Genomic DNA, 60,948 nt, shown 5'->3' with positions numbered 1-60,948 from the left:
ATTAAAACCAGTTTAACTTAATTAAGCACACTGTAATGTTGATGGACTAGCACTAAAGAAGCAGCACTATAGAAAAAATTCTGATATGACAGAATGATGCAAATAATATTTTTTTTAGTTTATCAAAATTTTATTGGAAATTTTTATGAAGAGATATTGAAACAAAGATTTGTTTTTAATTAAAAGCAATCTTTCTGGCTTTTTTGGCTGCAAAAATCAGTAATAATGTCATCATATGACAAAGACAAAGTCATGTCTTGTTCGATCGCAAGAATAGCAAGACCAGTCAAGCGTTCCTGACTCATTGTAGAGCGGAGATAGTTTTTAATGAGCTTTAGTTTTGAGAAACTCCGTTCTCCTGATGCTACTGTTACAGGAATTGTCAGTAGAATATGAGTGGCAATGTACACATTAGGATATATGTCAACAAGTTTGCGGGTATGAATAAACTGTACAATGTCCATCACCGATTTTGCATGTGGCAACACTGATGACAGTGTACTCAATTCTTCGTACAGTTCAAGACCATTTAAATCAAAACTATCACCGTGCTTCAGGAGACTCTCTAGATTCTTGCACTTTGTCATTATTTGCTCTTGTTTTCCTATTTCGTTGAATTTAGTTATGTCATACAAAAATCCAAACTGTTCATGGTGTACTTGCAAGGTATTAAACCTTTCATCAACAGCAGATACTCATTTATCCATCACAACATTAAAAAATTCAACCTCAAATTTCTTTTCTGGATCATCTATGGGCATGATATGCTGTACAGATTCTTCATAAAGAAGTGTTCCTGGCCTTTTAAACTCATTAACTATGTATTTACTTTATGAAAGTTGGAGAAAACATAAAACATTGGCTGCCCAACTTCTGGGCTGGCAAAAGTTATACTGACTCACAGGGGAAAAAAAAGCAGGAAAATCTTAGTACAACATATGGTCACTCTATACCAGGGGTCGGCAACCTTTCAGAAGTGGTGTGCCAAGTTCACTGTAATTTAAGGTTTCTTGTGCCAGTAATACATTTTAATGTTTGTAGAAGGTTTCTCTCTATGTCTATATTATATAAATAAACTATTGTTATTATCTGAGGTCTTGGCCACCGGTCCTGCTCAGGCCACTGCCAGCTGAGTAAATGAAACCCCAAAATGGCAGCGGGCTGGTGGCTGGAACCATAGACAAGGATCCCAGGCCCTGCTCAGCCCGCTGCTGGTTTGGGGTTCTGACCACCAACTCTTGCCAGCCAGGATCCCAGCTGCCAACCCCCACTCAGCCCGCTACCAGCCTGGGATTCTGCTCACCCATGCTGGCAGGAGGAAGAGTGGGGCTGGCGGCTGAGCTCCTGACTGGCAAGGGGCCGGCAGCCGGAACCCCGGAGTAGCAGTAGACTGAGTGCTGCTGGCACCCCAGATTGGCAGCAGACTGAGCTACTCAGCCCGCCACCGGCCCCGCTCAGCCCGCCACCGGCCCCGCTCAGCCCGCCACCGGCCCCGCTCAGCCCGCCACCGGCTGAGTGAATGGAACCCCAGGCTGACAGCAGGTTGAGTGGTTCAACTGGCCTGCTCAGCCCACTGCCAGCCTGGGGTTCCTTGGGGGTCCCCAGGCCAGCAGTAGGTGCTGAGTGGAGCCGATGGCTGGTATTCCAGCTGACAATAGGGCAGCAGCCGGAACCCCACAGCAGTGATGGGCTGAGCCTGCTGCTGCATACCATCAAAAATCAGCTCACCTGCCACCTTTGACACGTGTGCCGTAGGTTGCCGACCCCTGCTTTATACACTAGTAAGGAGATGAGCATATTACAGTTGTTGGAGGGCTCTTATCAGGAGTAACAGGCTATAGGAAAGTCAGTCAACATTTTTTGTTTCTCTGATGAAAAAACTGACCCACTCCCTGCCTCAAACCAAACCTGTCACTAATAATTGTCAACAACTTAATTTTCTGTTTTTGGCTAAGATATTGATTTTTAAAAAAAAATATTGAAATTGGATTCAGGATTGTTAGCAAGAATTTTTGGCAAACAAAGTTGTTAAATGACAATCTAAATGACAACACAGTACTGCTTTCATGCTTGGCTCACCCCCCCACAGCCCGCTGGTCCAACAGCTGCAGTAGAGGAGGAGATAGGTGGAAAACTGCAGGACCCCAAAATCCACCTCTTGGGGTGCAGAGTGGCAACAGCAGCAGCAAACCCTCAGGTCCAATCACACGCCAATGGGCACCGCCGCCAGCCCAACAGACCATGGTGAAGTTAGCACAGCATCTGATCTCAGGGATGTGGCTCCATGGGTGCCCCAGCAGCTCATCCTGCCCTGTGCAGCTCCCCCCGGATGAGATGGATCGCTGGCAGCTGCCAGCTCGAGGGAGAGGCTCTCCCCAGCTAGGGTGGCCAGATCCAGATGTCCTGATTTTATAGGGCCAGCCCCGATATTTGGGGCTTTGTCTTATATAGGCACCAATTACCCCACCTAGAGTGATCAGACAGAAAGTCTGATCACTCTAGGAGCCTATATAAGAAGAAGACCCCAAAATTGGGACTGTCCCTATAAAATAGGGATATCTGCTCACCCTACCCCAATCCCCTATCCTGATTTTTCACACATCTGGCTAACCCCAGCCAAGCCCTGTGTGACACTCCAATTCTGGCTGCCTGCAGAGGAAGTGAGTTACTTTCACTTTCATTCCTCAGCACGCAGCCAGCCTCCCCTCCTCTCCCAGCACCTCACCCAACCCAGCCCTGACGGAGGGGAGGGAGGAGAGAGGGGTGCTCCTGGGGAAAGGAGGGGGTGCTCCGTGGGGCGGAGGGGAGGTGAGCTCCTTTCCCAATCCCTACCCCCTCCCCTTCCCAGAGACCCCAGCAGCCAATCCCATTCCTCAGACTGTGCTGCACCCAGCTCTCTCTAGGACCCAGCAGCCCTGCTTCTACACTGTCTGGGCTGCCTGGAGAGTGGTGCCCCCAGGGAGAATGAGGACCTACGCGGCTGCCAATTCTGCCTATGCCTAAGGACGGCCCTGCTTGCTCTCCCAGGCAGCCTAATCCTCTCTGCTCCTCAGCTAGAGCAAAAGTCTCTCTCAGCCTGCCCTTTTATCAGGGCCAGCTGTGCCCTAGCTGGGTGAGCCACACCTGTGGCTGACTACCCAAGCAGTCTCCCTTGGCTGCTTTTAACCCCTTTCTAACTGGAGCAGGGCTACACCACCCCTTGCTACACCACCCCTTGAACCTCATGGCTATTACACATTAACCCCACCCGCAGACACACACACAGCCGTTTTGGCAATCAAATTAAGACTATTGCTGGAACCTCAGAGATGGGCACCACCATTGTTGTATGAAGGGCAAAGGTGATGGTCACTGAGAAGGGAACTCTGCTGATTGGGTTGAAAAGTTCATAGGATATAAATAAGCATTAATAAGGATCATCAACCCAAATTTTTCAAGGGAATAAAGATGGCTTAGTGGATAAAATCCTGGACTTGGCTTCAAGAATTCTGAGCTCACATCCTGGCCCAGCCACAGACTTCAAATTACCTTGCACAAGTCAAGTCAATAATCCACCCTGTGCCTCAGTTCCCCACTTGTAAAATGGGGGATAATACTACAGAGATACTGTGTGGATAAGATCCATTAAATGATTACGAGGCTTTTGATACAACTACGGCAAGGGCCATATAAGTACCAAAATAAATATATTCTGCTAAATTTTACATATGGCCACAGTAGCCCAGGCAATAACAAAATGAATCACTGAACTGAAGCCATCCCTGCTGGCAGGCATGATTGAAAATAATCACATTTTTCACTTTCCCCTCATTGTCTCAATCACCTGCTTTTCTCTGGCATTAAATGGAAGAATATTTTACCCCAGTTGTCCCATAAAAAATTACTTGATCTTTTCTACTTGGTGACAGTGCCACCAGAGATAATCCATTTTAACAGTTCAAGTGCACATTTATCTGGAGAGGCTGGGACTTGATCAGCAATGTCATTGCAAGGGAAACTTCTAGTGAAAGACCTGGTAATTTGATACTTGTATGCGAAGTGCCTTGCTCACCTATGTCCTGTACAAATATTAATATTCACAAGTGAAGTGTCAAACAGAACTGGATCTTCATTTGTGATGGGATGATCCCAAAGGTTAGTTTGCAGCACAGTGTGTGTTAGGACATAAGTTAGCATAATTTGGAATTGTACCATTTAATATTTACCATTAGGTGGTGCCCTTACAATTCATATAAAAGCTTAGCAATAATGGAATATGCTGCCACAAAAGTAGTTGAAGAGTGCTTTAAAAAATAGTAAGTCCAAGAAGCAGTTATGCAGCTTAAATACCTCACAGCTCATATATGTCTCATGTTGTGTTTGCTCAGATATGCTTAAACATGAATCCCAAGCAGTCTAGCTCCCTCTTTCTCCTATCGGTTCAGTGGAACCTGCACTACCGTAATGAAGAAAATATTGGTGCATCCTTACCACTCAGCAGTGCTTTGCTGTGGGGGGAGGAGGGGGAACAAGAAGCGACCCATCAAAAATCTGCAAGGGAAAGCAGGACATGAGAAGGGCTCCATGCTGGCTTACAGTGACAGATGATTTACGAGGCCCTGGAGCTCCAGAAGCTGCAAAATAAAAAGGAATGCGAAGGCTGTATAAATATCTGGTCCAAGAGAAATAAGTATATAAAACAGATTTTAGTATTCTAGTATAAAATTGACAGATTACCTGCATCATTCAGAACTATCCATGGGCCACTTCCTCTTGTGTTCAGTGTCTGAGCATAAAAAGAGAGGGAGCCAAGACAGTGCAACATTCAGTCTTTATTTCTTCCTCCACGTATACCGCTCTATCGTATCAAGCGCTTCCTGAAAGTAGAGTTCCCAAAATTACTACACACATCATACTACAGCATCCCTGTCACAGGGTGCACCACTCACCACTGGGCTGGCGCCTCCTCCTCTAGGCATTAGCTCTCAAGGCTGACGCCCCTGTCCACAGTTTGCTCGCCTTCACTCTGAATCTGGTGTGCAGCTTCTCTCACTCCAGGACTCTCAGTGTTTCCTTTGTGATGTAGCCCTCTGTCTATGTCACTCAGCATTTCCCTTCCAGGGTCCAGTCCATCAACAATCACAGACAGTCTTCCCACTCACTGCCTTATTTCCATGCCACACTCTTGGTGGCTTGTAGGAAAACCCAGGCCTACTCTCTTTTCTGGGTACCAGTCCAGGGATCTTCAGCTTAGCAGCCCTGGGCTTTCTCTGTCTGCCCTCACAGGTCCTTTCCTAAACTACTTCCAACTATTCTGGTTCCTCTTCACTCACTGGGTGTATCAGCTCCAAAAAGCCTCTTTGCAGGGAGTAACAGCTGCCTACCTTCCTGAAGCCTTTCCCAGCAGCCTAGTCTCTAGGCTGCTACCTGGCTTTATAGGCCCTGCCTGTTCCTGCACAGGTGAGCCTCCCTGTAATTAGCTGCCTCCAGCCTAAAGCTGCCCTTTTTGCAGCATAATTAGCTGATTGAGCCCAGGTGGCCCTATTCAGCTATTGCAGGACTAGTGTGGGGAGCACATCTCATCACAATCGCCCACTGGGCAGCTATTTATCATAATATCCTGATTTAAAAGGATAATCTCTGTTAGTTGTTAGGAATAGAAGGCACATTACACAGCTGAGCAGTTCTGATTCCATCCCACCTCTTATCCCCTCATCTCCATCTTATCTTCCTCCCACAAACAAATGGCCCCTTGAACAGGAAGCAGAGTCTCCACCTTCCTCCAGACTTCCCCACGACAGGAAGCAGCGGCTGGCAAAGAGACACGAACAAAGACTCCAACTTCCTCTTCCTTTCTCCTTCCCTTTTCTCTCAGATACTGAGCTGCAATGTTCCTCAGCACTTCCTGGCTCAATAGCTACTCAGAAAACACTGCTTACCTTCTACTTGGGTTCTCCTGACTCTCTCTCTCTTGTCTCCAGGCCACCCAGCTTGGCTACCTTTGCACACCTAGCAGTGCGTACCTAGTGCGTACCAGTGCGTGTAGGTCTGGGAGATGGCAAGCCTAAGCTCCCCCATATATAAAGGTCCTCCCACTTAGTTGCGGGGAGGGGCCCAGTGAAGCTGGGCCATATGCAATTAAGGAGGACAACAAATGAGAAAACAGAGATGGGAGTGAAAGTTGGAGGGCAAGAATCAAGCAACCAAAAGAGAACACCAAGCAGAGAGCCCCTAACAGTGTCCACTGCTCCTCAAAGGCATTTAAAGAGTCAGTGGACACAGCCTAGAGGAACTCTGCTCAGAGGCGTGACTGTACAAGGGAACATAAGTAGGCCCCACACTTGCAGATCACACCCCCCCCCGCCCTCCAGCTTGCTCCTCCTGGTATGATGGATGGTTGTCTTGGCCAGCACCAGGAGGTTGATGAGGAGGTCCCATGATTTTGTGGGGCTGTGAATGGGGTGTGCATAGAGCAGGAGGTGCAGGGAAAAGTGCAGCCAGAACCTCAGAAAGAGGTTCTGGTGGAGCAGCCAGAGAGGCTGCAAACTGACACACTTCACCTAGATGTGCGCCAGGGTCTCCCTCTCACTGCAGAAAGAAAAGGTGTTGGTAGAATTTGTGATCCATGCCAGGTACACGCCAATGCTTATGGCTCTGTGAAGGAGCCACCAGCTGATATCCCCAGTAGGTGTTGGGACCAGAGTGGAGTGCAGACTGACCCAACAGCATTCCTCAGCCTTTTCAGGTGGCAGTAAGTCCCGCCACTTGGTGTCAGGGCAGAATACGAGGGTGAGGAAGCGAATTGTTTCCTGGGTGCCTAGCAGTGTGTAATGGTAGCATGCAAAATACTTTCCTCTTTCCCTTAGATCTCTTGTTACACTTTTAATTTGTACTAATGACCAAAATACCAAACCTGTAGCCATAGCGGGTGGGCACTTTGATCCTAGACCCACCCTTCTGGATTTCTGGGCTGGGCGTGACTCACAGATGGGAGGGTAGTGGTATACAAGGCAGCCTGTTATTTTTTGTACAATTTTGGCCCACACTTGTCTGCCAAACCTGTAAAATGATGTACTTTAGGCCTTGACCAGTCAGGGTTAAGCCATTAAAATTAGTATCTTCGAAATTATGTAAAAGGGATAAATACTCCCGCTCAAAGTAAACTGACTCTGTCTCCTGTGAAAAATCAGAACAGATATGGCCAGCTACCATGGCTACTCCTTGCAAACAAACAAACAAACAAACAAAATGTTAAAAGTAACCACAGCATTGTGGTTCTATAATTATGTATGTGTTGCAAGGGTATCTGATAGTTAATTTGAAGAGGAAAGCTATTGTTCTGTAATCTCTTAAAAAAAAAAAAGCTTCTTTTAGTAGCCAAGTTCTCCTTTTGGTTCCCTTTTACTACCTCTCAAATGAGACAATTTAAAACATTTGCTTTGTTTCCTTGTAAGTATTTATAGTTATATTTGAGCGACACCACAAAGCTGCAATAGGATGGCATTAATTTGTATTAAATTGCTCACCTGCTCAGAGTCTAACTGATCGCTGTATATGGGGCCAGGAAGAAAATCTTTCCCAGGTCAGATTGGGGTGGAGGGAGTTTGCTTTCCTCTACAGCATTGCACCCGGGTCACTTTTGGGGATTATCTGGGTGCTCCAGGGCTCAAGCACCCACCAAAAATAAATAGGGGGTACTCAACACCCAAAGGGATGAATGAATCTTTTGTGGGCCCTGGCACCTGGATCAGGCCCTACCTCCCACTCCTCCCATGCTCTGCCTCAAGGCCCACTCCCACTCAGCCTCTTTCCACTGAGGCCTCACCTGCTGCTTACATGGTGGTGTGAGGGAGGAGAGGAGCATCCATCCGCAAAAACAAAAGTCAGTGGCTGTGAGCACAGTCAAACTCCCATTGACAGCAATGGAGATTGATCAGGCCTCAAATAAAGAACATCTAACTGTTTTACATTTGGAGTGATATGCTGTGCAACTGGAAATAATGGGCCTGACTATCTCCTATCATGAGTTTACTGAGCTGTTTCTGTGGCTTTACAGGGAAGTAAAATGTCTCTGGCAGTATTTCTCTGGTAATACAAAGGAGATTGTTTTTATGCAGTGTTGTATTTGGATAGTTTTTGAATGGTAAATTTTGCAGTCTTGTTCAATAGTGATACATATAATTTACAATGAGGTAAATTGTTAGTATGGTGCATGGACTCTAAACTGTGCAGATCCTAATGACATCAATGGAAGTTGCATGTCAAATCCTTGCCACTGCCTAAAAATTTAACCCCAAATTACTATCTGGCCAGAAATGTTTCCAATATTAGCAATGTGTGAATAATGGATTTTTCTGTTCTGTAATTCTGGAAAGGAAGAAAAAAGAAGTTTGAGGTCTAACCAAAATATTAGGGAGAGTAATTTGTTTTTTAAATTTTCAGCAAATTGAACAGTTGAAAAAAAAAAGTTGTCTGCAGTCCTATCCAAAATGAAATATTTCAGTTGGATTTCAAGCATTTTTTTAAAATGTTGATTAATTTTATTAAAAACAAATGACACTTTGAAAAGAAAAGTTCTATCAAACCAAAAAACTGAAATGTTTCATCTCCAAAATGTTGAAGCAAAACATTTTGGGGTGGGGGGGAGGTTGACGATGTATCTCATAATGCTTTATGGGAATATTACATACCTGGAATATGTTTTATGCTACACGTCCCATGTAACATATCTCTGTAAAGGTTATGGTCTACTGAATCCAGACATCCTCTTTGTACACATATATCATTTTTGTATTCAAAGGTATTAATATTGGCTGTATACTTGCTTGATTTCTAAGTAAGCTTTGTAAGGCATTTGATCAGCTTCTTTAGAAAGGGATTCGCAAAGTTAAGTGCCCAGTCAAGAAGCACTTAAAGAACAATGCTTCTTGGACTGCTCCAATCCACATAAGTCTTCCTGGAGACATACAAGATGCCATTTGGGCAATGACTTGTGCCTGTAAAAACTGTGAGTCACGCATGGACATGTGACTTGCCCAGATGACTCCAGAACTCCATCTTGGAGCCAGTCTTTGCATAGGAGAGAGGAGGGGGTCTCCACCCACAAGAGAAAGTCTATTTAAGCCCATGGGAGACCCCTCCATTTTGTCTTCAGCTGGCTAAAGAGAGAGCCTCTCCACCCCAAGGATATCTGAAAGAAACTGGAACAAAGGATAATAACCACAGGGGGTGTGAGTGATTGCTAGACCCAGACTAGAAGGAGACTAGTCTGTAAAAGGAAGCTTACTGTTGAGGCTTTTGTCTGTACTCAGTTGTATTACTGTATTAGACTTAGATTTGTATGTTTTATTTTATTTTACTTGGCAATACACTTTGTTCTGTCTGTTACTACTTAGACTCACTTAAATATTATTTTCTGTACTTAATAAAATCACTTTTTACTTATTAATTAACCCAGAGTATGTATTAATACCTGGGGAGTGAACAGCTATGCATATCTCTCTATCAGTGTTATAGAGGGCGAACAATTTATGAGTTTACCCTGTATAAGCATTATACAGGGTAAAACATATTTATTTGGGTTTAGATCCCACTGGGAGTTGGGCATCTGAGTGTAAAAGGTAAGAACACTTCTGTAAGCTGCTTTCAGTCAAGCCTACAGCTGTGAGGGGACGTGATTCAGACCTGGATCTGGGTTTGGAACAGGCTAGTCGGTCTGGCTCAAACCAGGCAGGGCACTGAAGTTCTAAACTGACAGGGGCAGAAGTAATCTTGGCACATCAGGTGGCAGATCCCAAGAGGGTTTCTGTGATCAAACCCATCACAGGGGGTCTAAGGGTTGTTGGTTTTTTTGTTTGTTTTTTAATTGAATGAAACAATTTGGCAAATCCAATGTGAATTCACTACATGTTTTTGTGTTGCTGAATCTGCATTTTTTGCCAAAAATGCTTCAAACAAAAGGTTTTTCCCAGTTCAGGATGCAATTCCTGATAAAATTACTGTGTGCAGTACCTCAGTAGAAAGCACGTAAAATGAGTCCAGCTTCAACTGTGCTTTCCTTTCTTTGGGGCTTGTTGTGCATGTCCAGACAGCAATAAAGATTCAGCAAAAGGATTTCAAAGCTCTTTACAAACAGTCTATGAAGGGATCACTTCCTATAATACAAAAAGGCATTGTGCCAGCGTTAAGAGCTTTTTTAGAAAGAAAGTTAAGAATAACTTCCTCACTTAAAACTATAGGAAGAATTTAGATATAAAAAAATCCCACATGTGCAGCAAATGTCCAGAGAGCAAGTAAGGAGTTAAATACCACGGGATTTAATACAAATAAAAAGTTAAACAAGGATTCATTTCATCAAACAATGTAAACACCAACATGCTTAGGGAAGTCCTATCCCACCTTAAAAGATAATATACACTCCACTTTCTTCAGGCTCTTTGCTCAAATTTCCAGAGTAAAACACAGTGAGTCAGATCAATTAAGGCACAAATGTAATCTAAACTAGTTAATGGGGCAGTATTCGAGGAAAAGAAACAGATAAATAGAGCAACTAAGAATTACAGCTTGTCATAATCTAATAGTATAAATGTGACATTATTTACAAGAGTGCCACCTAGTGCTAAATTTGAGAATTGTATTTGTCAAGATAAACCTTTAGTGACATCTGCACTTCTAAATATATAGCCACGGTATTATGATGACCTTATTACCATTTATAAATGAATCTTTAATGCTTCTCTTTTGTCCTGAGTCAAAATATAATAGATCTTGACCTAAGAGAAAATATATTGGCATTGTTGTGTATGATTTTACATGCTTTCCTATATACAAAACACGGTCCTCCACTGGGCTAAAGAGTGGGAAGCCCTTAAAGGACTCTCTCTAACTCTCAGACATACACATATTGCCAGCTACAGATACAGAGCACAGCCCAGGCAATATTAATATTCTAGAATAACATGCAAATGTTCCATCAGCATAGACCCCGTATTGAGACGGACATAGGGACGTAAACTAGATGTTAATTAAACAGATTGTTTCTCTGATCCACTAATATTGTGAATATCTTCACTTGTTTGTGGATTTTGAGTTCTCCTCTACATTTTCCTCTGTTCTCCAGAATTTAAACTCTTATTTTCAAAGAATGAAGCCTTACCTAGGCCTTACCTTTAGGAGGAAAAAATTATTTCTATAACATGCCAGCCAACCTTTTAATTAAGTGCTGTTTAAAAACATAGGAACACCATTAAGTGTGTCAGCTGGTCTCAAACAACGCTAGGGGCAGTCAAGGGCTGAATGTGATCAGCAAACAGGTTTTTAACATGTTAAAACCTTCCTACATGGGGCAGGGGAGAAGGCAAGGGATTATGGCCCCTTTAAAGGCAATGGGTAAAACATTTGCAAGCACCTAAGTGATTAGGAGCCTAAGTCTCATTTTCAAAAGTGATTTATTTCACCACTTAGGAGCCTAAATTCAGTTGGCCTTCTAAGTGGCTTGGGGCTTGTCTGTATGGGGAAATTGACCGGAATAGCTATTATGGAATAAGTCCTCCTGCGGGCATTCTTATTACAGAATAGCTATTGTGCTTTAAATTCACACTTCAGCTTTAAATTCCATGTATAGAAGCCCTAAATTGTTTTAGAAAATGGGATTTAGGAGCCTAAATCACTTAGATGCTCTTTGCAAAATTTACCCCGTGGGAGTTTGCCATTGACTTCCATGGGGCCAGGATTTCACCTAGGTTTTCAAACACAACTTAATTAAAACTTGTTTACTAACACATTTTTAAAAAAAAACACTTTTTCCTATTCTAGACTGAAGCTTTAGAAGCTGATCCTGCTCTTCTTCCTCAGGCGAAAACTTCAGTTGACACAAGTGTGACTTTTATCTCAGCAAAGAGTACAGGACAGGGCCCTTAAGTAACTCTTACATGTAAACTTATATGTGCACTATTGTGCTTTAGAGACTGAAACAAGGCAGACTGAAGCAATATGACACCAAGAAAAGTACTGATATCTCCTATTCATGTTCATAGGATGTTACCTAAAACGTCTAATTACTACCAGCAGGGGCGCTGGAACAATTTGTATAGCATGGGTGCTGAGAGCCATTAAACCAAACTGTAAACCCTGTATATGATGGAAACCACTTCAAACCAGGAGGTGCTGCAGCACCCTCTGCACCCCTAGTTCCAGCACCTATGACTACAGGTTACATCTCTGCATTTAATTGCTTCATAGATGTACCAGATACATCCAGCAGATGTACTTGTCCAGTTCAACTGAGCATATCCAATAAATGTTCATATATAGGAGAGTTCTTTTAACTGGCTATTCCATAGAGATGGCGGTTGGGACACCTGCACAACTATTGGGATTAAACAATATCAGGTATTTTAGCTCAACTGAGTTTTAATTTTGCTTCTGAAAATCCATCCACCCAAAGGGTAGATTTAAAATAAAATATATTCTGTTTTTTATTTCCTTAACCTTTTACATAGTTTAATAAGCATGCAATTAACAACATCTAGCACTTACATAGAGCATTTCAATAGTAGATCTCAAAGTATTAGGATACAGCAAGGATAGGCAACTATGCACATGAGCTGATTTTCAGTGGCACTCACACTGCCTGGGTCCTGGCCACCGGTCTGGGGACTCTGCATTTCAATTTAATTTTAAATGAAGCTTCTTAAACATTTTTAAAACCTTATTTACTTTACATACAACAATAGTTTAGTCATATATTATAGCCTTATAGAAAGAGACAATCTAAAACCAGTAAAATGTATTACTGGCAAGCGAAACCTTAAATTAGAGTGAATAAAAGAAGATTCGGCACCCCACTTCTGAAAGGTTGCCGACTCCTGGGATATACAGTATAGCTATTCTGCCTCATATAGAAGTAAGAACTTTTGCACATGGCTGATTTATTTGTTCTGGAGGAAAAGGGGAAATATGGGCACATATTTTCCTCCTTGGCTTTTTCATTTTGCTTTAACTATAATCTAGACTTCAGATGGGCCTGAGCTAAATTTGATCTAGATTCAAAATTCTTTTGTCAGGAACCAGAGTATGAGCAGTCAGGCCCAGTGGTTAGAGTGATAGGTGATTGGGCCTGAGGGGTTAAGCCAGGGTCAATAGCCAGAATCACACCAAGAATCATACTAAAGTCAAAAGCCATGAACCAGAGCCTAAGGTCAAGTTGGATTCAATAGCCGGGGCCAGAGCTAAGGGCTAGTCCAGAGTCAGCAGCCAGAAACTAGAGGGCAGGTGAGGAGGCAGGACCTGAGAATGCAACAAGGTAGCAGAAATCAGGAACAAGGCACAGTCTATGTCAGCAGGTCAGGTATCTACTTTGTTGTACAGATAACTCCCTGGTAATCCTTCCATGCTTAAATAGCAGATCAGGGTCAATCAGAGATCATGAGAGGAGTTGTCAGTCACTTCTACCATAGGTGGCACTTCTCACAGTGACTGGTCTCTCAGGATGTATGTTGCATTGAGTGTGGATGTGCTGTGACTGCCTGGCATAGAAGCACTGCCCACCCAAAGCCCCATGGACCCAGCTTTAATTCCCATGAATCTTTGCATCCCCAAAGGTCAGTGATTCAGATCTGGTATTCTACAAAAGGTCTATCTCTAGCACATCTCTTCCTGAGACATAACCCAAATAGAGCTGTAATTACCACATACCAGTATGACAACCAGACAACTTTTTCTAGTTTTGTTCTATATTTTGTCCAAATCTAAACAATATGTATTGGCATATCCTAAACCATCAAACAAAGATTTGAATAAAGTACACAGGTTCAGATGGTTAAATTCTGATGTTAATTTATGCAAAACTTAGATTGTTATGTTTTGGTTTTAGAAACACAGAAAAATATCTCATTGATGGTGCTCTGGGCAACATGTACCATGCTGAAACTGGAAAAAGCAAAAAACTTAAATGCATAGTGTATTTGTGGAATATCATCATTATCCCCCCATGATAGCAAGAGCAATAACTGCACAGGTTTGCATAAGAAGGCACACGTAGTTTGGCTGAATAGGAAGTGACTTCCAATTGTTATTTTCAACTGCACCTACTTAGTAGAAAGCTAAAAAAAGGAGCTCCAAAAATCAGCCTTTTCATTGATTTTTTTTCTCCAAATCCCTAAATGGCCCCCTCCAGGATTGAATTCGTGACTGTAACGTTGTGCAGCCGGGGCTCGACCCTCCCTGAGGGTGGAGGGGAGCCACACCAGCCTGCTACACGTAGTCAGGTCCTGCCCTATTCTTCAGGGCTGAGCGACACTGCACAGTCGCTTGGGGGCTCCGGCCTTCTGCTGCAAGGCTGAGCACTGACACCCCGAGTTAGTGAGGGCTCAGGCCCTCTGCTGCAGGGCTGAGCAATAATACAAGTCAGTTAGGAGCTCGGGCCCTTTGTCTCAGGGCTGAGCAAACACAAAGTTCAGGGGAGCTCAGGCCCTCTGCTGCAGGACTGAGCAACAATACAAGTCAGTTAGGAGCTCAGGCTCTCTGCTGCAGAACTGAGCAATAATACAGTTTAAAGGGGCCCAGCCCTCGGTTTGGGCGGAGCACCAAACACAGACTAATCTGAGTGGCCTCCTCAGGCCAGGGGAAGGGGGAGTCTGCCACCCTTGAGAGGGTGGCAGGGGGAAAGCAGGCCCTCCCACTCCACTGTGTTCCAGCCCGGGGCCCTAGTAGCGGCTATCACCACTAATGGTCAGCAAAGAATCCTGTGGCACCTTATAGATTAACAGACGTTTTGGAGCATGAGCTTTCGTGGGTGAATACCCACTTCCTCAGATGCATCTGAGAAAGTGGGTATTCACCCACGAAAGCTCATGCTCCAAAACGTCTGTTAGTCTATAAGGTGCCACAGGATTCTTTGCTGCTTTTACAGATCCAGACTAACACGGCTACCCCTCTGATACCTGACGCTAATGGTCAGTGGGTTTCCTGACAGCAACACACTGACATCGGTTCAGATACGTCTGCAGCCTGACTGGGGTCAGCTGCCCCCGAGCTACTTCCAATTTCCCCCTCCAGGCCTACCTGGTCCATGGTGCCAGCTCTCGGGAAGTCCAGTAGCATGGGCTCCTCCCGGCCGGGGCTGGGCGGTAGGTCCAGCAGCTCCTCCGGGAAGTCCGGCCAGGCTTGCTCCGGGGGTTTCTCGGGGTAACAGCAGGGACGGGGCGGCTCCGGCAGCTCCTCCTCGCATTGGGCGCGAGGAAGCTCCGGGGGTTCCTCCCAGTAACAGGGGCGGGGAAGCTCCGGCGGCTCCTCCCAGTAATGGGTGCGGGGAAGCTCCGGCCAGTCAGGGCAACTGCCCTGGGCCCAAGAGGCTTCCCAGTCGCGAGCTCTCTCTAGCCGGTCTGCTCCTGACAGCAGCTGGGCCCCAACTGAGCACTGATGGCTGGATTTTATACTTCTGGGTTGCCACCTGACCCTTTGAGGGGCAGGCTCACTGCTCTGTAGCCCCACCCCCTTAGGTGTCCGGCGGGGCTCGACCCTCCCTGAGGGGCAGGGGAGCCACACCGCCTCGCTACAGTGACCCTGGTTTAGTAGGCCAATGCTCAAACCACTGAGTTATCCCTCCCCTATTCTCTAAATGGAAGATGAAGAAGAAGAAGATGATGAAGAAGAAGAACAACCCAGGATCCATCAAAGCCATTTCCAGATTAGTTTTTTCAGCTATGTATATACCAGGCAGCTCATTACAATGTTAGGAAGATGTCAGGTGTCCATATGTTACAGTAATGCACAATCTTTAGAAGTTGATGATTTTTTTAAAGGGATTATTGTTACTATCTAATAATTGTTCAGAGACCCATAGAAATAAATTCGTAATCCCAGTCCAGTTCCTAATATACAGTGTTAGCATCATACCTGGAACCCCAATTGGCAGGCTCAGTAGGCAGGCCAACAAGAAATTAGAATGTTAATTTCAATTATGTGGTGTGTGGAGGTCACAGGAGCCTGGAGATGTTCTGCTGCACCTACATGCTATTTGTTGCATGTGCAAACAGACACACAGTAGTTTTGAATAATTAACTCAAATTAAAAATGCAAAGCCTTCACTTAACTTTTCAGAGAACAGAAACTCAACATGTATTGTAACAGGTAATAGACAGCAATTCGGGAAAATGAAACTAACATCCACACAATTACAGTTAAACCCAACAGAGGCGTGTCTGCAATAATAATGTGTTTCATTATTTATTTTCTTTTCATTTATTTAAATGAGCACAAATGCTGTGTAATGATAAGTTTGTGCCTGAAATATTCCCTCAATATGCAATCTCATCAGCTCACACAGACTAAATAGAATTGGGCTTGGTCTAAAGTTGAATGCTTGAAGGACAGGATGACTCAGAAGGAGCTGAGAGGACATCATCTGTAACATGCCTTCCTACTGCTTCAAAAGGAGTAGCATGTGCTTCTCCTGGGATCTGCTGCCTATGGTCCAGTACCTGTTTACATTACTGGGTTTGCAGACCATGCCCTCTTAGGGCCATAGATCACTGGGCATCATGTTAGCCACTTTCCAGCTTAGTAGCATAGCAACAAAAGGAGGGCCAGGAAATATCCTGCCTGGCTTGCGTATTAGTGGCCTGGGGGTAAAGAGACTCCCTGGGCCCTACCTGTCTCAGATATTTGTAGATGCTAACATTTTATTTAATTATTAATCTTCTTAGCATATGTGCAACGTGCCTTCGATGGCATGTGACTAGGATTCATCAGTGAATTTGGTCAACTGGTTGGATCATTAGCTTCCCCGGCCCCTCAAACTTCATTTAATTAAATGTTACAAATGTTAGTAAGAATTTACAATTTACTTCATGTGTTGCTGTTTATAGGGTTTTGTCAGCCCTGTGATCAAAGCCCGAGAGAGAGAGAGGGGAGCTCAGTTTTGTCACCTGCTGGTGAAATGGAAGAAGAGTGGCCCAGAGCTACTTAAGAAATGCAGATAGTCAGAGGCTCCACTGGCCAGGGAGCTGTCTGCCAGCATCTACTGAGGAGCAAGGAGTTGACTGAATGGGCCAGGCCTCATCTGCATTTGTTTTATGTGGTGGTTCAAAGCATTTTGGTTAAAATTTAGTTAAATGTTGCATTTGGAAACGATAAAATGCAGTTGACCTTGTTGAGAACTACAAGGCCAAGACATCAACAACAGATGTGCCTGGGCTCAATCAAAGAAGGGAGCCTGGACAGAACAGAAGGATGACGAGAGAAAGAGTTAAGGAAAAGTCTCCTGCCTGCTGCTGGGGGTGCCTCATTGGTGGTGAGGACTCTGGCGAGGGCCCTCGATACCATCGATCTCTCCCTAAGGATTCACCAGAGATTGCTGAAAGGTGGACAGTGCAGTGTACTAGAAGTTTCAAAACAGTAACAGCAGCTTGATGGCAATGGATGATGCAGAGCAGAACTGGCAGCAGCTCCAAGGTGATGGCGACTGGTCGTAGCAGTGGCTTCTCTGAGGTGATAAATGATTTGGGGGGGTGGTAGCACCTTTGAGAGTTGTTGCACAGAGCTAGGCACTTTGGGCTGAAACCAGAGAGAGCAGAAGTTTACTCAAGTGCCTCTGGTGTAGGTCTCCCTACCCAGCAACTAAAGCTGAAAGCACTCCAGCTGGGTTAGGTAGTAGACCCCCACAGCAGCCAAGGCAGCTCTGACCTGCTAGAATCCTTGGACTTCTCCAGCCCAGGACAGTTAACTGAGAGTGGGGAGCTGGGGAGGAGAAAAACAGCCAGAGCACATTTGCCACCTACCACAGCCAAAGGAGAACTGAGGTTGGAACCACTGTTAAAACACTCTGGGTGGTGGGAGTCTTACATCAGAGAAGTGGTTGACTTATTAAGTGCTGATTTTCCCACTTTCATTTTGTTGTCTTCACCCTCCTACCCACCTCAGAAAAGTTCTCTTTGTTGTAATGCCTGCACTCAATGCTGGTGAGTGGGGAAGAATTGCTCACTGGGGTGCCCGGGGTGGTGTATACAGTTTCCCTAGTTTCTGTGTGGGAGCTCAAACTGGTGTTAAGCCTAGCCCTCTTTGTTGTCAAGGTTACATTTTTAAGATGTTTAGAAACATACCAACCCTTATTACTTACTTTGGCTGCACGCCTAGAATAGGTTGAGACAAAAAAACAAACAAAAAACCTTTCCCTTCCTTTGTGCCACTTGCACATTTAAAATCTGTGCATTTACACAAACCATGAAAATTCTATGCACAAGTGATTCATCTTGCTTACTTGGAAAACTATTAGTCTTTGCAACCTTTTTAACCAAGCATACTGCTTTTCTTTTTAAAAGACCAGTGGTTTTTGGAATACTTGCATTTACAAGCCATTTGCAACACCCAAAGGCAGTAAAAAAAGAAAAAAAAGACAGACAGACAATTTTAGTTCATGGCAGAACTTGCCCACCAGATTTTGTGAGCACAACATGGCCACTGTGGCAATTTAGCCCATCAAGGGGATCTAACTTGCAACATCCGCACTGTGTCGTCTCCCATGCACAAAACAGCAACAACTTCCCATTATCAAAACAACAAAAAACACACTGCAAAAACAAAATAATCACAATCAAACAACCACAAAGCTTTTTTGCAACAACTAGTTCAGGTGGTTTGACACTCGATTTACAGTTAATGGAGAAGCAGCCCAGAATTAAGCAGGTATTTTGTTAACAAGGGGATAACCCATGATGTTATTTTAGTTAAAGTCTGCTACGAAAACTTAACCTTTACACTAAGCCATCAAATTTATTGGCAATCACAGAAACTACAAATTTCAAAGTAAACAAAAGAATAAGAAAAAGAAAACAAAGCATTTGTGAAAAGTTTTAAAAACATTAATGGCTATAAAACAAAATCATTAAACCATCTAATTTTTTAAATAAGAGAGCTACAGCTTGCCTAACACAAACATTCTTAACATATTTAAGGATTTTAAAACAACTTTTAAAAAGCCGCTTACAATCAAAGTTTCCAGGTTTTTATACAAATGCAAAGTACTTCACTTAGGAAGGAAAAATCAAATGCATATTTACAAAGTGGAGAATAACTGATTAGGCAGTAGTACTGCTGAAAAGACTGTGTGTGTTATAGTGGATCACAAACTGCATATGAGTCAACAATGTGATGCAGTTGCAAAAAAGATGAATATTCTCAGGAGTGTTGTATGTAAGACAAGGGAGGCAATTGTGCCACTCTACTCCACACCGAGTAATCCAAGATAGTCAAAATGAGACATACCAAAGGCAGTTCTTCCTTCAGAGATTCCAATATGAAAAAGTTTCCAGCAATAAAAAGAGGAGGGAAAAAACACACACACAAATTCATGCAAACCCACTCACACTGGTGCATACCTTCTTGCTTGCAGTAATCTGACTCAGGCAGTTGTTGGCCAACCCCAGCATAGCAAACCCCTTCTCCCAAGGAATTTAAATTGACCACATAAAGCCTTCCTGGCCTCCCAGACTTGTAAAACATAGTTCCTGATCACCTGAGGTTATTAAAGGTCCCATGCCTCTCTAGACTATAGGTAATTGTGTCTTTTCCAAATTTAATTTAAGTATCTGAGGTACCCTGCACTGTTGCTCAGACCTGCAGGGTTCCTGCCATCAGGAAGTGGCAGGTCCACTTGTTCTGGTCGTTCCATATTCAGGGACTCAACCATCTCACCCTGCTGTGATTATTGCCTGTCTGAGACCTTCTCGGACAACCCAGTGCCCCTTATTTCTCTCCCTTTGGGATTTGGAGAATGTGTCACCTATTCCTCTATAGCATGTGTCCATCTGCAGTAATAATATCATATGACCACAAGCCCTTGAGACACTCCTGTGGTTTGTGACCATTGTTTCCTGTCAAAAAGATACATGGCATCGTTTTCAAGAAGGGATGACAGCTCTCAGGACCCCAAATCTTTTCTTTTGTCTTAATGGTCTCTTTATACATCAGCAAGTCCCCAGTAACTTTGACATCATTTTCTAAACAGTGCAGGCATTCTTGTTCTCAGTTTTCTGTTAAACAAAATGTCAGCAGGTGACAAGCCAGGCTTTATTAGTGCCATTCTGTAATTTAACAGTGCTAAATATGGATCGGAGCCTGTCTCCATGGCATTTTTCAGCAGGTGCTTTATTGTTTTCACACCATTTTCCTCCAACCCGTTGGATCGGGAATGGGAATTGCGGTTACATGCCTAAAGCTGTACTTCACTGCAAACTGCTTAAACTCATGCCCACTAAATTGTGGCCCAATGCCAGTCATCACTATGTCAGGTATACCATGTCTAGCAACCACCTGTTTAGCTGTAGTATCTTCTAGTAAGGATATCTCAGGGAAGTGAGAATAATAGTCTAGGACAAGTGCATAGTCTTTTCCAGACAACATAAGTCTATGGGCTTGTCTTTACTGTAGCGAGAGATTTTGCTTCAGATGTTCGAATTATCTTAAATTGGAGGTTTGCAGAAAAACTTTGAGAAAGGGTTTAAAAATCAGAAAAATTATAATTCTCTTAAGTAGACAATTGAAGAGTGGTTGTAGTGTCAGGACCCTTTGGAATGCCTAGAACAGTAATTAGTTTTAAAAATAAGGCTTTAATTAAATAGAAATTAATGGTAGTTTAAATTAGGAAATCCAGTAATGGCAGATATAAGGTAAGATAATGGAAGGTTCCATTTCCAGTGGAAGATTCCATTTCTAAGGAACATAGGGTCCATTATCTATGATGTAATAATTTCACTTCATGTGATGCAATGGTAAATTCCACATCCTGTGGGGACTGACTCAGCAAAATCCCATAGGGATGATACATTGCAGGAGGAGGAGCTACTAGTCACTCGTTGGTACACATGACTGGGTGTAGCTTGGCACAAAGCCAACAAAAGGCTGGAAGCTGAGCCTGGGTGACCAAATTGTATATTAGGGTGACAGTCAGTAGGCTAAACCCTGTGGTGGGAAGAGAGAAGCTACCAGCTACAAGCAATTCGAGAGTGGGTACGCCGAAGGCGTGGGACTGGTGGACCTCCTGCAGGCATGCCACCAAATCTGTGTTACCAGTGGACCTCCTGCAGGCACGCCACCGAATCCGCGTTACCAACGGACTTCCCGCAGGTGCGCCACCAAAAGCCGCCTGACTGCCGTGCTTGGGACGGCAAAATACATAGAGCCGTCCCTGAGTTTGGGACTACAATGAGGTAATGCTCATGCTTTTTGAAGACATCATAATAGAGGCCCATCTTAAATGTATACCCCAAATTAAGAAACACAGTAAAAGAACTAAAGAAGAGCCACTGTGGCTTAACAAGCATGTAAAAGAAGCAGTGAGAGGTAAAAAGACTTTCTTTAAAAAATAGAAGTCATATCCTAGTGAAGTAAATAGAAAGGAGCATAAACACTGCCAAATTAAGTGTAAAAATGTAATAAGAAAAGCCAAAGAGGAGTTTGAAGAACAGCTAGCCAAAAACTCAAAAGGTAATAAAATGTTTTTTAAGTACATCAGAAGCAGGAAGCCTGCTAAACAACCAGTGGGGCCCCTCGATGATAGAGATACAAAAGGAGCGTTGAAAGACAATAAAGCCATTGTAGAGAAACTAAATGGATTCTTTCCTTCAGTCTTCACAGCTGAGGATGTTAGGGAGATTCCCAAACATGAGCTGGCTTTTGTAGGTGACAAAGCTGAGGAACGGTCACAGATTGAAGTTTCACTAGAGGAGGTTTTGGAATTAATTGATAAACTTAACATTAACAAGTCACCGGGACCGGATGGCATTCACCCAAGAGTTCTGAAAGAACTCAAATGTGAAGTTGCGGAACTATTAACTGGGGTTGTAACCTGTCCTTTAAATCGGCCTCTGTAACCAATGACTGAAAGATAGCTAATGTAACGCCAATATTTAAAAAAAGCTCTAGAGATGATCCCGGCAATTACAGACTGCTAAGTCTCATGTCGGTACTGGGAAAATTAGTCGAAACAATAGTAAAGAATAAAATTGCCAGACACATAGAACATAAATTGTTGGGCAAAAGTCAACATGGTTTCTGTAAAGGGAAATTGTGTCTTACTAATTTATTAGAGTTCTTTGAAGGGGTCAGCAAACATACAGACAAGGGGGATCCAGTGGACATAGTGTACTTAGATTTCCAGAAAGCCTTTGACAAGGCCCCTCACCAAAGGCTCTTATGTAAATTAAGTTGTCATGGGATAAGAGGGAAGGTCCTTTCATGGATTGAGAACTGGTTAAACGACAGGGAACAAAGGGTAGGAATTAATGGTAAATTCTCCGAATGAAGAGGGGAAACTAGTGGTCTTCCCCAACGGTCAGTCCTAGGACCAATCCTATTCAACTATTTCATAAATTATCTGGAGAAAGGGGTAAAAAAGTGAGGTGGCAAAGTTTGCAGATGATACTAAACTGCTCAAGATAGTTAAGACCAAAGCAGACTGTGAAGAACTTCAAAAAGATCTCACAAAACTAAGTGACTGGGCAAAAAAATGGCAAATGAAATTTAATGTGGATAAATGTAATGTAATGCTCACTGGAAAAAATAACCCCAACTATACATATAATATGATGGAGGCTAATTTAGCTACAACAAATCAGGAAATAGATCTTGGAGTCATCGTGTATAGTTTTCTGAAGATGTCCATGCAGTGTGCAGAGGTGGTCAAAAAAGCAAACAGGATGTTAGGAATCATTAAAAAGGACATAGAGAATAAGAAGGAGAATATATTATTGCCCTTATATAAATCCATGGTACGCCAACATCTTGAATACTGAGTACAGATGTGGTCTCCTCATCTCAAAAAAGATATACTGGCATTAGAAAAGGTTCTGAGAAGGGCAACTAAAATGATTAGGAGTTTTTGGAACAGGTCCCATATGAGGAGAGATTAAAGAGGCTAGGAATTTTCATCTTGGAAAAGAGGAAACTAAGGGGGGATATGATAGAGGTATATAAAATCATGAGCGATGTCGAGAAAGTGAATAAGGAAAAAGTTATTTACTTATTCCCATAATACAAGAACTAGGGGTCACCAAATGAAATTAATAGGCAGTAGGTTTAAAACAAATAAAAGGAAGTTCTTCTTCACATAGCGCACAGTCAACTTGTGGAACTCCTTACCTAAGGAGGTTGTGAAGGCTAGGACTATAACAGCGTTTAAAAGAGAACTGGATAAATTCATGGAGATTAAGTCCATTAATGGGTATTAGACAGGACTGGTAAGGAATGCTGTCCCTAGCCTCTGTTTGTCAGAGCGTGGAGATGGATGGCAGGAGAGAGATCACCTGATGATTACCTGTTAGGTTCAACTCCCTCTGGGGCACCTGGCATTGGCCACTGTCAGTAGACAGGATACTGGGCTAGATGAACCTTTGGTCTGACCCAGTATGGCCATTCTTAAGTTCTTATGACTCTGAAGGGTTGGAGGCAAAGCCAAGAGAGAAGAAAGGACATGATAAAAGGGAGAGATGTTTGCCATGCTTTTCCTCTCTCTTCCACCTACATCTACAGACATCACCACCCAGCGACTGTAGCGCTGATCAAAGAGGAGAGCCTGGCTGAAGGGCAATCAGCCAGCCTGTTATAAGAAGCATCTAAGTTTGTAAGGGCACTGAAAGTGCTGAGAGCAGCTTAGAATGTGTTTTGGTTTTATTTCACTTGACCAAAGCTGACATGTTATGCTTTGACTTATAATCACTTAAAATCTATCTTTAATAGTTAATAAATGTGTTTGTTTATTTTACCTGAAGCAGTGTGATTGGTTTGAAGAGTGTCACAGGCTCCCCTTGGGATAACAAGCCTGGTACATATCAATTTCTTTGTTAAATTGATGAACTCATTTAAGCTTGCAGCGTCCAGCGGGCATAACTGGACATTGCAAGACAGAGGGTCCTAGGGCTGTGTCTGGGACCGGAGATATTGGCTAGTGTCATTCGGTTGCAAGTAGCTGGGAGCAGCTTACATGCCAGAGACTGTGCGTGAACAACCCAGGAGTGGAGGTTCTCACAGCAGAGCAGGGTAAGACGGTCTCCCAGAGTCCAGGATTGGAGTAACCTCGCAGATTGCTGGTCCGGATTACACCAGAGGGGAACATCATATGTGTTTTAGGTGTTTGGGTTTTTTAAGCATCATCACTTTCTTATACTGGGGTGATTGTCCACATTCTCCCCGAATTGTCGTGAATCTGTCTCAGCAGTCCTTCAGCACTACATGAGGAGAGCAAGCATGTAGCTCCAATTGCCTCCATGACAGCGGGCACTGTGGGGTATGTCAGTCTAGCAGCATCAGGGCTCTACTCTGCAGAAGAGTCCTGACTGTTTCATCCCCTCTCAGAAAGAAATATTTTGAGACAAAATCTGGCTTTGTGATCAGAAAGTCACTGAGATTCAGAGACAGTAGTTATTTACTTGTTTGCTTTCTTTTGTATTTTAAGGGAAGGTGCACCAGTAGCCTCTAGAGGAGTGAATGCTAACTCCTGTCATGTGATTGGGTGATGCAAATAAATAACAGGAAATAAAGTTTTCGTTTCTTGCCAGTTTTCCTGTGTGCCAGACCCTTATTGCAACAAGAAAATATTGTATTTGAAATAAGTTCATCTTGTAGCTGATTAGAAGAAGCAAGCATTTAACTATTCCACAAGTTTTCCGACCAGAATAAACACGTTTCTCCAGCTACTATACGAAGGAAGTTGAATGACAATCTTGGTAAGTGCATTATCAGTTTTTAGCTCTAAGGGGCAAAGAAGATGCATATAACTTAAAATATATTTTATGCAATGCTAAACCAGCTAATGGCTTATTTTGAATTTGCTCCTTTTTGGTGAAACTATTTTGTCAAAATATTAGACAGAAGCTATAATGGGATAAAAGATGATATTCTAATAAACCTTTTTTCCTGCTGAAAGAGCTATTAGTAGTAGCTGCAGACGTGATTATAATTAAATCATTCAGTGGAAGTTCCTAACTGAAAGATACTATACTACAGTAATGAGGTAGCAAACTTGCTATTACAAAAACAGTAGATTTTTACTTTCAACAAGAAATTACTCACACTCCAGCATTATTTTTAGCTTAATTTCCTCTAACGCTAGTTAGTAAAATGAAACTAAGCAGCGTTACAGGAAGCCTAGAAAATGAAACTTAAACCATCCAGCTTCAGATATCTCTTTCACTACATATTTTCCAAATAGTGAAATGTACAGTATTAGTTTTTAAATAATTATATTTAAGTGTGCATAAGCTGCATTTGTATTGCAAAGGTGAATTCAGGTTAGTGACATGATAACATTCAAATTACTTTCTTGAAATGTATTGGGAGCAACACTTTATTTCAGAAGGTGAAGGAAATAAACAGTGTGACAGCCATTTCAGACTTGATTCTAACAAGGAGGAATTGGTTACAAATCTGATGTTTGAAGGCAGTGTTTGAGCTAAACGGATCCTGAAATGATAGATTCATGATTCTAAGGAAAGGAAGGAGAAAGAACAGCAGAATAAGGACACAGCAGACTTTTAACAAACTCACAGTACAAGTAGGTAAGGTCCAAGGGAAGAAAATCTAAGGGGAAAAGGAGTTCAGGAGTTTTCAAGGAGACAATATTAAAGGCAAAACAGCAAAGTATCCCAATGAAAAGGAAAGATGGGAAAATTAGTAAGAGGCCAGTTCCGTGAGCACCTGTGCGGTGCTAAATAGGCTGCAGCATTGTAAGGGGTTGCAAGCAGTTTGGAGAACAGCATTAGAATTCGAAAGGATCTTGACAAATTGGAGAACTAGTCTGAAATCAGCAAGATGAAATTAAATAAAGACAAGTGGAAAGCGCTTCAGTTAGGAAGGAAAAATCAAATACACAACTAACAAAATAGTGCATAACTGGCTAGGCAGTAATACTGCTGAAAAGGATCAGGGTGGGTTACAGCGGATCACAAATTGAATACAAGTCAACAATGTGATGCAGTTTCAGAAAAGGCTAATATTCTGTGGTGTATTAATAGGAGTGTCATATGCAGGGCCGGTGAAAGGATATTTTGTTCCCTAGGCGAAACTTCCAACTTGCGCCCCCCTCTCCTTCTTCTGCCCCCGGGGCATCGCTTATTATAAACTTTCAAAAGTGAATACTGCATAATGTGGCATTGTTCATTAGAATTAATACAGAGAGGGAGGATTTGGCCTATGAAACAATAACTGTATTAAGATGCGGCCTGTGAAAAAGTTTGAGAAACCTTGACTTAAATTTCTTTGGTGACATGATGTAATATTCAGTATTGTCAACCTCAAACATTCAGAACTCATGAGTTGGGCCCCCACAAAATCACTCGATATCTGACCTATCAGTCCTCATCCTCAAAGGAAATCTGCAAAACACTTTTCAAAAGATGAGCCTAGGAGCTTGAATTCAACACCTTGCTAGACATGAAAAATCATGATCTTCATAAAGATACTGGATTTATGGTTAATTACAACAACCTGCAACCCACTAATCTCCCCTTTTGTCCTGGGATTACAAGGGAGTTAATGGGCTATTTCACCTTGAATGGTCCCCTTGAATATGTGCTAACTACTTGTGCTAAACTGTCTGTTAGATCTAGTGTTTAGCTGTGACGCTGTTAGTACCTTTTCAGACCTGAAGAAGAAATGTGTAGCTCGAAAACTTGCCCCTCTCACTAACAGAAGTTGGTCCAATAAAAGATATCACCTCATCCACTTTGTCTCTTTTAAATAATGTGACAGCACAAGGGATTGTATAAAAATCGTGTCCCTGTAGCTAAACCCCATCACCCTGGTCCTTTTCAATCATTCATAGTAATAAGTTCAATAACAGATTTGCAGATCTTTGATATCTCTACTTAAAAATGACCTGACAACTTTCCAACAACTGATGAAAAGTGCTTTTTGAAATGTTCTTTATAAAATAGGCCCCTCCCATATGATTTCATATTGTAAAGTATGTCTTTAAGTTTAAACTAACATTTACTGAAACTTCTCTTTCTATTTGACATTGACTCCACTTACGCATAATATGTGTTTCTTACTTTACTGATCACTTCCTTATCTGGGAAGTGTGAAACCAACTGTCTCGGCATGATTTTCCTAGTTTTGTGGCTGTTCTATAATCAGTTGAATTACTTTTTAAAATGTTAGGTACATTAATTTCTTTGTATGCTGTGGCTTTCTGAACAGTTTAAAAAGCAGGATACATCATTGCAACTGGAATTTTCTTGATTTAAACACTGCACATAAAAAAAGTTGAGGCATATTTTTGAAAGTTACGTTAATGCAAATATCAAGTATTTAATCTTGTAACTTTTTAAATAGGTTGTTTTCTCATAGAAATCCCAGATTAATCCATACAGGGAAATACAACTAGAAAGTCCAGGGGCGGGGGTTGAGCAGTGGAGGCTTGGCCTGTGCAATATGTGGGGAAGTGGACCCCGAGGGACTGCAATTTACAACTCACAGGTTCAGATCGGTGCCGCGAAGGTTTCCTGCCAAGCCAGCCAAATGGCGATGGTCAGGAACATTTCCTGGGAACCCTACTCTGCCTGGTGGCCACGGTCCACAGCAGCATCCCTCCTAGTCCTGCACCGCCTTCCGCTGCTGCTCCCAGGGCAGGAGCCAACGCTGGACTCCGGCGATCTGCGGGGGACAGAGGCAGTGGGCTGCATCCAAGCATGCAGCCGCCTCCTCCCCGGCCCTGACTTTCCTGGCTCCCTGAACCATGTTGCCTGAAGCAACTTCCCGCCCCCACCCCCCCAGCTTCGGCTGCTGCTGCGCTGGGGAAGCACCTGGCCAGGGGCACACGGATTGGAGAGCAGCGGGAGTTGGGAAAGTTGGAGCCTGGGGAGGAGACGGCTGCGTGCTTGGATGCCACCCGCCGCCTCTGTTCCCCGCAGTTCGCCGGAGCCCTCCAGCAGGGGCAATGGCAGCGGCGGCAGCTCACATGCTGGGGAGCCGCAGAACCCAAGCACGGTGAGAGGGGAAACGGGGGGCGGGGGGGGGGCGCCTGGCTGGGCTGCAGCCCAGTGCCCCCCCCGGGGGGCTCCTGCAGCGGATGAATGTGGGCAGCAGCCCTCATGTGCCTCCCCAGCTCCCCCCTTGCCGCACTTGGGCTCTGCAGCTCCCAGGAGCAGACTCAGGGCCCTGCGCCCAGGTGACGGCAGGGCCACCCAGAGGATTCAGGGGGCCTGGGGTCTTTAGTGGCGGGGGGGAAGAAACTCTGGGGGCCCAGGCCCCCAAGAGTTTTCTGGGGCCCCCGGAGCAAGTGAAGGACTTCGCTTCAGAGGCCCAAAAAAACTCTCCTGGGGGCCTGAGGCAAATTGCCCCACTTGCCCCCCCGGCGGCCCTGGGTGGCGGCGGTTGCTCACATTCCCAGGAGTCGCAGAGCCTGAGCGCAGCGAGGGGGGAGCCGGGGGGGCACATGGGGGCTGCCGCCTGCATGCATCTCCTGCAGCCTGCAGGAGCGGGGGAGGGGCGGTGCCGGGCTGAAGCCTGGGCAGGAGGGGTGGGGGAGCTCGGCAGCTCCCTGCTAGTGGTGCTGCCACCTTTGCAGGGCTGCTGCCCAACCTGTGCCGCACCAGCTCCTCCATGGCTGGGGCTCGCAAATTTTTGGCACCCCCAACCACTTGGCGCCCTAAATGACCGCCTAGTTTGCCTAGTGGTTGCACTTGCCCTGGTCATATGTAAGTTCTTGGAGGTAAATGTCCTACTTGGCACTGTTGAGGCCTCAGCTGGAGTACTGTGACCAGTTCTAGGCACCACTTTAAGAAAGATGAGGACAAACTGAAGAGAGTCCAGAGGAGAGCAAGAAAAATGATAAAAGGTTTAGAAAACCTGACCTATGAGGAAAGGATAAAAGAAATTGGAAATGTTGAGTAAAGAAGATTGAGGGGAGACCTGATAACAGTCTTCAAATATGTTAAGGGCTGTTATAACGAGACTGGTGATCAATTGTTTTCATTGTCCACCAAAGATAGCACAAGAAGTAATTGGCTTAATCCACAGAAAGGGAGATTTAGGTTAGATATTAGGAAACTCTATCTAACTACAGGGATACTTAGGCACTGGAATAGGCTTCCAAGGGAGGATGTGGATTCCCCATAACTGGAGGTTTTTAAGAACATGTTAGACAAACACCTGTCAGGGATAATCTAGGTATATTTGGTCCTGCCTCAGTTCAGGTGGCTAGACTAGATGACCTCTCAAGGTCCCTTCCACCCTTACATTTCTCTGATTCTAACTTGTTAGGCTGAAAATAGTCTCCCTGCCACTGTGTGTTTTTTCCATTTGAATGTCCTTTACAATAATTTCATTTTTATGTCTGTGATGATAAAAACAAACTCCATAATAAAGCAACTTGAATCCTGAGGAATGAAAAAAAACAAGAAACTTGTTTTTAGAGAATGCTATTTATAACGTAAGTGCTATACTTTCAGTATTGTTAATAATCAGTTATATAGCATCATAGGTTTACAAGATACTTTACTAACATAGGGGTTGATTTTGTCCCTTCACCTCATGTAATGTGAAAAGAGTGGAGCCAGGTCAGATGGATCTGTGCAAAGGATAAGAGATGCAGGAGCAATGGCTCCATGGCATACTTGCTATCTGTCCCCAAGCCCATAAAACTTGGACTGGAGCCAAAAGAGTGGCTTCATTCTGTTGCATGCCATGCACTTCTCCAGCCCTTGAAGCAGTAAGTCCCAGAATCCTGCCTGTACTTGTAACTATACAGCAGTGGAGATAGGCAGCCTGAGAAAATATGCTGCTAAGGAAGCTTAGATAATCTCTTGTTCCTTTTTTCAGCATGCAGGAATTCTCTTCACTGAAAAAGACTAAGAAGAAAACTCTTCATACAGAAGAATTCCATTATGGGGAAAAAAAGGTACATTAAGATGACTGGTGCCACTGATTCAGCAGCAGTAGCTGCAAATGATTCGATCAGGGAATAATAATTTAGTACAAATAGCCCAAGATTCCCCTGAACTCAGTGAAGCAGAGAGGGTAATGTGGAAATTCAGTTTGGTCACAGAGCAAGGCACACTGAAAAGCTGTAGAAAGTTTAAAATGTGTTTGAATTAGCTGATTGATTGCCTCCTTCTCCCACTAGTGATCTATGCCTTTTTCAGTTTCTTCTGGCTATCTTCCCAGCATTAACCTCTGCTCTAGTGCTGCCACCTTCTCCTCTGTCATGCCTTTTCATATTGGAATTAACTGGAGCCGATCCCAACCCAAATCTCAGCTCCAGTAGATTCAGATCCAAACTTTACAAGTTAGGCCTCATTTCTAAAAATAACAGACAAACTATTGAAGAAAAATGTAAGACAAATTTTCTTTTCTCCTGTTTTCTCTACAGTAGCCAGTCGAACGTACAAGCTATCCGGTCTATATTTGACATAACTATACAAAATGATCATGAGAGTTTGATTCATATGCTCATCTCTCCCTATCTGACAGAGGGCAATATGCCATAGACAAAGCAGTTTCATCTCCAGACAAAGCAGAATGTGCAGAAACTTACGAATTTTGATATTGAAATTTGGATCCTAGTTTGATATAATAGCACTTGGTAGCATCAATTAAAGAATAAACCAAGAAATATCAACATCGAAATCTGTAGTCTTTGTTGGCTGAGAATTATGGTCACATGTCATAGGACTGGTGGCTGAATGTGGAATAGCAGCCACTGTGCCTTAGTTTCCCTTCTATTTTTCAGCCTATTCCAGGTGTAAGAGTGGCCTGACACTCTGGCCAGACACATTCAAGAGTTTAATTTTCCAAGGTCACAAATCCAACAAAAATATATAGATAACTAAATCTTCAGCCCTAGTCGAGCTCAGCTGGCCACCTTCTCCTTTGCAGGCAAGGGTCAGCTATAATGAACTGTCCTCACATTGGTCCACAGATTCCTGTGCTTCATTTCACTCCACCATACAGTCTAAGGCTGGCATAGTTATCCACCTTCCCAAGGGTTCAGGCAAGCCATCATTCCTCAGCAGTGTTTCATTAGCAAAGAGTGATGCTGAATTCAGGTTAAGTGGAACTCTATGAAATCCTGTGCACTGCTCTGTCCATACAACTGTGTTGCTCCCAGACCAGTTCTTCATATTGCCTGTTTCCCTCAATAACAGTCACTCCAGGAAGCCTGGGCCTGATGACTCCAATTTTACTGATCATGATACATCTTCCGTACTTTACAGAAATTTTAATATAAACATTAAAAACAAATTATTGACACCTAGATCCTCACCCTGTATCCCTTTGTCCAGAGGTTGCCAGAATATAGCCAAGTTGGAGTCTTGCCTTTACCACAGATTCAGCTGATAGCACAGTCTTTGAGATGCTTGGGTCTGCTCAACAGGTGACCACACTGGGAGTGACCTCTCTTTGTCTCCCTATCACCTGTCTCCAGGTCTAGCAAACTCTTGCTCTGTGGAGTCTTCTCCCTCCTTGTGGGATTGGCCTCCAAATGGTTCTCAGTCTCTGCATCCTGTGATGATCTCTCTAGCTCTGTATGCGATGTATAGGTGTGGTTTTTGCTGGTTCATAAGTGTCTCCTATTCCTCTGGATCTCTTGTCCCTCTTGCATGTCCCTCTTGCATAGTCATTGTGTCACTGCACTCCTCATGACTCCTTTAGTCCCCTCTTTCCAGTGTCTCTCTAATGGCTGGATCCTCACAGGAGTGATGGTCTCCACCTGACCATATGGGTTCTGTTACTGCAGCCAGGTGTGGCTAGAATGTGGACAGATAATTTATCATTCCTTTGAAGTGCTGTACCACTTTCACATCCACTGAAGCTGGCATGTCTCTGACTGCCTTGATCTTGCTGGGAATCTGCTTTCAGTTACTCTGATGTGAGCAGATGTCCAATGTATGCCACCAAATATTGAGTTGCAATTTTTCTGGGCTGCGTTTTACTTTCTTGTACCTGCATTGCTGTAAAAATGTTTGTAGTTTTCTGTTATGATCTTGTTCATCTTCTGTATCATTGCTCTTTTCACCTACAATGTGGATATCATCTGCAATTATTTTCACCGCAGGCAGTTCTTCAAGCACTTGGATGAGTCTTCTCTGGAACACCTCTGCTAATTTGTTTAGGCCGATATGCATTCATAGCCCTCTGAAGCAGCCAAAGGGTGTTGCAAAGGTTATCAGCTTGCTGGACTCTTTATCCAGGTTTATGTGCCAAAACCCTTTCTTCATATTACAGACCATAAAGATTCTGGCTTTGGAGTGTTCTGGCAAGATGTCATCAATTGTGGGCATTGGATAGTGGCATCTTTTTAATGCCTGATTCAGTGGCTTGGGTTCTATACAGATGCCTAATTTTCCTGATGGCTTCTTTACCACCAGCATGCTGTTTACCCAAGCTGTACTGGTCTCTACAAGTGACCATGTTATCTGGTCTCTACATGTGAGACATGATACCCCTGCTCTGCAGACTTTCTAGTTCCTTGTATACTGGAATTAATAATGCCACTGTAATTTTCCTTTGTGGTAAGCACACAGGTTCCACACAGACCTTCTGACTCCAGTTCTACTGATCAGGATACAAGCAGCGCCTGGTCTTCCCTCAGGCTCACCTCAGGAACAGACTGTCTGCTTCCTGCCTTTCCAGCCTCTTTGGCCTTCTATCAGGCCCTTTCCCAAAGATAGGGAACTTACTACAGCAGGGATCTCAAACTCAAATCATCACGAGGGCCACATGGAGGACTAGTACATTGGCCTGAGGGCCGCATGACTGAAACCTTTTCATACAACGATACAAAAGTATAGTAAAAAATGAAGAGTAATATAGTATGCTATTAAAAGTCCATGTCATAACTTTTTTAAAACTGTAATGCGAAGAGGGGTTTTAATAAAATATAAACACCTGTAACTATTCCTTATGTGGTCAGTAACACCTGAAAAATACCTAAAGCATTGGTGTCCAACCTGTGCTCCTCAAAGCTCTAAATTTTGTCCTTCTGGGGTGACTATGTTAAGAAGAAAATTTGTATTTAATTGTGAATTGAATTATGCTCATCCCTCAAAATGCAGTCTGTGGTTTCTAAACTGAAGTGTTTGAATCAGCCGAGTCACTACACTGAGGAGATAGGAGGTGCTACCTTTCCAAATACAGCCCACCTTCCTCCACAATCCCAGGAGATGTTCTGCTGGGAGCTGTCCCCTCCCTATTGCAGCTCCCTGTTACAGCTATATCTGTCATAATGAGGTCGAAAATAGTTACTTCGTGTGGGGTGCTGCACATTTTGCATAAGAAAATTATCATCTGTAATATTTAGAAATTATAATGTTGTTTTGCCACTGGCTCTAACGAGACCTCCATCATGTATCCCAAATTGAAGTTCCTCCTGATAACACAATTTTTTTCTTTCCACAAATTACAGACAGCAACTTAAGGAACTAGTCACCCTGTTCTCTATTTTGAAGCAATGGTCTGTAACAAAGACTAGGAAGCACCCTTCTTGGGCATTGATTCATATGCATTCAGGATCCTGATGTTCTGATTTATCAATGACTCTAAAGCAGATAATGGTGTCGATAATGTAGAGTGCCACCCCCAGCCTCTTTGAGTCACGCTATCCTTCCTAAACAAGTTGTAACCAGTGATTTTAACATTCCAGTCATGCAGATCATCCCACCTGGCTTCAGTAATGCCAATTATAATAAATTTCTTCTCATCAGTGAGAAGTTTCGAATTCCTCTTGTGTAGGAGGAGAGTGTAGCTTTGAATGCTCTATTGACTATTTTGCTGCTGGGTTGTGGAAGCCCAAGGAAGAGCAGGTAATAGGAGTTAAACTGGCTCTTAATGTGCCTAGAAGAGTGCTTAGCAAAGGATGACTCTTCTCCCTCACACAGCCAACCAGGGCAACCCAGGAAAAGGAAGAGAATCTGAGACCCAACTATCAGTTATAATTACTTGATTCTCTTATCTAGGGCTGATCTGACCTGCACCAGCTGGCTCTGGTCCTCAAGGGATTACAGAGCACAGCACATCTCAGCCATTTCTCCTCACCATCTGACAAGTTCTTCCCCATTCTGAAACACATCCTGCACCTGCAGCGAGACTATAACAGGAGATAGCGATGTTGACTCTATACCTATTGGAGGATTCCCCAGCAGGGGACTTATGAGCATTTTGTGCTCCCTTTGCACTGTCTGCATGGTGCAAAAGGAGTGGAACAGAGCAGAATATTTGCCTCAGACTATTGACTGTGGGCTCTTATTTGGCCTTCAGGAAGAAGAGGTAGGACACCACTGAACTAAGCACTGGGAGAGGAGTACAGGACTCCCCAAACCACCTCACCAGAGGTTTCCCTGCTGAGACTACAGACGTAGTACCAATTCAATACAATTGTAACAATGGAGGTTGTGGTATGAATATCTGTTGACCAACAAAGGGACCAAAGCTTCCAACTCATTTGATATAGGCCACCAAATGGCTATCAGAGACTCACAAATGTTGTTCATTATTGACCTTAATTTAATTTAAACAAGGGACTGCAAAGTGAAATATCTTTATTCTTTTTACAATAATACTAAAACTAATCTGTTTGACATATGTGGTACCTTAAATTCTATATAAAAGAGCGAGGCATTATTATTATCTTCACCATGTAAACTAAGTGTTTCTTTATATTATATTTCAGACACCATTGATGAAGGAATTTGATGGTAGATGATTTTAAAGAGCTTTTAAAAACTAATATACTGTAATAGATAACTGTTTTGGATATCTTTTCTTTTTCTTTCAAGGGCTAAAGTTAAAAACCGTGAGAAGAGTGAACAACCAAATCTGCCTCCAAATATTGATGACTGGACAAAAGAACAAGTAAAAAAATGGGTAACTGAAGAACTTAAGATTGATCAGAAATATGGTGAAATCTTGTTTAGCCAAGATGTGACAGGTTCAGCCTTGAAGCTGTTTACTAAAGAACATCTTACAGCTATAGGCATAAAGTATGGCCCAGCTCTTCAAATTCTGAATGCATTGAAATGTAACTTTCAAGTTGAAAGCACAGCTCAGACAGTTATACAAGAAGGTAGAGAAAATACTTTTGATGAAAAATATTTAATGGAGAAGGAAGATGGAGGAAGTGCAAAGCAAGACGAAAAGAATAAAGGAAAATCAAAGTCAGCAGATGCCAGTGAGTCACAAGAACTTAGAGTATCTGAATGCACAGAGTCTGTGCTCACAGATAGAACAGAAAACAAGTTAGGTGAAGCAAAAGTTAAATCAAAGGAATTACTGGAAAATAATCAACATCTAACCAGACAAAACTGTTTGCCATATCCTTTTGATGAGTTTCATGATAGTCGTCGTTATATACAGCACTATATTCTTAATGTCCCTGAAACAGGGCCACTGAATCTCATTGAGCCAGCACATGAGTTCAAACTGTTTACAAACACAGAGAATGCAACAGAAGAGGATATTAAGCTGAAATTTAGCAATGAAACCTTTAGATTTGCTGCTGCATGTATGAATTCCCGCACCAATGGTACTATTCATTTTGGAATAAGCAACAAGCCACATGGGGAAATTATAGGAGTGAAACTAAGCAGTAAAGATGAATTTATTGATTATTTTAATGAAAAAATTGAAAAGTACTTTGATCGAAGTTTTGTCTGTGTTGCAAAAGCCTGCATTAGGGAACCCAGATTTGTGGAAGTATTATTGCAAAATAACACTCCATCAAATACATTTGTCATTGAAGTAGATGTAGTTCCAAACCACTCTATATGTGAAACTAAATTTTTCCATATAAATAATTACAATTTTAAGACTAAAACTTGGGAACAATCTTTATTTATACGGGATGGACCCAGCTCTAAAAACATTCTTAATAATCCAAAAGAACTCCAGTCATTTAAATCCAAGATTACATTTGCAGCAGATCGTCGAAAAGCAGCAGAGGAAGAACACAGAGAAAAACGAAAGAAGAAAGAGAATGAGGGTCGAAAGCTGATAAGCCTACTCACAGGTAGCAAGGACTTGCTGGATAATTCCTATTATGACTGGTATATATTAGTAACAAACAAGTGCCATCCATCTCAAACACAGCACTTAGACTTTTTGCAGGAAGTAAAATGGTTTGCTGTACTGGAGTTTGATTCTCAGTCAGAAAATATTGGGGTGGCCAAAAAATACAGAGAAAAACGAGGTGCAAACCTTCATTTTCCAAATCAGTATCAAATGAAAGGGAAATCATTTTCTGAAATAATTGAAGATCTGAATCTCTATCACCAGCCCAGCTGGATTTTCTGCAATGGCAGATCAGACCTTAATGATGAAAAATATCAACCTTTAGATCCAAGTTTGTGGCAAAAACAGAGGGCTGCTGAAGTCAGGAAATTGATTTCATTTCTTTCACACCCAGATGTACTGCAAAGAGGAAAGTTTCTAGTAGTGTTTCTTTTGCTCTCCGAAGTAGAAGATCCAGGGGATCCCCTTATTGAAACATTCTGCACATTTTACCAAGATCTGGAAGGGCTTGAAGACATGCTCTGCATTTGTATTGGTGCACAAACATTCCAACTATGGAAAGATCTTCTGCAAGCTAGATTCATTAGTTCAGATGAACTTACTAAGAGATGTGTTGCTAATTTAAACCTTCCAACAGTGAACGGCACTATCCTTAAATTGAAATCTGTGACACAGTCTTCTCAGAGGCTTTTACCATGTAATGGTTCTTCTACTATTCTTCTAAAGAAGGAAGAAGACTTCATGACAGCATTGGAAATACTTTGTGAAAATGAATGCAAAGACACAGATATAGAGAAGGATAAAGTTCAATTTTCTGAATTCAGAAAATCTCAAGAAGAGCATTTTTACCGGGGTGGCAAAGTATCATGGTGGAATTTTTATTTCTCTTCTGAAAACTATTCTTCCCCCTTTATCAAAAGGGACAGTTATGAAAAACTTGAAGAGTTGATTCAATCTTCATCTCATTCCTCTACACAAAAACCATCAAAAGTTATCAATCTTTATCACTCTCCAGGCTGTGGTGGAACTACCTTAGCTATGCATGTTCTCTGGGAGTTAAAGAAGAAATTCAGATGTGCTGTTCTGAAAAATAAAGCTGTTGATTTTGCAGAAATCGGAACACAGTTGACAACTTTAATCACCTACGGCGCAACCAACCAAGAAGATTACTTGCCAGTATTACTTCTTGTAGATCATTTTGAAGAGCAAGAAAATGTCTACCTTCTGGAGCATGAAATTCAGTCAGCGATAGCAAGAAAATGCATTAGCTATGAAAACCCTCTAGTGATCATCATAAATTGTATGAGATCCCAGAATCCTGTGGAAAGCTCAAAGTGCAGTCAATCAGACAGCATTAATCTAAAATGTGAACTTTCTTTCAAAGAACAACGGGCTTTTGAGAAGAAACTGGAAGAAATTAAACAGCAGCATCAGCATCCTGAAGATTTCTATTCATTTATGATTATGAAAGAGCAATTTAATCCAGAATATATAAAAAATGTGGTCAAGAACACACTGAAAGGTTTGGACATTAACAGCAAACAAGGACAACTTATTTCCTTCCTGGCAATATTAAACTCTTACGTTACAGAGTCCACTGTGTCAGTATCGCAATGTGAAGATTTCTTAGGAATAATTAGCAAATATTGGGGTAAAGAAAGTTTAGAAGACAAGATGGGAATTTGTTCTAATATTCTAATACAGAGTCAGGTGCAAGAATATGGAACATACAAAGGAGTGCGTATCATTCACCCACTGATCGCTAATTGCTGTCTGGAAGAATTTAACCTAACCTATAGGTTAACTAAAAGTGCAATAACACTGCAATTGTTAAAACAGAATTTATTTTATGATACTGGCTTAGGAAGAAAAAAACTTCTAGATGATGTACAAAGTATGCTACTTACCAGACAACGTAAAGAACATGGAGATGACACAGACACCTTGTTTTCCCCATTAATTGAAAAAATTCAGAAGGAAGAAGGTAGTGCTGAAGTTGAAAGTGTGTTACGTGAAGGAGCCATTCGATTTAGCCAAAACCCATTCATTTGCCAAGCCTTAGCAAGACACTACTACATTATAGACAAGAATTTTGTCTCTGCACTGGAGTGGGCCAAAAGAGCCAAAAAGAGAGCCCCTAACAATTCATATATATCAGATACTTTAGGCCAAGTCTTTAAAAGTCAGGTAAAAAATTGGGTGGATGAAAATGCAAAAAGGAAGGTCATAACTGCTGAAGACCTGAAACATTTGCTAGAGCTTGCTAAGTGTGCTTCAGAGGCTTTTAAAGAATCACAGCAACAGAATGAAAGTACAGACAATGTAAGAGAAGCTTTGCAGCTCCAAAAGTCTAAAAGGAGGTATGATACTTATAATACAGCTGGTTATCTGGGGGAGATAGAAACTGGTCTGTACACTATAGATATTCTTGGGTGTACTCCTCTTTTCAACAAAAAAAATCCATTGTCCCAAGAAGATATGCTACAATATTTGTCAGGAAAGCATGCCATCCCAACTGCAACTAGTGACACTGAAAGTGAAGAATATAAGTTTGCACTTGACCACTACTGTCATTATTTATCTAATTTGCGCTCAAGTTTGAAAGAGGCATTTGACTTTTTTGAGAACTACTTTGTCCTTCTGAAAACAAAAAATATTGAAAAAGAAAGTGTGGAGTTCAAAATACGTAAGAAGGTTCGAGAATGTTTCAACAAATATGCAGAAATATTTTGCCACTTGGATCCTGAGATATCGGGGGACAATCCAATGAGCTCAAAACTCAGTTTGCCTCGGCAGGAGGATCACTGCAGGAGAAGTTTGGAGGCTTTGAAAGCAGACAGATTTTCTGGGCTTTTGGAGTATCTCAACAGTCATGAAAAAGCTGAAAGCAAAGTGGAAGACATAGTGATTAAATACACATTTTTGATTGAAAAATGCACATCCGGACCCTTATTGAGGGAGAAGCAGAATTTCATTTTGGCAAACATTGTTCTCAGTTGTATTAAACCTAAATCCAGAAAGATATGTGCTCTTCATGAATTGAAAGCACAGCTTAGAAAAATCCTACAGCAAGTAGGTCTAGAGCATCGATTTTCAGAACCTTACTTCTTAGCCTCTTTACTGTTCTGGCCAGAGAATCAAAAAGAATTAGATCAGGATTCCAGACAAATGGAAAAGTATGTCACATCATTGAAGAAGTCTTTTAGAGGACAATACAAACAAATGTGTCGTTCCAAACAGCCTATTGCTCATTTCTATCTTGGGAGTAGTAGAGGTCTGAATAGGCTTGTTCACAAAGGAAAAATAGATCAGTTTTTCAGTGCACTTCAAGTACATGAATTGCATTCCCTGTGGCAGAAAGGATGCATATGGGAAGAAAAGGATGTCCAAAATCTATTGCTTCGTCTAGATGGCAAGGTCGAAAATGATCTTGTCTATGTGGACTATGGAATTGATGAAAAAATCAGTATACCAGTGCGACCTGCTTTCTTAGGCCGGCTCAGAAGTGGCAAAAGCATAGAAAGAGTGTCTTTCTATCTGGGATTTTCCATGGATGGTCCAATAGCATATGACATAAAAATGATTTAAGAGTTTGAATAATTAAAGTATTATATGCTCCACTTCTACATCCATGGAGCCTTTTACATACATTTTTTTTTTCATCCTTAACCCTTCTTTATTCTCTGTAGCTTCAGAAGGCAGCAACTGGGTTTCTGTGCAATTCCCTTTTCTCTTCAGCCTCTTCACATTTAGTGCAGAGCTCTCTTTAACTCCTCTCCTACGTTTCCAGATATGAGCACTGTGGTATGATATGCAGACATGCTAATGCAAAGCAAGATTCTTGAATGGCTGAGGTGAAGAAAGATATTATTCAGCTTGGAAAGAACTTTGCACACAAAATGACCCCAGCATGGTTTGTTTTTAAAATGCTATGATGGCTATAAAGCCCTATCACCTTCTGCTATATACACTCCCTCTGAGGCTCCCAACTGTTCTTTATTTTTACTATTTTCCTAAAAACATTAGATCACCAAGCTGATACTCCTATACACTTTGAACGTACATAGAACATTGATCAATTAGGGTCTGATTCTCCATTGCCTTTAGATTATATAGTGATTTACCTTGTATGTTGTGGGTGTGAAATGCTACCAAATCAAATGGTAGCATTTTACACCAACTTTGCACAAAAGTAAATGACTATACAAGGTGCAAGGCAGGGGCGATCAGGCCTTCAGGTAGCTATGAAAATAACCTTTTGATCTACAGCAAAATAGATCTATAATAGCTATATTCTGACGTACTCATATTTTAGATAAACAATAACTGTAATATATTTACTGCAGGAGAAAGCAAGCATTCCTGTTCCTCTTCCCCTGAGCTATTTGGAAATAAAGATGGGCCTAGGGTACAAAGCAAAGATACAAGTATTTTCTGTTTTGACTTACAAGGCACTGAACAAAAGAACATCACTATTTCTGGCCCATTTTAAATTGATCTGAGTTAAAAATTTCAAAAGTGCCTAAGTCACATTTTCAAAAGGGACTTAGGCACTTAGGAGTTTGAAAACAGAACTTAAGCTCCTAAGTCACTTAAGAAATTTTACCTCTTGTCACATATGCTTCTAGGTCTATAGGTTTACCTCCTCTGGTGTTTTTTCCATATTAGGGGCATTTGTTTCTTTCCAGTGCTTTGTTCCTTTTTAACACTGATCCCTGTTGTCTTCCATGGGAGAAGCAACTGAATGCATATGCAGGAAACTGCCATTTCATATGCTAGGGTTGTATTCTAACTTTTCCACAAAGAAAAGTACACTAGTCTGAAATATCAAAAACAGTATGTTATTTCAGTCTGAGGATTCTCCACAGTTATACTTCTACACTGTGTGAATATGATTATCAGACTTTAAATTTATTAAGTTAGTAAACATTTACATAAATTTTCTTTCAAAGTTACTTTAAAACTCTGGATGTGTCAGTAACATAGGATGTACCACAAATAAGGCCCAATCCAGCTATGGGATTTCAATATGACTAATCACCTGAGGTAAAGTCTATTCCAGCTACTGGACAACAGCCAATACCTGATGCTTCAGAATTAGATGAAAAAACAAACCTATAGTACATCTAGCCAGTTGTACAAAATAGTACATTAAGGGAAATCCCTCCTGACCCCTTGCAGGCAATCAATTTATGCCCTGAATCATGATGGGATTAATTAATTACCCATAGGTTTTATAGCTTTTATAACTTCAAATTTTACTTTGACATATACTTCTGCAACATTACTCTGCAATAGTATAACCCTTTTTATCGGTACAGTATTTGGAATGCTTATAAAATTATAAAACTTTTAAAAATTCAGTCAGATTGTTTCTCTTTAGCTTCCTATAGAAGTGAATATTACAATTTGATTGTATGCTGTTTAGAGTACTTCCTTTTACTTATTTGTTAATTTCATCCAGTGACCTCTTGTTCTTGTATTATGGGATAAAGTAAAAGGAAGGGTCTGATCAGTATTCACTGACGGATAATAGTTTACGTTAAACTTTGATAATAGCTTAGCATAATCTTTTCACCAAGGTATCCAAAAAGGTATCCAAAAATCTGATATAGTTAACAAATGCCACATGCATAAGAAAACCTGGACATGTTTATGCATTAGTGAATAGTTTAAGAATGTTAAATGTTAAGGCCCAGATCCTGAAAGGTATATGGCACTGTACACCCATTGAAAACAATGGAAATTCAGTGTCTAAATACTGTTGAGGATCTGGGCTTAAGCAACTCTCTAGCTTACTGGAGCTTTTTTGGTATTTTGTTTGTTTAGGGGCTATTTATATTCCTCATGAGATGACTTGCAGCTCTCTGGACATCATGTACTGTGCAGATTAATCTTTGTTATATTTTATGTGGATTTGCCTGAAGTTTTCCTTGCGCATTCAGAAACATGATATTTAATTAAAAAGGGAAGTTCAGGATTTTGGAATCCACCCTGTTATTTTTGAATGTCATTAATGTGTGTACTTGGCGCTATACCTTTGACTGTGTGTATTGCTAAGGTCAGTATTTAAGTGGTTGATGAATCAAGTGTTCCACTGAGGAGTAAATCCTGCCCACACCTCCATACCTGGTAGCAGAGCCAGTCTAGGCCAGGGAAGGAATGGGTTTGAGGAGCAGCACTTAAGGAATCTTATCCACAGTTCAGTTAAGTCAATGGGAACCAGCTCTTCAGCTGGTATAAATTATCATATCTCCATTGACTTCAGTGGAGCTGCAACAGTTTACACAAGTTGAGGATCTGTCCCTAGGACAGATTTTCCTTTGACTTTATTTGGGCTTTGGATCAAGCCCAGAGTGCTCCCCTCCTGCACCATGTGAAAGTCACTCCCATGGCAATACAGAATGAGGAAGTACAGGCATGGAAGCAGAAGTCTGAGGGATCAGGAATATTGAAATGCTGCTACACTGGTCCTCCAGTCCTCTCCCTCCCAGAAGGGCAGTGGTCCCCAAACTTTTTCTGTCACATCCTCCCTTACCCATAATGGAACCAGTCTGTGCCCTTCCCGCTCTCAGAACTGTTGTCGGGAACCATGGCCAGGAGTGGGCCCCAGGATCAGTGGAAGCTCCCTTAAAGTGGGGGGGAGCACCACTGCCCAAACCATGGGCCTGCCCTCACACTGCCCATTCCCCCAAAACCCTGCCCTCACACCGCCCTTCTCACCAAGACCCTGCTCCCCGCTCGCTCCTCTCCACCATCATTTGGCCTTATGGCTGGTAAAAAGTGATGGGGGCTACGCCCCCCCGCCCATTCTGGCACCCCTGGCAGGGCTGGAGGCATGGTCAGGATCAGGAGTCAGGCTGCGGTTGGGAGGCAGGGGCCGCAGTCACGGTCAGGTGCCGAGGCCTGGTTTGGAGCTGCAGCCGGGAGCAGAGGCCAGGGCTGTGGCCAAGAGCAGACCTGCCACTGGGACGAGGAGCATGGCCGCCACTGGAGCCCCAGCTGCAGGTGGGACTGGGAATGGGGCTGGAGTGGAGCTGGGGGAAGAGCAGGGCAGGGTGGCACTTCCTTCTTGCCCCCAAAAGGGGCTAGCGTGGGCCCCACCATGTCCCCTGCTCCCAAACTACCACAGTCGGGTGTACTTTGGGCACAGAGGGCTACTTCAGCCTCCCCACCCCTGCCACAAGTACATAACCTACTACTCAGACTAGGTTCTGATGCCTAAATTTAGGCCTGATTTAGTTCAGCTTCCAGAAGCCAGTCAGATAACTGTCATGTATATATTTCAATGAGAAACATCTCCAAAGCATTTTAGAAATTTACTTACAAGTTATATACTGATATATTAGAGATGTGCCTGTACCACAGAGTTTGGATTGAAATCTAGTTGCAAACTTTCCCAAAGTTCAGGAGGGTACAGATCCCAACCTAGGGTAAATTGGCATAGGTGTATTGAAATCAATGGGGCTACACAGTTATACACCAGCTTAGGGTCTGGCCCTTAGAATTTTGGATTGGCACATTTGGACAGCTACTAAATTTGGGTCCAGAATTGAATTTCACCACAGTTTGGGGGTGTTCAAATCCAGGGTTTAAGTTTAGTCCATCTCAATAAATACCCTACAAACACGCGTACATATATCTTCTCACAGAAATTTAGACTCAAGGTTGTTTAAGTAATTAATAAAGAACTAAATAATGAAGTCACTATCAATAAGAGTTTTGTCTGCCTATGCCTGAGTAACACCCAGAGGAAGGACTTCAAGATTTGACCCATAACTATTACACAAAATGCAGAAGAAAGCTAAGCATTAAAAAGACTGAAAATAACCAGTAAAGGTAGTTTACTGTTCATCCAGTCAGTTAACCACATGTAAAAATTCTTACTCAGTCCAGTAGCAAACTTTTCTCTGCCCTGTGAGACTAGTACAAACTTTCTTAACAAATACATTGTGAAGTTGATATTTTACTTTCCAAAGCTTCAGTATTACACATTTGGCAAAATCATCAAAAAGCAGGAGGGGGGAGCAGAGGAGAGAGAAAGATAAACAGCTACTGTTTATACAGGAACAAAGCTGTCCAATGCAAAGTTTTGAAATTTTAGAGGCCTTATCTTCCCAATACTCAGCCCCTTGTAAAGAGTAAAGTGCCTGGAAAAGAGAATGTGAGGTGGAATTTTCTAAGCATTGTCCTAACTCTGCTCCCATTGCAGTTAATGGGAGTTTGACCATTGATTGCAACAGGAGAAGAGTTATGTGAATACTGAGGCCTGGAACCACAAAGAGAATTAGGTATTGCAACACTCTGCACTCCAACACCTAATCTCTAGGTGCCTAGAAAATCACAGGAACCACACTGCAATCCACAAAGCCTGAGTTTGGCACCTAGTTTTTTTATACAATGAATAGGGAGATAGTAAACTTGGAATGCAATCCACAAGAGCCAACATGGTGGGTCGGGAACCATCTAAGATAGCCAAGGAGAGCGGTGAAGCCCCACCACCTTCACAGAGATAAGCACCTACATCCAGACTGCAGGGAGGTGCCTATCTCTGCTTGCAATCCAGAACTGGGAACACCTCTCCTGGAGTCAAGTGGTCAGTGGTTAAGACACCCACTGGGAAATGGGGAGACCAATAGTCCACTCCCCCTGCTCCAATGACTTTTGCACATAACACACACCCTCATATAGGCTATCCCACATTCAAGTATAACAAAATGTGATGGTCTGTATCCCCTATGCTGGTATAAAAGGAATTACCTGGAGCCAGAGAGCAATTAGTACACCTGGGCAGGGGCAGCGAGTTGTATGGGCCTGTGATCCAGCAATATTCAGGGCCCAGCTCCACCAATGTTTGGGGCCAGGTCTCTCCCCTGGCCTGGCCTGCCACCCCCCAGCACCTCCCCCAAGTGTCCCCCAGCCCCCACATGCTGCCCCCGCGCACCTACCCTGGCCCCAGAGTGTCTCTGCCTCTCCCCTGCAGCTCCAGCTGACTCTGCTCTGCTGGCTCCAGGCATCAACTGCCACCGCAGGGTCCTAGCGCCCCGCATCCACGAGTGGCAGGGCAGGCTGCCCTTACCTTGCTCTCTGCCTCGGACCCTTCCCTTTTCTGGCAGGATCCTCCACCAGCCAAGAGACCTCCGCTGCCTGCAGTCACCGCTCCTGCCCCACACTGGGCAAGTGGCAGCCCCATCCCCCACCTCCAGTGAGGGGCAGCAGCAGGGGAGGAGATGCACATGTAATGGCAGCCCCCCCAGCACCCACCATGGGGAGGCGAGGGGGCTTCCTGGACCTGAGGGGGGCCCTAGGAGCATGTGCAGTGACAGTGGTGCTGGGTGAGTTTGGTGTGGGAGGAGGGTGAGGGAGGCCCCTCCACCACAGCTTGCTGCTGCCAGGGGGCAGAGGGCTGGGGGGAGTCCTCTCTGGCCCCAGCCCTGGGACAGCCTGTCTTCACCCCAAACTCATCCCCAGCCCTGCCCCACCCCAGAGCCCACACCCCCAGCCATAGCCCTCACTCTCCCCACACCCCAACTCTCAGCCCTAGCCCTTTACCCCCCACACCCCAAACCCCTCATCCCCAGTCCCAGACAGAGCCCTCACCCCCCCACACCCCTACCCTCTACCCTAGCCCTGAGCCCCTCCCTCACCCCAAACCCCCCAGCCCCAGACAGAACCCTCATCCCCCTGCATCCTAACACTCTGCCCCAGCCCTGAGCCCCCTCCTGCATCATGAACCCCTCATTCCCAGCCCCACACACACCCCTCCCAGAGCCTGCACCCACACCCCCTTCCCACACACTCTCTCCTGCCCCCAAACTCCATCCCAGAGCCTGCACCCCTCACTCCCTCCCCCACCCAAACTCCATCCCAGAGCCCAACCTCTCACCTGTTCTGCACCCAAACTCCCTCCCACAGCATGCACCCCAATCCCCTGCCCCAGCCCAGGGCCTGCACCCCAGACCTCCTCCCCACACCCAAACTCCCTCCCAGAGCCTTAGGCGGGTTGGGGGTCAGGTTCTGGGCACCCCCAACATTTCTACAAAACTTCCATCCCTGCACCTAGGTGCACTTAGGGGGTGGGCCAGGCCCAGATAAAGATGTGACCCAGCTGTGAGGAGTATGGGAGACTGATAATAGAAGCCCTTCAAGGCAGTAGGTCTAGACTGAGAGTAGGATTTGAGATCCTTTCCTAAGAAGAGAGTTCTGGAAAAGACCATGGGAGATACTGGGAAGATACAGGGGAAGCAAGCTCCTATGCATAAGTAGATTAAGGTTTCCTGGGGCCCTGAGCTAGAGCAAGTGGGGGGCCCTCCCCACTCCACCCCTTCTGCCTGTTCTAGTAATGTTATAACTTCATGTATAGTTATGAGGAGGAAAATTTATCCTCATAGCTTAAAGCAAGCCTAAGCAAAACTCTCCAAGAACAGAGAGGCAGTTCACACCTCATCAGGGCAGGTATGGGACAAACCCAGCCCAGCCTCACAAGAACAAAGGATCTGTTGGACTTTCGAGTGAGTCAGCCCCCTTCCTTTGGTCAGTTTGGGACTACAATGAGGTAATGCTCACCTGATTCTGAAGGGGGAGGGGCAAAGCCAAGAGGGAAGAAAGACCATGATAAAAGAGAGAGACATTTGCTATGCTCTTTCTCTCTCCCACCTACATGTACAGACATCACACCAATCAACTGAAGTGCTGATCAAAGGGGAAAGCCTGACTGAAGAGGAACCAGCCAGCCTGTGGTGAGAAGCATTTTTTTTTAATTTAATCTAAGTTTGTAAGGACATTGAAAGTGTTAAAATCAGCTTAGAATGCATTTTGCTTTTATTTCATTTGACCAAATCTGACTTGTTATACTTAGATTTTAAGTGATTATAAATTAATCTTTATAGTTAACAAATCTGTTTGTTTGTTCTACCTGAAGCAAAGCATTTGGTTTGAAGTATGACAGAGGCTCCCCTTGGGATAACAAGCCTAGTACACATCAATTTCTTTGTTAAATTAACACAATCATATAAGATTGCAGCATCCAGCGGGCATAACTGGACACTGCAAGACAGAGATTCCTAGAGTTGTATCTGGGCCCAGAGATATTGGCTAGTGTCATTCGGTTGCACAATCCAAGGAACAGGTTACATGCCAGAGGCTGTGCGTGAACAGCCCAGGAGTGGGGATTCTCACAGCAGAGCAGGGTAAGGCTGTGTCATAAACAGATAAGTAAGAGTTAATAAAAACAGAAGTACTTCATCTCTCTTTTGCCTGTAAAGGGTTAACAAGATCTGTAGCCTGGTTGTCACCTGACCAGAGGACCAATCAGGGGACAGGATACTTTCAAATCTTGAGGGAGGGAAGTTTTTGTGTGTTCTGTTAGTGTTTGGTTGTTGTTCACTCTGGGGCTCAGAGGGACCAGACGCGCAACCAGGTTTCTCTCCAATCTCCCTGATACAGGTTCTTATAGATTCAAAATAGTGAGTACTAGGTAGATAAAGCAAGTTAGGCTTATGTTTGTTTTCTTTATTTGCAAATGTGTATTTGGCTGAAAGGAGTTCAAATTGGTATTTTGCTGAAAAGATTTTAATTTGTACTTGTATACTTAGGCTGGGAGGGTATTCCCAGTGCCGGTAGCTGAAAGACCCTGTACCTATTCCATTTTAAATTTACAAAGATAATGTTTACTGTTTTTCTTTTTTTTAATTAAAAGTTTCTTGTTTAAGATTGTTTGTTGTTTTTTATTCTGGTGTGAGACCCCAGGGGACGGGGTCTGGATCCACCAGGGAATTGGTGGGGAGAAAGGAGGGAAGGGGCAGAGAGAGGCTAATTTCTCTCTGTGCAAGGATTACCGTCTCTCTCAGGGTGAGTCTGGGAGGGGAAGGTGCATTTTCCTCTCTGTTTTAAGATTCAAGGAGTTTGAATCACAGTGATCTTCCAGGGTAACCCAGGGAGGGGATGATGAATTTGGGGTCGACGAAGGATTGGTGGATAGCTGACACTTGTGCCCCCGTGTCTCTCCACGCAGTAACCTTCTTTCCGTCCACTCTCAAAGTTTCCCTTCGCTCCAAGGGTATTTGAGAGGCATCTGGGCCTGGGGATCTTTGGTGTGATGATGGTGTAATGAATTGCACTCGGTTGGGATTCTTTGGGCAGTTGGCCTTTATATGTCTCAGTTCATTACACTTAAAGCATCTTCCAGCTGACTGGTCACTGGGTCGAGGTGGGTTACTGGAGACTGGTGAGGTGGAAGAATAGGGTGTCTGTGGCTTTCCTTGGTTTGTCAGTGGGGTCTTGTGCTGCCCTCAGTTATAGGGTTTATTGTCGGTGTGCCCCCTGGGGTATTTGCTCCCCTTAACAATAGCTTTTTTTCTTTTCTGCCACTTCCATCCATTTGGCTCCAATCTCCCCCACCTCGATTACCATTTTGGGCTTTCTATCTAGGATGTACCTTTCTATTTCCTCAGGAACACCATCTAAGAACTGCTCCATTTGTATCAGGAGGTGTAGCTCGTCCAGATTGTTAACCTTTGTTCCTGATATCCAGGCTTCATAATTCTTTGCAATGTGGTAGGTGTGTCGGGGGAATGACACATCTGGTTTCCATTTTAGGGCTCTGAACCGCCGACGGGCATGTTCAGGTGTTATCCCCATTCGGTATCTGACCTTGGTTTGAAAAAGTTTATAATCGTTCATTTTCTCCTTAGGCATTTCAATCTCCACCTCTGCTAAGGGTCCACTGAGCAGTGGCCTCAATTCTACCATGTACTGGTCTTCAGAGGTGCTGTACCCAAGGCAGGCTCTTTCAAAATTTTCTAAGAAGTCCTCAGTGTCATCACCTGCCTTGTAGGTGGGAAATTTCTTGTGCTGCAGAACAATTATTGGCGAAGGGTTGTTAGGATTGGCTGGGTTCTGTTGCTTAGCCTTTTCTAATTCCAGGGCCTGCTGGTAGGTCTCCCTCTGGAGTTCCAGCTGTCTTTGGTGGTCTGCATCTTTGGCTGCTTGCTCTCTCTTGTAGGCTGCCTCTCTGTCTTCTTGGTCTCTTTTGTGGGCCGCCTCTCTTTCTCTTAGCTCCATCTCTTTTTGTTTTATTTCTAGTTCTTGTATTTTTTTTCCATATCTCGCTTGTGCTCTGCGTCTTTGTTTTATTCCTCTGCTTCCAGTCTCGCTAGCTCCTGTTTCAGGGCATCCTTGGTAGTCATGGTTCCTGCTTTCTTGGGTTGGGGTGCCCTCTGCTGGTTTACTGTCTGAATTACTGTTCCTCTGCTGCCTGCTCTGTTGCTAAGCAACAGAGTCTTTCTAACAAGCCTTCCCGAATAAAACTAGAATAAAAGGAAACCTTTAATTTGCATGTGTGTTCTGCTGGTGTAGTTGACTCACAGCTGGAGTTCTATTGTCTAACAAAAAGACCCCTGTTAAACTTAATGGCATTTGCCTGAGGCCATATCTATGCACAGCCAGACCGAAGCAAGGAAAAAAAAATTCTCTGGTTGCAGTTTAAAAAAATAAACCCCTTCCCTCTGCTTATAGCCAGCTAGCAGAGAAGCAAATTAATAATCTTACTGGCTTTTGGATTCTTATCTTTCCCACATGCTGCCAACATGTCATAGTATAATTCCCAAATCTGGACCTTAGCGTCCAGGATATGGGTACTAGCATAAAGTCCTCTAAGCTTAATTACCAGTTTAGATTCTGTAGCGCTGCCACCAATCAGGAATTTTTAGGGCCTGATACCCTCTGGTCCCCCAAAAACCTTCCCAGGGGACCCCAAGTCCCAGATTCCTTGAGTCTCACAACAAAGGGAAATAAACCATTCCCTCCCACCTCTTTACCTTCTCCCAGATCTTTCCTGCCTGGGTACACTAGGAGATACCGTGAATCAATTCCTTGAAACACAACACAGAGAGATCAAGTTTCTCTCTCCCTCTCACCCAGAGGCAATACAGATTCAAGCTGCCTGAATCTAACACAAAGAGGAAATTTACCTTTCCCTCCTTGCTTCCCACCAATTCCCTGGTATATACAGACTCACTTCCTTATAGCCTTAAGTAGGAGAGAAAAATCAAACAGGTCTTAAAAGCAAAACTTTTAACAAAAAAGAAAGAAAAAGTAGAAGGTTTATCTCTGCACTTTAGATGGTTAAAAAGTTACAGGGTCTTTCAACTTATAAACAATAGAAAGAAACTTTCTCCAGCAGAAACACAATTTAAGCTACTTCCAGCAAGTACACATATGCAAATGGAAAAAAACAAATTAAAAGACTATGACCGCCTTTTCTTACTTACAATTCTGAATAGATAAGAGACTGTAGCAGGGAGATTGGCAGAAACCTGGTTATACCTCTAGCCCCATCCAGGTCCCAGAGAGAACAAACCCAAACCCAAAACCCAGAAACAAAGGCTTCCCTCCACGAGATTTGAAAGTATCTTGTCTCCTGATTGGTCCTCTGGTCAGGTGTTTGCAGGTCACTGTTTGTTAACCCTTTATAGGTGAAAGCTAAGGGTTAATATCTCTATCTGTTTATGACAGGGGAAGCCTGGGAGAGGCAACAGTGAGGGAAAGGGTTTACTTTCCTTGTGTTAAGATCCAGAGGGACTGGGTCTTGGGGGTCCCCGGGCAAGGTTTTGGGGGGACCAGAGTGTACCAGGCACTGGAATTCCTGGTTAGTGGCAGCGCTACAAGTACTAAGCTGGCAATTAAGCTTAGAGGAATTCATGGTGGTACCCCATCTTTTGGACGCTTAGGTTCAGAGTGGGGAATTATACTATGACAGGCTGGCTCCCACAGTTAAGGATTGGAGTGACCTAGCAGATCACTTGTCCAGATAACACCAGAGGGGAACATCACACCCCCTTCCCCCCATGGCCCCAAGACCGGAGAAGCTGTGTCCCCATGCCATGGCTTTGGGGCTGTGTCAGGGAGCGAGACTCCTCCAATCCTAGGGCCACAGCAGGGGTCCAGGTACTGGGGCTTCCCCTGCCACCCGCTATGCTTCTGTGGGGGACCAGGATCAGGGCGCTGGGGCTTCTGCCCTGCCCTCCCCGTCTGGTAAAATTGGCATAAGAGCACCATCTGGCTGAGGGCTTGGCTACACTACAGAGTTGCAGCGCTGGTGAGGGGGTTACAGCGCTGCAACTTAGGATGTGGCCACACTTGCAAAGCACGGCCAGCGCTGCAACTCCCTGGTTGCAGCGCTGGCTGTACACCCGGTCGAGCCTCGGGTGTAGGGATTCCAGCGCTGGTGATCCAGCGCTGGTCAGCAAGTGTGGACACCCACCAGCGCTTTTATTGACCTCCGTGGTATAAGGAGGTATCCCAGCATACCTTAGAAGCCTCTCTGGTAATCATGCACACTCCACTGCCCTGGGCTCAGCTGACTCCTCCTTTAAATGCCCCGGGAATTTTAAAAATCCCCTTCCTGTTTGCTCAGCCAGGTGTGGAGTGCAATCAATCATTCAATCAATCAGCGACCATGCCTCCACGCCCCAAACGAGCCCCAGCATGGAACAATTCCGAGCTGCAGGACCTCATCAGTGTTTGGGGTGAGGAGGCTGTGCAAGCACAGCTGCACTCCAGAAGGAGAAATTATGATACCTTTGGGCAGATATCGCAGTCCTTGCTGAGAAGGGGCCATGAACGGGACGCGTTGCAGTGCAGGGTCAAAATAAAAGAGCTGAGGAGTGCTTACTGCAAAGCCCGTGAGGGAAATTGCCGCTCAGGAGCTGCCCCCACAACCTGCCGTTTTTACAAGGAGCTGGATGCCATACTTGAGTGTGAACCCACTGCCAATCCGAGGACCACGATGGAGAGTTCAGAGCAGGGAGAAGTGGGGGAGGGTGTAGAGGAAGCCGACAGTGAGGCTACTGGTGTGGAGGGAGACACCCCGGAGTCCCAGGAGGCATGCAGCCAGGAGCTCTTCTCAAGCCAGCAGGAGGCTAGCCAGTCGCAGCAGCTGGAAGTTGCTGGTGAGGAAGAAACCGAGGAGCGTGCTCGGGGTAAGCAGATTTTTATGTTTTGGGAGAGGAGGGTTTGGGTTATGGCTGCCTGCATGCATGCCTAAACGTGGAATAGCCCATTGATTTGCTCTATCACGTCTCTGTAATCTGCCTTGGTAATCTCTTGAAAAGTTGCAGCCAGAGCGTGCGCAATGTGCTTTCTCAAGTTTATCGGGAGAGCCACCGTGGTCCTTGTCCCGGTCAGGCTAACTCGTCCGATCCACTGTGCAGCGAGGGGTGGGGGAACCATGGCTGCACACAGGCAAGCTGCATAGGGGCCAGGGCGGAATCCACATTGCTGTAGAAGACCCTCCCTCTCTTCCCAGGTAACATGCAGCAGTGATATATCTGGCAGTAGGAAACCCTGTTGAGAATTTAGGGATACTTGAGTGCAAGGCGCCAGGTTCGCGGTCCCCGCCCCCCAGCCCCGCGGTGCGTTCCGGTCTCCCCACCCCCTTCCCAGCAGGCAGCCAGCCCCATGGTGCGCTCCAGTCTTCCCCACCCCTCCCAGCACGTAGGTAGCCCCGCGGTGCGCTCTGGTCTCCCCTCCCCCTTCCCAGCAGGCATCCAGCCCTGCAGTGCGCTCCGGTCTCCCCTCCCCCTTCCCAGCAGGCATCCAGTCCCGCGGTGCGCTCCGGTCTTCCCACCCCCCCTTCCCAGCAGGCATCCAGTCCCGCGGTGCGCTCCGGTCTTCCCACCCCCCCTTCCCAGCATGTAGCTAGCCCCGCGGTGCGCTCCGGTCTTCCCCCACCCCCCTCCCAGCAGGCATCCAACACAGCTGTGCGTTTTCCCCCCCTCACCAGCAGGCCGGCATTTACGCGGACCCCCCCCTCTCCCCCCGCCAGCAGCTCGCCACCTTCCTGTTCACTACTGTCCCCTGTGCAGGACACCAGCTACCTCCTGTACCCAGTGCAGATAAACCCCAGTGACCCATCGGTCAATTCCCCCTCCCAGGTGCACTCGGGGCAGAAACACTCACCCCATTGCTCGCCATGACTTAGCTTCCCTGGCCTCTCTGTGTTATGTGAGGTATGTGGGAAGGATGCTACAAAAAGTCTAAAAACTCCTTCACTGTGTGATAATAAACAATGTAGCCTCTGTGTATTACATGGTTCTATCTTTGTTTTTTCTAGTGACCTTGACTAATGCAGCCGGATCACCGGCCTCATGTCACTTGCAGAACTTGAGAAGAAATCCCAGAAAATCAAAAGAAGAATTGATCAAAACAGTTATGAATCACTACAACAGAGAAAGTAGGAAGACACAGGAATGGAGAGAGAAAATGTATGACTGGAGGCAAACAGAAAGCAGGAGAAAGGAATTGGCTATCAAAAACACCTCAAAGCAGGTGATAAGCCTCCTGGCTCACCAAACTGAGTCTTTCAAGTCTCTCATAGCCATGCAGGCAGATATGTACCGTGGTAACCCACAGCCCTCCCAAAGCTCTCTTTCTTGTTCCCCAGTATTTGCACAAAACACCTTTCTCCAGCAGCCAGTTTCTTATTACCCCCAGCTGCCCCCAACACCTGTACGATCACCTACCAGCCCTGATAACTATAATTCTTACCCTGTGCACTCCACCCCCATTACCCTCCAGCATAGTAATCCTGAAGAGCAGTAATCAAAACAGGACATATTCAAACCTCTGAATGTACAGTCCACCACCCTAACCCTCCTGGCCTTTTATGTACTGTACTTTGAATAAAGGATTTTATGGCTTTTGCAATACGTTTTATTATTGCAGGAAGTGGTAAATATTGTACCCCAAGGTAGAACAAAGCACAGCAAAGGCACCAAACATTACTGTTGGCTCTCTGCATCAAATTGCTCCCTTAAAGCATCCCTATTCCTTGAAGCCCTTTCCTGGGCCTCCCTAGTAGCCCTGCTCTCTGGCTGTGCAAATTCATCCTCTAGGCGTCGAACCTTGGAGGTCCATTCCTCACTGAATCTTTCACCCTTCCCTTCATAAATATTATGGAGGGTACAGCACGCGGATATAACAGCGGAGATGCTGCTTTCCCCCAAATCTAGCTTCCCATAAAGATACCTCCAGCGGGCTTTCAAACGGCCAAAAGCACACTCCACAGTCATTCTGCACCGGCTTAGCCTGTAGTTGAACCGGTCCTTGCTCCTGTCAAGCTTCCCTGTATACGGTTTCATGAGCCATGGCATTAAGGGGTAAGCGGGGTCTCCAAGGATCACAGTGGGCATTTAGACGTCCCCTACTGTGATCTTGCGGTCTGGGAAAAAAGTCCTGGCCCTCAGCCTCCTGAACAGGGAACTGTTCCGAAAGATGCGTGCATCGCACACCTTTCCAGGCCATCCTGAGTAAATGTCAGTGAAACGCCCACGGTGATCCACAAGCGCTTGCAGAACCACGGAGAAATACCCCTTGCGATTAATGTACTCTGATGCCGGGTGGGGTGGTGACAGAATAGGAATATGCGTCGCATCGATTGCCCCTCCACAGTTAGGGAAACCCATTTCTGCAAAGCCATCCACAATGTCCTGCACGTTCCCAAGAGTCACAGTTCTTCTTAGCAGGGTGCGATTAATGGCTGTGCAAACTTGCATCAGCACCATTCCAACGGTGGACTTTCCCACTCCAAACTGGTTCGCCACCGATCGGTAGCTGTCTGGAGTTGCCAGCTTCCAGATTGCAATAGCCACCCGCTTCTCCACTGGCAGGGCAGCTCTCAATCTCGTGTCCCTGCGCCGCAGGGTAGGGGCGAGCTCAGCACACAGTGCCATGAAAGTGGCTTTTCTCATCCGAAAGTTCTGCAGCCACTGCTCGTCATCCCAGGCTTGCAGGACGATGTGATCCCACCACTGAGTGCTGGTTTCCCAAGCCCAAAGGCGCCGTTCCACGGTGCTGAGCACGTCTGTTACTGCCACAAGTAATTGAGTGTCTTCAGCGTCAGGCGTTTCAATATCATCGTCTGACTCCTCACTGTCACTTTGCAACTGAAGGAATAGCTCCACTGCCATGCGTGATGTGCTGGCAACATTCATCAGCAAGGTCCTCAGCAGCTCAGGCTCCATTTGTAACAGAAATCTCAGAAATCACAATGCCGCCAAACTGCTCGGAATGTGCAGCAAAGCACCACGGGGCGTTGGAACAGGAAGCGGAAAGACCGGCACATTTCCTTCCCCTTCCCACAAGCCACAGCGCCAAAATGGGACGAGGTGCTCTGTGGGATAGCTGCCCACAATGCACCACTCCCAACAGCGCTGCAAGTGCTGTAAATGTGGCCACACTGCAGCGCTGGTAGCTGTCAGTGTGGCCACACTGCAGCGCTGGCCCTACACAGCTGTACGAACACAGCTGTAACTACCAGCGCTGCAAAACTGTAAGTGTAGCCATACCCTGAGACAAGTTTATCTGAAACTTCCAGCTTAGTTCAGACAAGTTTAGCTTCACCTGGCCCAGCCAGTTGGGAGATCCCTGGCCTCTAATAGTCACATTATCTAATAGTCACAAGGATTCTGCCTTGGAGGTCAGCAAAAGGACACATATCCATAGCAGGCAAAATTCATCCTTTAGTGTAATTCATTAACTGCCCTAAACAGCATTCCCTCCCCTAGTTTTCATTAGCTAATTTAAATTCTTAATGCCACAATTAGGCTGTGAAGTTAAGAGGCTAGATTCTAAACCCTGCCCAAATCCTGTATGATACTCCAATGGTGTATAAGGGCCAAAAGGGAACATGTGGTTTGCCTTAAACATCCCCTGCCTTTTGCAGGCCCTGGTGCAGAGGGCATGCTGCAAGTGAGAGGGGATGTGGTCATAGCCCTCAGCTCTATGGGGATTCTGGGCTGCAAAGCGGCACTGGTTAGGCTATTGTAGATAAGAACCTTCCCTGGGGCTATTGTACTATATAATACACACACACACCAGGGGCAGAAGCCCAGAATATGGATAGTACAAAGATAGTATAAGCCATCTCCTATTTTCCTCCACTCCTGCTCATGGGCTGCACTTCCTGCACTGTCTCTCTCAGAAGATATAGCACAGAATCTAGTCTAAGGCTTGGTTAAATCATTCTGATCACATTGCCTATTAGAAGGCTCCATCTGGTATTTTCTTTTTAAATTGCAGGCCCAGCTCCAAGTAACTGAGCTTAAATCTTCTGCATGGCAACACTTGAATTGCCACAAAACACTTAGCAATTGTGTGGAGAGTTAAAATAAGTAAATAAACAAAAATAGCACTCTGGCTCAGCCCCCTTTCTTCTTATATTTAATAAGCATCTTTATCCTATTTGCAGTGCTGCAGGGCTACAGCAACAGAAACCTACTTTAAGTTGACTCAGGGTCTCAAAGAGCATTGAATTGATTGAAAACTACATTACCTGCCATACCTACACCATACAGAAGCTGTGTCTGCATGAGATTGCAGTGACAGCTGGTGGGTGTTTAAGATCACTATAAATGTCTAAGGCTGAAGTAAGTGGGAAAAGCATGACCTTATTCAAGAAGTCTGTGTGATTTGGATCAAGTGCCACTTAGGAAGTTCTCATTATCAGCACATCTAAATGCAGCTACTCAGTTGGAGTTGGTTCAACTCCACATTTGATGTTTACTTGAGCTTTTCTGTTTTAAATATATTATGAGTCAAAAATATAGCTCCATGTTACTTTTATTTCCCCCACTCCTATAATAAACAGCTGCCCCATAGAGGAAATAATAACCATTCTTTATAGAAATGAGGTAGTGCTTCCTAGTGGACTGAATTCAGGCTTGATGCCTAGGAATTCTTGAGTTCTAATCCTGGGTCTACCATTGACTCTGAATGATATTGGTAAGTCACTTCACTTGTGCTTTACCATCCCCATTTGTAAAATAGATGTAATACTTACCTCTCTACCTTGCAGGGAGGTTGCAAGTAGTATTTAATATTTGCATTTGAAAATCTAAAACATTGTAAGAGTACTAGTATATTTGCTATATATTCTATTAAACTATGTGAGCATGGTATTGGAGAGCAAACAGTGGTGACTTCTTTGAGAGGTTATAAAAGTTAAATTTAAATACTTTACTTTCAAACACCTCTGCTTCTCTAATTCTTCTGAGTTACGGTGATGCATGTACCCAAATTGTAGCATAAACAGCATTCACTATAAACTCACAGCCCATCATAAAATGATTAGAACAAACAGCTGCCTTCTAATTACTAGGTCATTAGTTATTACTTCCCATTGAATCAGTCTATAATATGGAAGTCAGTAAGTGTTTTCAGTTCTACTTTCTCCAGTTGAAACTAGCAATAACTAAATGACTCACACAAAATACCTTTATCTTTAACATAATCTGTTTGACACAAGTCCTGCTTCAGGGTGAATATGCCTCTCCATTTATTTGTGTCCTTTTCCATACCACATCAAACAATGCCACACAATACTGAAGTGCACAAGGCAAAGTTGAAATAAAATATAATAGCAGAAGGAATGAGAAATTAAGGGAGGAAAGATCTACTTTCAGCTGAGGTTTGGAAATATCTGGAAAAATGATGAGGTGGAGAGACACAAGAAGACCATTTCAAATGGCAGGTGCTGCAAAGGGGAAGAGATCATTCTCGTAGACAAGAATTTGATGGCTATGATGAGACAGAGGAGGCCAGTGTTGGCATGTTTTGAGAGTGTGTTTGAGAGTGAAATGAGGAGTAGAGAGAGCTACAGTATGTGAAGGAGGCTGGAGTACATCCAAGGAGAGTAGTTCTGAGATGGCTGGGAAACCAGTAGACTTGCTTGAACATCCACACCTCATTCTAAATTACACTTATAGGTTAAGGGGAAAAGCAAAATATGGGCAGATGGAAAATATTAAAGACTCGGTGACAGAAACAGTGTCTCTCTCTTCTGGGGCAAGCGGCATCTGACCTGAACACAAAATGGCAGCTACCTGTAGCTGACAGCAGCGTCGACTGGCAGAAAGTGGGAGGGAATCACAGAAGTTATATGGCAAGTTTCACGTTAGTCTTTTAATAGGTGACTGGAAACAGACAAAATGTATGTTTGGGGACTAGGCAGTAGGTGTCAGTATTGCCCTATGTACTGTGCTGCACACATTGTTCTTTGAGTGCCCCTGCCTCCACTCTCATCTCCATACATGCTTTCTTGACCCATCTAATTGCTATGTATTGTAGTTCAGCCAACATCAGCTGTATAGAAACGCAGGTCATGAAACACCAGCTCCGCTGGGCTGGCCACTGTGTACGTGTGCCATGCCTGACACTTGGCTCCCAAAGCAGGTACTCTTCTCTCAGTTAAGTAAGGGAAGACTTAAGGGCTCGCAGAGGGCAGTGGAAGCGCTTAAAAGACACATTGAAAGTACACCTTAAAAAGGGAGGCCTCAACCCAACAAATTGGGAGGACTCGGCACAGAACACAGTGGTGCCAGGTGCCAAACCATACACCAAGCCACAGCTCACTTTAAGGAGAACAGATGTGCTCATGAGACAGAGAAGTGACAAAGGAGAAAAGAAAGAGCACAACAGTACAGTCAATAATTATGTCCTCTGAGATTACAACTGTCACTTCTATGGGAAAAACTGCAGGGCACGAATTGGGCTCCTCAGCCATTTAAAAAACCACCAATGAACCTCCTAGGCAGACATCATGCTCGTAGCAAGGGACAGCTAAGAGAGAAAAGAAGATTGTACTTCAGGTTAATTGTCTGTAACTGTCATGTAAGGGACACGAAAAATCCCTGCCTTAAGTATGCAGCACCATAAGTAGGGCCTTACCAAATTCATGAAAAACAAATCACAGGCCATGAAATCTGGTCTTTTGTGAGCTTTTACCCTGTACTATACAGATTTCACGGGGGACACGAGTGTTTCTCAAATTAGGGGTCCTGACCCGAAAGGGAGTTGCTGGGTGGTTGCAGGGTTATTTTAGGGGGGTCACGGTATTGCTATCCTTACTTCTGCACTACCTTCAGAGCTGGTTGGCCAGAGAGCGGTAGCTTTTGGCCAGGTGCCCAGCTTTGAAGGCAGCACCTTGCCACTAGCAGTGCAGAAGTAGGGGTGGCAATACTATACCATTCCACCCTTACTTCTGCACTGCTGCCTTCAGAGCTGGGTGACTGGAGAGTGGCAGCTACTGACTAAGGGCCGAGCTCTGAAGGCAGCCGTGCAGAAAGGTGGCAATACCATACCACGCTTACTTCTATGCTGCTTCAGTAACCTTGCAAACCACACACACACACACACCTCCCGTTTGGGTCAGGACCCCTAAAATTACAACACAGTGTAATTTCACATTTAAATATCTGAAATAATGAAATTTATGATTTTTAAAATCCTATGATGGTGTAATTGACCAAAATGGACTGTGAATTTGGTAGGGCCCTACCCATAAGATAGCCTGAGCTAACTACAAACTAGTGCCATGATGCTAGAAAAGTGTTCTCTGCTGTGTTCATCACCCTAATCCCTTCTCAGTTTACAGTGTACTTATAATTCGCACAAGAATTAAATTTGAGAGTAATGAATAACATCTTAGCCTAGATTTTTATTAGGGAAATGTTTCATTCAAAACATTTTAAGGGTAGTCTTTCATTTTAATCACACCTTCATAAACCAAGAATAACTCCTTTAACTTTACTGAAGTTACTCCAGACTTACACAGGTATAACTGAGAGGAAAATCTGGTGTGTGTCAGCACAGAAAGCCTTTCGAATCTAGACCACTGGTTCAAATCCAGCTAACATTAGTAGTTATCATTTGATGGCTCTTTAGTACCCTACGTGGAATGTGCGGTGGTGGGAGGTTCCAGTGAGTAGATGTTCACCAGCCCTTGTCCTTACTGACAGTCTCAGTAAAGAGGCCCCAGGTTGAATTGACCATGGGAAATGGACAACTCTCTCATACATAGAAGAGAGTGCTTCAAACAAATTAGCAAAGCAATGTGGGGAGGATAAGTGTTCGAAGTGGTACCTGTTCAGAACAAAAACTTAAAACGTTAAATATAATATCTAAAACCGGATGGCATAGGCTCCCAGCCAGAGGATAGTATGGAAAGAATCGACATGATTTCCCTGAGTATATAAGAATAATCACCTCACCACTCCCACCTCCCATACACACACCACTTGCCCACCCATTCTGTTTCCTCGGTACTGGGATGGCCAGGGACCCTATCCATAAGAAGAATGTGACTGGACTAAGCTGTAGGGACTTACCCTAACCTAGGGGGATATAAAAGGAGAGAGCACTGGAGAGTTTCTTGCTGGGGGGTGGTCTGAGTTAGAAGCCAGACCCACAACTAATCAGGAAAGAGATCTTGGAGTCATCGTGGATTGTTCTCTGAAGATGTCCATACAGTGTGTAGCGGCAGTCAAAAAAGCAAACAGGATGTTAGAAATCATTAAAAAAGGGCTAGAGAATAAGATGGAGAATATCTTATTGCCCTCATATGAATTCATGGCATGTCCGCATCTTGAATACTGCGTATAAATGTGGTCTTGTCTCAAAAAAGATATACTGGCTTTAGAAAAGGTTCAGAGAAGGGCAACTAAAATTATTAGGGATTTGGCACGGGTCCCATATGAGGAGAGATTAAAGAGGCTAGGACTTTTCAGCTTGGAAAAGAGGAGACTAAGGGGGGGATATGATAGAGGTATATAAAATCATGAGTGGTGTGGAGAAAGTGAATACGGAAAAGTTATTTACTTATTTCCATAATATAAGAACTAGGGGCCACCAAATGAAATTACTGGGCAGCAGGTTTAAAACAATTAAAAGGAAGGTCTTCTTCACACAGCGCACAGTCAACCTGTGGAACTCCTTGCATGAGAAGGTTGTGAAGGCTAGGACTATAACAGTGTTTAAAAGAGAACTAGATAAATTCATGGAGGTTAAGTCCATTAATGGCTATTAGCCAGGATGGATAAGGAATGGTGTCCTTAGCCTCTGTTTGTCAGAGGGTGGAGATGGATGTGACCAGATGTGTGGCCATCCTGTCATCACCTCCAAACCTTTAAAAAC

General features: G+C 44.0%; 1 protein-coding gene across 2 annotated transcripts; it reads left to right on the top strand.

The window, feature by feature from the left end:
* Positions 1 to 24,508: 24,508 nt before the first annotated feature.
* Positions 24,509 to 42,016, top strand: SAMD9L (sterile alpha motif domain containing 9 like). Of its 2 annotated transcripts, none has more exons than XM_030550569.1 (3): positions 24,509 to 24,698; positions 29,794 to 29,872; positions 34,749 to 42,016. In XM_030550569.1, the coding sequence occupies exons 2-3, from the start codon at positions 29,859 to 29,861 to the stop codon at positions 39,565 to 39,567; spliced, it is 4,833 nt and encodes a 1,610-aa protein (XP_030406429.1). In that variant the 5' UTR covers positions 24,509 to 24,698; positions 29,794 to 29,858; the 3' UTR covers positions 39,568 to 42,016. The 2 variants fall into 2 exon arrangements, with proteins under 2 accessions (XP_030406429.1, XP_030406430.1); XM_030550570.1 differs by lacking the exon at positions 24,509 to 24,698 and adding an exon at positions 27,862 to 27,960.
* Positions 42,017 to 60,948: the final 18,932 nt, after the last annotated feature.

The sequence above is a fragment of the Gopherus evgoodei genome, chromosome 2 (genome assembly GCF_007399415.2).
Source record: "Gopherus evgoodei ecotype Sinaloan lineage chromosome 2, rGopEvg1_v1.p, whole genome shotgun sequence".
Taxonomy (NCBI): Eukaryota; Metazoa; Chordata; order Testudines; family Testudinidae; genus Gopherus; species Gopherus evgoodei.
Note: the sequence above shows the minus strand (reverse complement) of the source record. Positions and strands in the feature narration are given on the sequence as shown.